The sequence below is a fragment of the Colius striatus genome, chromosome W (assembly GCF_028858725.1).
Source record: "Colius striatus isolate bColStr4 chromosome W, bColStr4.1.hap1, whole genome shotgun sequence".
NCBI lineage: Eukaryota > Metazoa > Chordata > Aves > Coliiformes > Coliidae > Colius > Colius striatus.
Window position 1 is genome coordinate 35671632 of NC_084789.1, and position 72089 is coordinate 35743720.

The window sequence follows — 72089 nt, forward strand, 5'->3', positions numbered from 1 at the left end:
GTAGTAAGTAGGTCCCCATGCAGTCTATCAGTAAGCACGGTGTCACATTTGCAGCTGCTTTCCTGTGGAGCTATCTTCAATACCACACTTTTTCTGTTCAGCTCCCATTGAAAAAATACATGTGTCTGTTAAGTTATAACACTGAGTATGGGAGCTACAAGAAAGCAGGAAGGCAGACCCCAGCTACAGTAGTAAGTAGGTCCCCATGCAGTCTATCAGCCAGCACGGTGTCACATTTGCAGCTTCTTTCCTGTGGGAGCTATCTTCAATACCACACTTTTTCTCCTCAGCTCCCATTGAAAAAATACATGTGTCCGTTAACGTATACCACTGAGTATGGGAGCTACAAGGAAGCCTGAAGGTAGACCCCAGCTACAGTAGTAAGTAGGTCCCCATGCAGTCTATCAGCCAACACGGTGTCACATTTGCAGCTGCTTTCCTGTGGGAGCTATCTTCAATACCACACTTTTTCTCCTCATCTCCCATTGAAAAAATACATGTGTCTATTAGGTTATGCCAATGAGTATGGGAGCTACAAGAAAGCAGGAAGGCAGACCCCAGCTACAGTAGTAAGTAGGTCCCCATGCAGTCTATCAGCCAGCACGGTGTCACATTTGCAGCTGCTTTCCTGTCGGAGCTATCTTCAATACCACACTTTTTCTCCTCAGCTCCATCTGAAAAAAATACATTTTGTCTATTAAGTTATACCGCTGAGTATGGGAGCTACAGGAAAGGAGGAAGGCAGACCCCTTCTACAGTAGTAAGGAGGTCCCCATGCAGTCTATCAGCCAGAACGGTGTCACATTTGCAGCTGCTTTCCTGTGGGAGCTATCTTCAATACCACAGTTTTTTTGTTCAGCTCCAATAGAAAAAATACATTGTGTCTGTTAACGTATACCACTGAGTATGGGAGCTACAAGAAAGCAGGAAGGCAGACCCCAGCTACAATAGTAAGTAGGTCCCCATGCAGTCTATCAGCCAGCACGGTGTCACATTTGCAGCTGCTTTCCTGTGGGAGCTATCTTCAATACCACACTTTTTCTGTTCAGCTCCCATTGAAAAAATACATCTGTCTGTTAAGTTATACCACTGAATATGGGAGCTACAAGAAAGCAGGAAGGCAGACCCCAGCTACAGTAGTAAGTAGGTCCCCATGCAGTCTATCAGCCAGCACGGTGTCACATTTGCAGCTGCTTTCCTGTGGGAGCTGTCTTCAATACCACACTTTTTCTCCTCAGCTCCCTTTGAAATAAATACATTTTGTCGGTTAGGTTATACCACTGCATATAGGAGCTACAAGAAAGCAGGAAGGCAGACCCCAGCTACAGTAGTAAGTAGGTCCCCATGCAGTCTATCAGCCAGCACAGTGTCACATTTGCAGCTGCTTTCCTGTGGGAGCTATCTTCAATACCACACTTTTTCTGTTCTGCTCCCATAGAAAAAATGCATTTTCTCTGTTAATGTATACCACTGAATATGGGAGCTACAAGAAAGCAGGAAGGCAGACCCCAGCTACAGTAGTAAGTAGGTCCCCATGCAGTCTATCAGCCAGCACGGTGTCACATTTGCAGCTGCTTTCTTGTCGGAGTTATCTTCAATACCACACTTTTTCTCCTCAGCTCCATCTTAAAAAAATACATTTTGTCTATTAAGTTATACCGCTGAGTATGGGAGCTACAAGAAAGCAGGAAGGCAGACCCCAGCTACAGTAGTAAGTAGGTCCCCATGCAGTCTATCAGTAAGCACGGTGTCACATTTGCAGCTGCTTTCCTGTGGGAGCTATCTTCAATACCACACTTTTTCTCCTCAGCTCCCATTGAAAAAATACATGTGTCTGTTAAGTTATACCACTGAGTATGGGAGCTACAAGAAAGCAGGAAGGCAGACCCCAGCTACAGTAGTAAGTAGGTCCCCATGCAGTCTATCAGCCAGCACGGTGTCACATTTGCAGCTTCTTTCCTGTGGGAGCTATCTTCAATACCACACTTTTTCTCCTCAGCTCCCATTGAAAAAATACATGTGTCTGTTAAGGTATACCACTCAGTATGGGAGCTACAAGGAAGCCTGAAGGTAGATCCCAGCTACAGTAGTAAGTAGGTCCCCATGCAGTCTATCAACCAACACGGTGTCACATTTGCAACTGCTTTCCTGTGGGAGCTATCTTCAATACCACACTTTTTCTCCTCATCTCCCATTGAAAAAATACATGTGTCTCTTAGGTTATGCCAATGAGTATGGGAGCTACAAGAAAGCAGGAAGGCAGACCCCAGCTACAGTAGTAAGTAGGTCCCCATGCAGTCTATCAGCCAGCACGGTGTCACATTTGCAGCTGCTTTCCTGTTGGAGCTACCTTCAATACCACACTTTTTCTCCTCAGCTCCATCTGAAAAAAATACATTTTGTCTATTAAGTTATACCGCAGAGTATGGGAGCTACAGGAAAGCAGGAAGGCAGACCCCTGCTACAGTAGTAAGGAGGTCCCCATGCAGTCTATCAGTCAGCACGGTGTCACATTTGCAGCTGCTTTCCTGTGGGAGCTATCTTCAATACCACACTTTTTCTCCTCAGCTCCCTTTGAAATAAATACATTTTGTCGGTTAGGTTATACCACTGCATATAGGAGCTACAAGAAAGCAGGAAGGCAGACCCCAGCTACAGTAGTAAGTAGGTCCCCATGCAGTCTATCAGCCAGCACAGTGTCACATTTGCAACTGCTTTCCTGTGGGAGCTATCTTCAATACCACACTTTTTCTGTTCCGCTCCCATAGAAAAAATACATTTTGTCTGTTAATGTATACCACTGAATATGGGAGCTACAAGAAAGCAGGAAGGCAGACCCCAACTACAGTAGTAAGTAGGTCCCCATGCAGTCTATCAGCCAGCACGGTGTCACATTTGCAGTTGCTTTCTTGTCGGAGTTATCTTCAATACCACACTTTTTCTCCTCAGTTCCCATTGAAAAAATACATGTGTCTGTTAAGTTATAACACTGAGTATGGGAGCTACAAGAAAGCAGGAAGGCAGACCCCAGCTACAGTAGTAAGTAGGTCCCCATGCAGTCTATCAGTAAGCACGGTGTCACATTTGCAGCTGCTTTCCTGTGGAGCTATCTTCAATACCACACTTTTTCTGTTCAGCTCCCATTGAAAAAATACATGTGTCTGTTAAGTTATAACACTGAGTATGGGAGCTACAAGAAAGCAGGAAGGCAGACCCCAGCTACAGTAGTAAGTAGGTCCCCATGCAGTCTATCAGCCAGCACGGTGTCACATTTGCAGCTTCTTTCCTGTGGGAGCTATCTTCAATACCACACTTTTTCTCCTCAGCTCCCATTGAAAAAATACATGTGTCCGTTAACGTATACCACTGAGTATGGGAGCTACAAGGAAGCCTGAAGGTAGACCCCAGCTACAGTAGTAAGTAGGTCCCCATGCAGTCTATCAGCCAACACGGTGTCACATTTGCAGCTGCTTTCCTGTGGGAGCTATCTTCAATACCACACTTTTTCTCCTCATCTCCCATTGAAAAAATACATGTGTCTGTTAGGTTATGCCAATGAGTATGGGAGCTACAAGAAAGCAGGAAGGCAGACCCCAGCTACAGTAGTAAGGAGGTCCCCATGCAGTCTATCAGCCAGCACGGTGTCACATTTGCAGCTGCTTTCCTGTGGGAGCTATCTTCAATACCACACTTTTTCTCCTCAGCTCCCTTTGAAATAAATACATTTTGTCGGTTAGGTTATACCACTGCATATAGGAGCTACAAGAAAGCAGGAAGGCAGACCCCAGCTACAGTAGTAAGTAGGTCCCCATGCAGTCTATCAGCCAGCACAGTGTCACATTTGCAACTGCTTTCCTGTGGGAGCTATCTTCAATACCACACTTTTTCTGTTCCGCTCCCATAGAAAAAATACATTTTGTCTGTTAATGTATATCACTGAATATGGGAGCTACAAGAAAGCAGGAAGGCAGACCCCAGCTACAGTAGTAAGTAGGTCCCCATGCAGTCTATCAGCCAGCACGGTGTCACATTTGCAGTTGCTTTCTTGTCGGAGTTATCTTCAATACCACACTTTTTCTCCTCAGCTCCCATTGAAAAAATACATTTTGTCTATTAAGTTATACCGCTCAGTATGGGAGCTACAAGAAAGCAGGAAGGCAGACCCCAGCTACAGTAGTAAGTAGGTCCCCATGCAGTCTATCAGTAAGCACGGTGTCACATTTGCAGCTGCTTTCCTGTGGAGCTATCTTCAATACCACACTTTTTCTGTTCAGCTCCCATTGAAAAAATACATGTGTCTGTTAAGTTATAACACTGAGTATGGGAGCTACAAGAAAGCAGGAAGGCAGACCCCAGCTACAGTAGTAAGTAGGTCCCCATGCAGTCTATCAGCCAGCACGGTGTCACATTTGCAGCTTCTTTCCTGTGGGAGCTATCTTCAATACCACACTTTTTCTCCTCAGCTCCCATTGAAAAAATACATGTGTCCGTTAACGTATACCACTGAGTATGGGAGCTACAAGGAAGCCTGAAGGTAGACCCCAGCTACAGTAGTAAGTAGGTCCCCATGCAGTCTATCAGCCAACACGGTGTCACATTTGCAGCTGCTTTCCTGTGGGAGCTATCTTCAATACCACACTTTTTCTCCTCATCTCCCATTGAAAAAATACATGTGTCTATTAGGTTATGCCAATGAGTATGGGAGCTACAAGAAAGCAGGAAGGCAGACCCCAGCTACAGTAGTAAGTAGGTCCCCATGCAGTCTATCAGCCAGCACGGTGTCACATTTGCAGCTGCTTTCCTGTCGGAGCTATCTTCAATACCACACTTTTTCTCCTCAGCTCCATCTGAAAAAAATACATTTTGTCTATTAAGTTATACCGCTGAGTATGGGAGCTACAGGAAAGGAGGAAGGCAGACCCCTTCTACAGTAGTAAGGAGGTCCCCATGCAGTCTATCAGCCAGAACGGTGTCACATTTGCAGCTGCTTTCCTGTGGGAGCTATCTTCAATACCACAGTTTTTTTGTTCAGCTCCAATAGAAAAAATACATTGTGTCTGTTAACGTATACCACTGAGTATGGGAGCTACAAGAAAGCAGGAAGGCAGACCCCAGCTACAATAGTAAGTAGGTCCCCATGCAGTCTATCAGCCAGCACGGTGTCACATTTGCAGCTGCTTTCCTGTGGGAGCTATCTTCAATACCACACTTTTTCTGTTCAGCTCCCATTGAAAAAATACATCTGTCTGTTAAGTTATACCACTGAATATGGGAGCTACAAGAAAGCAGGAAGGCAGACCCCAGCTACAGTAGTAAGTAGGTCCCCATGCAGTCTATCAGCCAGCACGGTGTCACATTTGCAGCTGCTTTCCTGTGGGAGCTGTCTTCAATACCACACTTTTTCTCCTCAGCTCCCTTTGAAATAAATACATTTTGTCGGTTAGGTTATACCACTGCATATAGGAGCTACAAGAAAGCAGGAAGGCAGACCCCAGCTACAGTAGTAAGTAGGTCCCCATGCAGTCTATCAGCCAGCACAGTGTCACATTTGCAGCTGCTTTCCTGTGGGAGCTATCTTCAATACCACACTTTTTCTGTTCTGCTCCCATAGAAAAAATGCATTTTCTCTGTTAATGTATACCACTGAATATGGGAGCTACAAGAAAGCAGGAAGGCAGACCCCAGCTACAGTAGTAAGTAGGTCCCCATGCAGTCTATCAGCCAGCACGGTGTCACATTTGCAGCTGCTTTCTTGTCGGAGTTATCTTCAATACCACACTTTTTCTCCTCAGCTCCATCTTAAAAAAATACATTTTGTCTATTAAGTTATACCGCTGAGTATGGGAGCTACAAGAAAGCAGGAAGGCAGACCCCAGCTACAGTAGTAAGTAGGTCCCCATGCAGTCTATCAGTAAGCACGGTGTCACATTTGCAGCTGCTTTCCTGTGGGAGCTATCTTCAATACCACACTTTTTCTCCTCAGCTCCCATTGAAAAAATACATGTGTCTGTTAAGTTATACCACTGAGTATGGGAGCTACAAGAAAGCAGGAAGGCAGACCCCAGCTACAGTAGTAAGTAGGTCCCCATGCAGTCTATCAGCCAGCACGGTGTCACATTTGCAGCTTCTTTCCTGTGGGAGCTATCTTCAATACCACACTTTTTCTCCTCAGCTCCCATTGAAAAAATACATGTGTCTGTTAAGGTATACCACTCAGTATGGGAGCTACAAGGAAGCCTGAAGGTAGATCCCAGCTACAGTAGTAAGTAGGTCCCCATGCAGTCTATCAACCAACACGGTGTCACATTTGCAACTGCTTTCCTGTGGGAGGTATCTTCAATACCACACTTTTTCTCCTCATCTCCCATTGAAAAAATACATGTGTCTGTTAAGGTATACCACTGAATATGGGACCTACAAGAAAGCAGGAAGGCAAACCCCAGCTACAGTAGTAAGTAGGTCCCCATGCAGTCTATCAGCCAGCACGGTGTCACATTTGCAGCTGCTTTCCTGTGGGAGCTATCTTCAATACCACACTTTTTCTCCTCATCTCCCATTGAAAAAATACATGTGTCTGTTAGGTTATGCCAATGAGTATGGGAGCTACAAGAAAGCAGGAAGGCAGACCCCAGCTACAGTAGTAAGTAGGTCCCCATGCAGTCTATCAGCCAGCACGGTGTCACATTTGCAGCTGCTTTCCTGTCGGAGCTATCTTCAATACCACACTTTTTCTCCTCAGCTCCATCTGAAAAAAATACATTTTGTCTATTAAGTTATACCGCTGAGTATGGGAGCTACAGGAAAGCAGGAAGGCAGACCCCTTCTACAGTAGTAAGGAGGTCCCCATGAAGTCTATCAGCCAGAACGGTGTCACATTTGCAGCTGCTTTCCTGTGGGAGCTATCTTCAATACCTCAGTTTTTCTGTTCAGCTCCATCTGAAAAAATACATTGTGTCTGTTAACGTATACCACTGAGTATGGGAGCTACAAGAAAGCAGGAAGGCAGACCCCAGCTACAGTAGTAAGTAGGTCCCCATGCAGTCTATCAGCCAGCACGGTGTCACATTTGCAGCTGCTTTTCTGTGGGAGCTATCTTCAATACCACACTTTTTCTGTTCAGCTCCCATTGAAAAAATACATCTGTCTGTTAAGTTATACCACTGAATATGGGAGCTACAAGAAAGCAGGAAGGTAGACCCCAGCTACAGTAGTAAGTAGGTCCCCATGCAGTCTATCAGCCAGCACGGTGTCACATTTGCAGCTGCTTTCTTGTCGGAGTTATCTTCAATACCACACTTTCTCTCCTCAGCTCCATCTTAAAAAAATACATTTTGTCTATTAAGTTATACCGCTGAGTATGGGAGCTACAAGAAAGCAGGAAGGCAGACCCCAGCTACAGTAGTAAGTAGGTCCCCATGCAGTCTATCAGTAAGCACGGTGTCACATTTGCAGCTGCTTTCCTGTGGGAGCTATCTTCAATACCACACTTTTAATGTTCAGCTCCCATTGAAAAAATACATGTGTCTGTTAAGGTATACCACTGAATATGGGACCTACAAGAAAGCAGGAAGGCAAACCCCAGCTACAGTAGTAAGTAGGTCCCCATGCAGTCTATCAACCAGCACGGTGTCACATTTGCAGCTGCTTTCCTGTGGGAGCTATCTTCAATACCACACTTTTTCTCCTCAGCTCCCATTGAAAAAATACATCTGTCTGTTAAGTTATACCACTGAATATGGGAGCTACAAGAAAGCAGGAAGGCAGACCCCAGCTACAGTAGTAAGTAGGTCCCCATGCAGTCTATCAACCAGCACGGTGTCACATTTGCAGCTGCTTTCCTGTGGGAGCTATCTTCAATACCACACTTTTTCTCCTCAGCTCCCTTTGAAATAAATACATTTTGTCGGTTATGTTATACCACTGCATATAGGAGCTACAAGAAAGCAGGAAGGCAGACCCCAGCTACAGTAGTAAGTAGGTCCCCATGCAGTCTATCAGCCAGCACAGTGTCACATTTGCAGCTGCTTTCCTGTGGGAGCTATCTTCAATACCACACTTTTTCTCCTCAGCTCCATCTTAAAAAAATACATTTTGTCTGTTAATGTATACCACTGAATATGGGAGCTACAAGAAAGCAGGAAGGCAGACCCCAGCTACAGTAGTAAGTAGGTCCCCATGCAGTCTATCAGCCAGCACGGTGTCACATTTGCAGCTGCTTTCTTGTCGGAGTTATCTTCAATACCACACTTTTTCTCCTCAGCTCCATCTTAAAAAAATACATTTTGTCTATTAAGTTATACCGCTGAGTATGGGAGCTACAAGAAAGCAGGAAGGCAGACCCCAGCTACAGTAGTAAGTAGGTCCCCATGCAGTCTATCAGTAAGCACGGTGTCACATTTCCAGCTGCTTTCCTGTGGGAGCTATCTTCAATACCACACTTTTTCTCCTCATCTCCCATTGAAAAAATACATGTGTCTGTTAAGTTATACCACTGAGTATGGGAGCTACAAGAAAGCAGGAAGGCAGACCCCAGCTACAGTAGTAAATAGGTCCCCATGCAGTCTATCAGCCAGCACGGTGTCACATTTGCAGCTGCTTTCCTGTGGGAGCTATCTTCAATACCACACTTTTTCTCCTCAGCTCCCATTGAAAAAATACATGTGTCTGTTAACGTATACCACTGAGTATGGGAGCTACAAGGAAGCCTGAAGGTAGACCCCAGCTACAGTAGTAAGTAGGTCCCCATGCAGTCTATCAGCCAACACGGTGTCACATTTGCAGCAGCTTTCCTGTGGGAGCTATCTTCAATACCACACTTTTTCTCCTCATCTCCCATTGAAAAAATACATGTGTCTGTTAAGGTATACCACTGAATATGGGACCTACAAGAAAGCAGGAAGGCAAACCCCAGCTACAGTAGTAAGTAGGTCCCAATGCAGTCTATCAGCCAGCACGGTGTCACATTTGCAGCTGCTTTCCTGTGGGAGCTATCTTCAATACCACACTTTTTCTCCTCATCTCCCATTGAAAAATTACAGGTGTCTGTTAAGGTATACCACTGAATATGGGACCTACAAGAAAGCAGGAAGGCAAACCCCAGCTACAGTAGTAAGTAGGTCCCCATGCAGTCTATCAGCCAGCACGGTGTCACATTTGCAGCTGCTTTCCTGTGGGAGCTATCTTCAATACCACACTTTTTCTCCTCATCTCCCTTTGAAATAAATACATTTTGTCGGTTAGGTTATACCACTGCATATAGGAGCTACAAGAAAGCAGGAAGGCAGACCCCAGCTACAGTAGTAAGTAGGTCCCCATGCAGTCTATCAGCCAGCACGGTGTCACATTTGCAGCTGCTTTCCTGTGGGAGCTATCTTCAATACCACACTTTTTCTGTTCAGCTCCCATAGAAAAAATACATTTTGTCTGTTAATGTATACCACTGAATATGGGAGCTACAAGAAAGCAGGAAGGCAGACCCCAGCTACAGTAGTAAGTAGGTCCCCATGCAGTCTATCAGCCAGCACGGTGTCACATTTGCAGCTGCTTTCTTGTCGGAGTTATCTTCAATACCACACTTTTTCTCCTCAGCTCCATCTTAAAAAAATACATTTTGTCTATTAAGTTATACCGCTGAGTATGGGAGCTACAAGAAAGCAGGAAGGCAGACCCCAGCTACAGTAGTAAGTAGGTCCCCATGCAGTCTATCAGTAAGCACGGTGTCACATTTGCAGCTGCTTTCCTGTGGGAGCTATCTTCAATACCACACTTTTTCTCCTCATCTCCCATTGAAAAAATACATGTGTCTGTTAAGTTATACCACTGAGTATGGGAGCTACAAGAAAGCAGGAAGGCAGACCCCAGCTACAGTAGTAAGTAGGTCCCCATGCAGTCTATCAGCCAGCACGGTGTCACATTTGCAGCTTCTTTCCTGTGGGAGCTATCTTCAATACCACACTTTTTCTCCTCAGCTCCCATTGAAAAAATACATGTGTCTGTTAACGTATACCACTGAGTATGGGAGCTACAAGGAAGCCTGAAGGTAGACGCCAGCTACAGTAGTAAGTAGGTCCCCATGCAGTCTATCAGCCAACACGGTGTCACATTTGCAGCTGCTTACCTGTGGGAGCTATCTTCAATACCACACTTTTTCTCCTCATCTCCCATTGAAAAAATACATGTGTCTGTTAGGTTATGCCAATGAGTATGGGAGCTACAAGAAAGCAGGAAGGCAGACCCCAGCTACAGTAGTAAGTAGGTCCCCATGCAGTCTATCAGCCAGCACGGTGTCACATTTGCAGCTTCTTTCCTGTGGGAGCTATCTTCAATACCACACTTTTTCTCCTCAGCTCCCATTGAAAAAATACATGTGTCCGTTAACGTATACCACTGAGTATGGGAGCTACAAGGAAGCCTGAAGGTAGACCCCAGCTACAGTAGTAAGTAGGTCCCCATGCAGTCTATCAGCCAACACGGTGTCACATTTGCAGCTGCTTTCCTGTGGGAGCTATCTTCAATACCACACTTTTTCTCCTCATCTCCCATTGAAAAAATACATGTGTCTGTTAGGTTATGCCAATGAGTATGGGAGCTACAAGAAAGCAGGAAGGCAGACCCCAGCTACAGTAGTAAGTAGGTCCCCATGCAGTCTATCAGCCAGCACGGTGTCACATTTGCAGCTGCTTTCCTGTCGGAGCTATCTTCAATACCACACTTTTTCTCCTCAGCTCCATCTGAAAAAAATACATTTTGTCTATTAAGTTATACCGCTGAGTATGGGAGCTACAGGAAAGGAGGAAGGCAGACCCCTTCTACAGTAGTAAGGAGGTCCCCATGCAGTCTATCAGCCAGAACGGTGTCACATTTGCAGCTGCTTTCCTGTGGGAGCTATCTTCAATACCACAGTTTTTTTGTTCAGCTCCAATAGAAAAAATACATTGTGTCTGTTAAGTTATACCACTGAATATGGGAGCTACAAGAAAGCAGGAAGGCAGACCCCAGCTACAGTAGTAAGTAGGTCCCCATGCAGTCTATCAGCCAGCACGGTGTCACATTTGCAGCTGCTTTCCTGTGGGAGCTGTCTTCAATACCACACTTTTTCTCCTCAGCTCCCTTTGAAATAAATACATTTTGTCGGTTAGGTTATACCACTGAGTATGGGAGCTACAAGAAAGCAGGAAGGCAGACCCCAGCTACAGTAGTAAGTAGGTCCCCATGCAGTCTATCAGCCAGCACAGTGTCACATTTGCAGCTGCTTTCCTGTGGGAGCTATCTTCAATACCACACTTTTTCTGTTCTGCTCCCATAGAAAAAATGCATTTTCTCTGTTAATGTATACCACTGAATATGGGAGCTACAAGAAAGCAGGAAGGCAGACCCCAGCTACAGTAGTAAGTAGGTCCCCATGCAGTCTATCAGCCAGCACGGTGTCACATTTGCAGCTGCTTTCTTGTCGGAGTTATCTTCAATACCACACTTTTTCTCCTCAGCTCCATCTTAAAAAAATACATTTTGTCTATTAAGTTATACCGCTGAGTATGGGAGCTACAAGAAAGCAGGAAGGCAGACCCCAGCTACAGTAGTAAGTAGGTCCCCATGCAGTCTATCAGTAAGCACGGTGTCACATTTGCAGCTGCTTTCCTGTGGGAGCTATCTTCAATACCACACTTTTTCTCCTCAGCTCCCATTGAAAAAATACATGTGTCTGTTAAGTTATACCACTGAGTATGGGAGCTACAAGAAAGCAGGAAGGCAGACCCCAGCTACAGTAGTAAGTAGGTCCCCATGCAGTCTATCAGCCAGCACGGTGTCACATTTGCAGCTTCTTTCCTGTGGGAGCTATCTTCAATACCACACTTTTTCTCCTCAGCTCCCATTGAAAAAATACATGTGTCTGTTAAGGTATACCACTCAGTATGGGAGCTACAAGGAAGCCTGAAGGTAGATCCCAGCTACAGTAGTAAGTAGGTCCCCATGCAGTCTATCAACCAACACGGTGTCACATTTGCAGCTGCTTTCCTGTGGGAGCTATCTTCAATACCACACTTTTTCTCCTCATCTCCCATTGAAAAAATACATGTGTCTGTTAAGGTATACCACTGAATATGGGACCTACAAGAAAGCAGGAAGGCAAACCCCAGCTACAGTAGTAAGTAGGTCCCCATGCAGTCTATCAGCCAGCACGGTGTCACATTTGCAGCTGCTTTCCTGTCGGAGCTATCTTCAATACCACACTTTTTCTCCTCAGCTCCATCTGAAAAAAATACATTTTGTCTATTAAGTTATACCGCTGAGTATGGGAGCTACAGGAAAGTAGGAAGGCAGACCCCAGCTACAGTAGTAAGTAGGTCCCCATGCAGTCTATCAGTAAGCACGGTGTCACATTTGCAGCTGCTTTCCTGTGGGAGCTATCTTCAATACCTCAGTTTTTCTGTTCAGCTCCATCTGAAAAAATACATGTGTCTGTTAACGTATACCACTGAGTATGGGAGCTACAAGAAAGCAGGAAGGCAGACCCCAGCTACAGTAGTAAGTAGGTCCCCATGCAGTCTATCAGCCAGCACGGTGTCACATTTGCAGCTGCTTTTCTGTGGGAGCTATCTTCAATACCACACTTTTTCTGTTCAGCTCCCATTGAAAAAATACATCTGTCTGTTAAGTTATACCACTGAATATGGGAGCTACAAGAAAGCAGGAAGGCAGACCCCAGCTACAGTAGTAAGTAGGTCCCCATGCAGTCTATCAGCCAGCACGGTGTCACATTTGCAGCTGCTTTCTTGTCGGAGTTATCTTCAATACCACACTTTCTCTCCTCAGCTCCATCTTAAAAAAATACATTTTGTCTATTAAGTTATACCGCTGAGTATGGGAGCTACAAGAAAGCAGGAAGGCAGACCCCAGCTACAGTAGTAAGTAGGTCCCCATGCAGTCTATCAGTAAGCACGGTGTCACATTTGCAGCTGCTTTCCTGTGGGAGCTATCTTCAATACCACACTTTTTCTGTTCAGCTCCCATTGAAAAAATACATGTGTCTGTTAAGTTATACCACTGAGTATGGGAGCTACAAGAAAGCAGGAAGGCAGACCCCAGCTACAGTAGTAAGTAGGTCCCCATGCAGTCTATCAGCCAGCACGGTGTCACATTTGCAGCTTCTTTCCTGTGGGAGCTATCTTCAATACCACACTTTTTCTCCTCAGCTCCCATTGAAAAAATACATGTGTCTGTTAAGGTATACCACTGAATATGGGACCTACAAGAAAGCAGGAAGGCAAACCCCAGCTACAGTAGTAAGTAGGTCCCCATGCAGTCTATCAACCAGCACGGTGTCACATTTGCAGCTGCTTTCCTGTGGGAGCTATCTTCAATACCACACTTTTTCTCCTCAGCTCCCATTGAAAAAATACATCTGTCTGTTAAGGTATACCACTGAATATGGGACCTACAAGAAAGCAGGAAGGCAAACCCCAGCTACAGTAGTAAGTAGGTCCCCATGCAGTCTATCAGCCAGCACGGTGTAACATTTGCAGCTGCTTTCCTGTGGGAGCTATCTTCAATACCACACTTTTTCTCCTCATCTCCCATTGAAAAATTACAGGTGTCTGTTAAGGTATACCACTGAATATGGGACCTACAAGAAAGCAGGAAGGCAAACCCCAGCTACAGTAGTAAGTAGGTCCCCATGCAGTCTATCAGCCAGCACGGTGTCACATTTGCAGCTGCTTTCCTGTGGGAGCTATCTTCAATACCACACTTTTTCTGTTCAGCTCCCATAGAAAAAATACATTTTGTCTGTTAATGTATACCACTGAATATGGGAGCTACAAGAAAGCAGGAAGGCAGACCCCAGCTACAGTAGTAAGTAGGTCCCCATGCAGTCTATCAGCCAGCACGGTGTCACATTTGCAGCTGCTTTCTTGTCGGAGTTATCTTCAATACCACAATTTTTCTCCTCAGCTCCATCTTAAAAAAATACATTTTGTCTATTAAGTTATACCGCTGAGTATGGGAGCTACAAGAAAGCAGGAAGGCAGACCCCAGCTACAGTAGTAAGTAGGTCCCCATGCAGTCTATCAGTAAGCACGGTGTCACATTTGCAGCTGCTTTCCTGTGGGAGCTATCTTCAATACCACAGTTTTTCTGTTCAGCTCCCATTGAAAAAATACATGTGTCTGTTAAGTTATACCACTGAGTATGGGAGCTACAAGAAAGCAGGAAGGCAGACCCCAGCTACAGTAGTAAGTAGGTCCCCATGCAGTCTATCAGCCAGCACGGTGTCACATTTGCAGCTTCTTTCCTGTGGGAGCTATCTTCAATACCACACTTTTTCTCCTCAGCTCCCATTGAAAAAATACATGTGTCTGTTAACGTATACCACTGAGTATGGGAGCTACAAGGAAGCCTGAAGGTAGACGCCAGCTACAGTAGTAAGTAGGTCCCCATGCAGTCTATCAGCCAACACGGTGTCACATTTGCAGCTGCTTACCTGTGGGAGCTATCTTCAATACCACACTTTTTCTCCTCATCTCCCATTGAAAAAATACATGTGTCTGTTAGGTTATGCCAATGAGTATGGGAGCTACAAGAAAGCAGGAAGGCAGACCCCAGCTACAGTAGTAAGTAGGTCCCCATGCAGTCTATCAGCCAGCACGGTGTCACATTTGCAGCTTCTTTCCTGTGGGAGCTATCTTCAATACCACACTTTTTCTCCTCAGCTCCCATTGAAAAAATACATGTGTCCGTTAACGTATACCACTGAGTATGGGAGCTACAAGGAAGCCTGAAGGTAGACCCCAGCTACAGTAGTAAGTAGGTCCCCATGCAGTCTATCAGCCAACACGGTGTCACATTTGCAGCTGCTTTCCTGTGGGAGCTATCTTCAATACCACACTTTTTCTCCTCATCTCCCATTGAAAAAATACATGTGTCTGTTAGGTTATGCCAATGAGTATGGGAGCTACAAGAAAGCAGGAAGGCAAACCCCAGCTACAGTAGTAAGTAGGTCCCCATGCAGTCTATCAGCCAGCACGGTGTCACATTTGCAGCTGCTTTCCTGTCGGAGCTATCTTCAATACCACACTTTTTCTCCTCAGCTCCATCTGAAAAAAATACATTTTGTCTATTAAGTTATACCGCTGAGTATGGGAGCTACAGGAAAGGAGGAAGGCAGACCCCTTCTACAGTAGTAAGGAGGTCCCCATGCAGTCTATCAGCCAGAACGGTGTCACATTTACAGCTGCTTTCCTGTGGGAGCTATCTTCAATACCACAGTTTTTTTGTTCAGCTCCAATAGAAAAAATACATTGTGTCTGTTAACGTATACCACTGAGTATGGGAGCTACAAGAAAGCAGGAAGGCAGACCCCAGCTACAGTAGTAAGTAGGTCCCCATGCAGTCTATCAGCCAGCACAGTGTCACATTTGCAGCTGCTTTCCTGTGGGAGCTATCTTCAATACCACACTTTTTCTGTTCTGCTCCCATAGAAAAAATGCATTTTCTCTGTTAATGTATACCACTGAATATGGGAGCTACAAGAAAGCAGGAAGGCAGACCCCAGCTACAGTAGTAAGTAGGTCCCCATGCAGTCTATCAGCCAGCACGGTGTCACATTTGCAGCTGCTTTCTTGTCGGAGTTATCTTCAATACCACACTTTTTCTCCTCAGCTCCATCTTAAAAAAATACATTTTGTCTATTAAGTTATACCGCTGAGTATGGGAGCTACAAGAAAGCAGGAAGGCAGACCCCAGCTACAGTAGTAAGTAGGTCCCCATGCAGTCTATCAGTAAGCACGGTGTCACATTTGCAGCTGCTTTCCTGTGGGAGCTATCTTCAATACCACACTTTTTCTCCTCAGCTCCCATTGAAAAAATACATGTGTCTGTTAAGTTATACCACTGAGTATGGGAGCTACAAGAAAGCAGGAAGGCAGACCCCAGCTACAGTAGTAAGTAGGTCCCCATGCAGTCTATCAGCCAGCACGGTGTCACATTTGCAGCTTCTTTCCTGTGGGAGCTATCTTCAATACCACACTTTTTCTCCTCAGCTCCCATTGAAAAAATACATGTGTCTGTTAAGGTATACCACTCAGTATGGGAGCTACAAGGAAGCCTGAAGGTAGATCCCAGCTACAGTAGTAAGTAGGTCCCCATGCAGTCTATCAACCAACACGGTGTCACATTTGCAGCTGCTTTCCTGTGGGAGCTATCTTCAATACCACACTTTTTCTCCTCATCTCCCATTGAAAAAATACATGTGTCTGTTAAGGTATACCACTGAATATGGGACCTACAAGAAAGCAGGAAGGCAAACCCCAGCTACAGTAGTAAGTAGGTCCCCATGCAGTCTATCAGCCAGCACGGTGTCACATTTGCAGCTGCTTTCCTGTCGGAGCTATCTTCAATACCACACTTTTTCTCCTCAGCTCCATCTGAAAAAAATACATTTTGTCTATTAAGTTATACCGCTGAGTATGGGAGCTACAGGAAAGTAGGAAGGCAGACCCCAGCTACAGTAGTAAGTAGGTCCCCATGCAGTCTATCAGTAAGCACGGTGTCACATTTGCAGCTGCTTTCCTGTGGGAGCTATCTTCAATACCTCAGTTTTTCTGTTCAGCTCCATCTGAAAAAATACATGTGTCTGTTAACGTATACCACTGAGTATGGGAGCTACAAGAAAGCAGGAAGGCAGACCCCAGCTACAGTAGTAAGTAGGTCCCCATGCAGTCTATCAGCCAGCACGGTGTCACATTTGCAGCTGCTTTTCTGTGGGAGCTATCTTCAATACCACACTTTTTCTGTTCAGCTCCCATTGAAAAAATACATCTGTCTGTTAAGTTATACCACTGAATATGGGAGCTACAAGAAAGCAGGAAGGCAGACCCCAGCTACAGTAGTAAGTAGGTCCCCATGCAGTCTATCAGCCAGCACGGTGTCACATTTGCAGCTGCTTTCTTGTCGGAGTTATCTTCAATACCACACTTTCTCTCCTCAGCTCCATCTTAAAAAAATACATTTTGTCTATTAAGTTATACCGCTGAGTATGGGAGCTACAAGAAAGCAGGAAGGCAGACCCCAGCTACAGTAGTAAGTAGGTCCCCATGCAGTCTATCAGTAAGCACGGTGTCACATTTGCAGCTGCTTTCCTGTGGGAGCTATCTTCAATACCACACTTTTTCTGTTCAGCTCCCATTGAAAAAATACATGTGTCTGTTAAGTTATACCACTGAGTATGGGAGCTACAAGAAAGCAGGAAGGCAGACCCCAGCTACAGTAGTAAGTAGGTCCCCATGCAGTCTATCAGCCAGCACGGTGTCACATTTGCAGCTTCTTTCCTGTGGGAGCTATCTTCAATACCACACTTTTTCTCCTCAGCTCCCATTGAAAAAATACATGTGTCTGTTAAGGTATACCACTGAATATGGGACCTACAAGAAAGCAGGAAGGCAAACCCCAGCTACAGTAGTAAGTAGGTCCCCATGCAGTCTATCAACCAGCACGGTGTCACATTTGCAGCTGCTTTCCTGTGGGAGCTATCTTCAATACCACACTTTTTCTCCTCAGCTCCCATTGAAAAAATACATCTGTCTGTTAAGGTATACCACTGAATATGGGACCTACAAGAAAGCAGGAAGGCAAACCCCAGCTACAGTAGTAAGTAGGTCCCCATGCAGTCTATCAGCCAGCACGGTGTCACATTTGCAGCTGCTTTCCTGTGGGAGCTATCTTCAATACCACACTTTTTCTCCTCATCTCCCATTGAAAAATTACAGGTGTCTGTTAAGGTATACCACTGAATATGGGACCTACAAGAAAGCAGGAAGGCAAACCCCAGCTACAGTAGTAAGTAGGTCCCCATGCAGTCTATCAGCCAGCACGGTGTCACATTTGCAGCTGCTTTCCTGTGGGAGCTATCTTCAATACCACACTTTTTCTGTTCAGCTCCCATAGAAAAAATACATTTTGTCTGTTAATGTATACCACTGAATATGGGAGCTACAAGAAAGCAGGAAGGCAGACCCCAGCTACAGTAGTAAGTAGGTCCCCATGCAGTCTATCAGCCAGCACGGTGTCACATTTGCAGCTGCTTTCTTGTCGGAGTTATCTTCAATACCACAATTTTTCTCCTCAGCTCCATCTTAAAAAAATACATTTTGTCTATTAAGTTATACCGCTGAGTATGGGAGCTACAAGAAAGCAGGAAGGCAGACCCCAGCTACAGTAGTAAGTAGGTCCCCATGCAGTCTATCAGTAAGCACGGTGTCACATTTGCAGCTGCTTTCCTGTGGGAGCTATCTTCAATACCACACTCTTTCTCCTCAGCCCCATTGAAAAATACATGTGTCTGTTAAGTTATACCACTGAGTATGGGAGCTACAAGAAAGCAGGAAGGCAGACCCCAGCTACAGTAGTAAGTAGGTCCCCATGCAGTCTATCAGCCAGCACGGTGTCACATTTGCAGCTTCTTTCCTGTGGGAGCTATCTTCAATACCACACTTTTTCTCCTCAGCTCCCATTGAAAAAATACATGTGTCTGTTAACGTATACCACTGAGTATGGGAGCTACAAGGAAGCCTGAAGGTAGAAGCCAGCTACAGTAGTAAGTAGGTCCCCATGCAGTCTATCAGCCAACACGGTGTCACATTTGCAGCTGCTTACCTGTGGGAGCTATCTTCAATACCACACTTTTTCTCCTCATCTCCCATTGAAAAAATACATGTGTCTGTTAGGTTATGCCAATGAGTATGGGAGCTACAAGAAAGCAGGAAGGCAGACCCCAGCTACAGTAGTAAGTAGGTCCCCATGCAGTCTATCAGCCAGCACGGTGTCACATTTGCAGCTTCTTTCCTGTGGGAGCTATCTTCAATACCACACTTTTTCTCCTCAGCTCCCATTGAAAAAATACATGTGTCCGTTAACGTATACCACTGAGTATGGGAGCTACAAGGAAGCCTGAAGGTAGACCCCAGCTACAGTAGTAAGTAGGTCCCCATGCAGTCTATCAGCCAACACGGTGTCACATTTGCAGCTGCTTTCCTGTGGGAGCTATCTTCAATACCACACTTTTTCTCCTCATCTCCCATTGAAAAAATACATGTGTCTGTTAGGTTATGCCAATGAGTATGGGAGCTACAAGAAAGCAGGAAGGCAGACCCCAGCTACAGTAGTAAGTAGGTCCCCATGCAGTCTATCAGCCAGCACGGTGTCACATTTGCAGCTGCTTTCCTGTCGGAGCTATCTTCAATACCACACTTTTTCTCCTCAGCTCCATCTGAAAAAAATACATTTTGTCTATTAAGTTATACCGCTGAGTATGGGAGCTACAGGAAAGGAGGAAGGCAGACCCCTTCTACAGTAGTAAGGAGGTCCCCATGCAGTCTATCAGCCAGAACGGTGTCACATTTGCAGCTGCTTTCCTGTGGGAGCTATCTTCAATACCACAGTTTTTTTGTTCAGCTCCAATAGAAAAAATACATTGTGTCTGTTAACGTATACCACTGAGTATGGGAGCTACAAGAAAGCAGGAAGGCAGACCCCAGCTACAATAGTAAGTAGGTCCCCATGCAGTCTATCAGCCAGCACGGTGTCACATTTGCAGCTGCTTTCCTGTGGGAGCTATCTTCAATACCACACTTTTTCTGTTCAGCTCCCATTGAAAAAATACATCTGTCTGTTAAGTTATACCACTGAATATGGGAGCTACAAGAAAGCAGGAAGGCAGACCCCAGCTACAGTAGTAAGTAGGTCCCCATGCAGTCTATCAGCCAGCACGGTGTCACATTTGCAGCTGCTTTCCTGTGGGAGCTGTCTTCAATACCACACTTTTTCTCCTCAGCTCCCTTTGAAATAAATACATTTTGTCGGTTAGGTTATACCACTGAGTATGGGAGCTACAAGAAAGCAGGAAGGCAGACCCCAGCTACAGTAGTAAGTAGGTCCCCATGCAGTCTATCAGCCAGCACAGTGTCACATTTGCAGCTGCTTTCCTGTGGGAGCTATCTTCAATACCACACTTTTTCTGTTCTGCTCCCATAGAAAAAATGCATTTTCTCTGTTAATGTATACCACTGAATATGGGAGCTACAAGAAAGCAGGAAGGCAGACCCCAGCTACAGTAGTAAGTAGGTCCCCATGCAGTCTATCAGCCAGCACGGTGTCACATTTGCAGCTGCTTTCTTGTCGGAGTTATCTTCAATACCACACTTTTTCTCCTCAGCTCCATCTTAAAAAAATACATTTTGTCTATTAAGTTATACCGCTGAGTATGGGAGCTACAAGAAAGCAGGAAGGCAGACCCCAGCTACAGTAGTAAGTAGGTCCCCATGCAGTCTATCAGTAAGCACGGTGTCACATTTGCAGCTGCTTTCCTGTGGGAGCTATCTTCAATACCACACTTTTTCTCCTCAGCTCCCATTGAAAAAATACATGTGTCTGTTAAGTTATACCACTGAGCATGGGAGCTACAAGAAAGCAGGAAGGCAGACCCCAGCTACAGTAGTAAGTAGGTCCCCATGCAGTCTATCAGCCAGCACGGTGTCACATTTGCAGCTTCTTTCCTGTGGGAGCTATCTTCAATACCACACTTTTTCTCCTCAGCTCCCATTGAAAAAATACATGTGTCTGTTAAGGTATACCACTCAGTATGGGAGCTACAAGGAAGCCTGAAGGTAGATCCCAGCTACAGTAGTAAGTAGGTCCCCATGCAGTCTATCAACCAACACGGTGTCACATTTGCAGCTGCTTTCCTGTGGGAGCTATCTTCAATACCACACTTTTTCTCCTCATCTCCCATTGAAAAAATACATGTGTCTGTTAAGGTATACCACTGAATATGGGACCTACAAGAAAGCAGGAAGGCAAACCCCAGCTACAGTAGTAAGTAGGTCCCCATGCAGTCTATCAGCCAGCACGGTGTCACATTTGCAGCTGCTTTCCTGTCGGAGCTATCTTCAATACCACACTTTTTCTCCTCAGCTCCATCTGAAAAAAATACATTTTGTCTATTAAGTTATACCGCTGAGTATGGGAGCTACAGGAAAGTAGGAAGGCAGACCCCAGCTACAGTAGTAAGTAGGTCCCCATGCAGTCTATCAGTAAGCACGGTGTCACATTTGCAGCTGCTTTCCTGTGGGAGCTATCTTCAATACCTCAGTTTTTCTGTTCAGCTCCATCTGAAAAAATACATGTGTCTGTTAACGTATACCACTGAGTATGGGAGCTACAAGAAAGCAGGAAGGCAGACCCCAGCTACAGTAGTAAGTAGGTCCCCATGCAGTCTATCAGCCAGCACGGTGTCACATTTGCAGCTGCTTTCCTGTGGGAGCTATCTTCAATACCACACTTTTTCTGTTCAGCTCCCATTGAAAAAATACATCTGTCTGTTAAGTTATACCACTGAATATGGGAGCTACAAGAAAGCAGGAAGGCAGACCCCAGCTACAGTAGTAAGTAGGTCCCCATGCAGTCTATCAGCCAGCACGGTGTCACATTTGCAGCTGCTTTCTTGTCGGAGTTATCTTCAATACCACACTTTCTCTCCTCAGCTCCATCTTAAAAAAATACATTTTGTCTATTAAGTTATACCGCTGAGTATGGGAGCTACAAGAAAGCAGGAAGGCAGACCCCAGCTACAGTAGTAAGTAGGTCCCCATGCAGTCTATCAGCCAGCACGGTGTCACATTTGCAGCTGCTTTCCTGTGGGAGCTATCTTCAATACCACACTTTTTCTGTTCAGCTCCCATTGAAAAAATACATGTGTCTGTTAAGTTATACCACTGAGTATGGGAGCTACAAGAAAGCAGGAAGGCAGACCCCAGCTACAGTAGTAAGTAGGTCCCCATGCAGTCTATCAGCCAGCACGGTGTCACATTTGCAGCTTCTTTCCTGTGGGAGCTATCTTCAATACCACACTTTTTCTCCTCAGCTCCCATTGAAAAAATACATGTGTCTGTTAAGGTATACCACTGAATATGGGACCTACAAGAAAGCAGGAAGGCAAACCCCAGCTACAGTAGTAAGTAGGTCCCCATGCAGTCTATCAACCAGCACGGTGTCACATTTGCAGCTGCTTTCCTGTGGGAGCTATCTTCAATACCACACTTTTTCTCCTCAGCTCCCATTGAAAAAATACATCTGTCTGTTAAGTTATACCACTGAATATGGGAGCTACAAGAAAGCAGGAAGGCAGACCCCAGCTACAGTAGTAAGTAGGTCCCCATGCAGTCTATCAACCAGCACGGTGTCACATTTGCAGCTGCTTTCCTGTGGGAGCTATCTTCAATACCACACTTTTTCTCCTCAGCTCCCTTTGAAATAAATACATTTTGTCGGTTAGGTTATACCACTGCATATAGGAGCTACAAGAAAGCAGGAAGGCAGACCCCAGCTACAGTAGTAAGTAGGTCCCCATGCAGTCTATCAGCCAGCACAGTGTCACATTTGCAGCTGCTTTCCTGTGGGAGCTATCTTCAATACCACACTTTTTCTCCTCAGCTCCATCTTAAAAAAATACATTTTGTCTATTAAGTTATACCGCTGAGTATGGGAGCTACAAGAAAGCAGGAAGGCAGACCCCAGCTACAGTAGTAAATAGGTCCCCATGCAGTCTATGAGCCAGCACGGTGTCACATTTGCAGCTTCTTTCCTGTGGGAGCTATCTTCAATACCACACTTTTTCTCCTCAGCTCCCATTGAAAAAATACATGTGTCTGTTAACGTATACCACTGAGTATGGGAGCTACAAGGAAGCCTGAAGGTAGACCCCAGCTACAGTAGTAAGTAGGTCCCCATGCAGTCTATCAGCCAACACGGTGTCACATTTGCAGCTGCTTTCCTGTGGGAGCTATCTTCAATACCACACTTTTTCTCCTCATCTCCCATTGAAAAAATACATGTGTCTGTTAGGTTATGCCAATGAGTATGGGAGCTACAAGAAAGCAGGAAGGCAAACCCCAGCTACAGTAGTAAGTAGGTCCCCATGCAGTCTATCAGCCAGCACGGTGTCACATTTGCAGCTGCTTTCCTGTGGGAGCTATCTTCAATACCACACTTTTTCTCCTCATCTCCCATTGAAAAATTACAGGTGTCTGTTAAGGTATACCACTGAATATGGGACCTACAAGAAAGCAGGAAGGCAAACCCCAGGTACAGTAGTAAGTAGGTCCCCATGCAGTCTATCAGCCAGCACGGTGTCACATTTGCAGCTGCTTTCCTGTGGGAGCTATCTTCAATACCACACTTTTTCTCCTCATCTCCCTTTGAAATAAATACATTTTGTCGGTTAGGTTATACCACTGCATATAGGAGCTACAAGAAAGCAGGAAGGCAGACCCCAGCTACAGTAGTAAGTAGGTCCCCATGCAGTCTATCAGCCAGCACGGTGTCACATTTGCAGCTGCTTTCCTGTGGGAGCTATCTTCAATACCACACTTTTTCTATTCAGCTCCCATAGAAAAAATACATTTTGTCTGTTAATGTATACCACTGAATATGGGAGCTACAAGAAAGCAGGAAGGCAGACCCCAGCTACAGTAGTAAGTAGGTCCCCATGCAGTCTATCAGCCAGCACGGTGTCACATTTGCAGCTGCTTTCTTGTCGGAGTTATCTTCAATACCACACTTTTTCTCCTCAGCTCCATCTTAAAAAAATACATTTTGTCTATTAAGTTATACCGCTGAGTATGGGAGCTACAAGAAAGCAGGAAGGCAGACCCCAGCTACAGTAGTAAGTAGGTCCCCATGCAGTCTATCAGTAAGCACGGTGTCACATTTGCAGCTGCTTTCCTGTGGGAGCTATCTTCAATACCACACTTTTTCTCCTCATCTCCCATTGAAAAAATACATGTGTCTGTTAAGTTATACCACTGAGTATGGGAGCTACAAGAAAGCAGGAAGGCAGACCCCAGCTACAGTAGTAAGTAGGTCCCCATGCAGTCTATCAGCCAGCACGGTGTCACATTTGCAGCTTCTTTCCTGTGGGAGCTATCTTCAATACCACACTTTTTCTCCTCAGCTCCCATTGAAAAAATACATGTGTCTGTTAACGTATACCACTGAGTATGGGAGCTACAAGGAAGCCTGAAGGTAGACGCCAGCTACAGTAGTAAGTAGGTCCCCATGCAGTCTATCAGCCAACACGGTGTCACATTTGTAGCTGCTTACCTGTGGGAGCTATCTTCAATACCACACTTTTTCTCCTCATCTCCCATTGAAAAAATACATGTGTCTGTTAGGTTATGCCAATGAGTATGGGAGCTACAAGAAAGCAGGAAGGCAGACCCCAGCTACAGTAGTAAGTAGGTCCCCATGCAGTCTATCAGCCAGCACGGTGTCACATTTGCAGCTGCTTTCCTGTCGGAGCTATCTTCAATACCACACTTTTTCTCCTCAGCTCCATCTGAAAAAAATACATTTTGTCTATTAAGTTATACCGCTGAGTATGGGAGCTACAGGAAAGCAGGAAGGCAGACCCCTGCTACAGTAGTAAGGAGGTCCCCATGCAGTCTATCAGCCAGAACGGTGTCACATTTGCAGCTGCTTTCCTGTGGGAGCTATCTTCAATACCACAGTTTTTCTGTTCAGCTCCAATAGAAAAAATACATTGTGTCTGTTAACGTATACCACTGAGTATGGGAGCTACAAGAAAGCAGGAAGGCAGACCCCAGCTACAGTAGTAAGTAGGTCCCCATGCAGTCTATCAGACAGCACGGTGTCACATTTGCAGCTGCTTTCCTGTGGGAGCTATCTTCAATACCACACTTTTTCTCCTCAGCTCCCTTTGAAATAAATACATTTTGTCGGTTAGGTTATACCACTGCATATAGGAGCTACAAGAAAGCAGGAAGGCAGACCCCAGCTACAGTAGTAAGTAGGTCCCCATGCAGTCTATCAGCCAGCACAGTGTCACATTTGCAACTGCTTTCCTGTGGGAGCTATCTTCAATACCACACTTTTTCTGTTCCGCTCCCATAGAAAAAATACATTTTGTCTGTTAATGTATACCACTGAATATGGGAGCTACAAGAAAGCAGGAAGGCAGACCCCAGCTACAGTAGTAAGTAGGTCCCCATGCAGTCTATCAGCCAGCACGGTGTCACAGTTGCAGCTGCTTTCTTGTCGGAGTTATCTTCAATACCACACTTTTTCTCCTCAGCTTCATCTGAAAAAAATACATTTTGTCTATTAAGCTATACCGCTGAGTATGGGAGCTACAAGAAAGCAGGAAGGCAGACCCCAGCTACAGTAGTAAGTAGGTCCCCATGCAGTCTATCAGCCAGAACGGTGTCACATTTGCAGCTGCTTTCCTGTGGGAGCTATCTTCAATACCACACTTTTTCTCCTCATCTCCCATTGAAAAAATACATGTGTCTGTTAAGTTATACCACTGAGTATGGGAGCTACAAGAAAGCAGGAAGGCAGACCCCAGCTACAGTAGTAAGTAGATCCCCATGCAGTCTATCAGCCAGCACAGTGTCACATTTGCAGCTTCTTTCCTGTGGGAGCTATCTTCAATACCACACTTTTTCTCCTCAGCTCCCATTGAAAAAATACATGTGTCTGTTAACGTATACCACTGAGTATGGGAGCTACAAGGAAGCCTGAAGGTAGACCCCAGCTACAGTAGTAAGTAGGTCCCCATGCAGTCTATCAGCCAACACGGTGTCACATTTGCAGCTGCCTTCCTGTGGGAGCTATCTTCAATACCACACTTTTTCTCCTCATCTCCCATTGAAAAAATACATGTGTCTGTTAGGTTATGCCAATGAGTATGGGAGCTACAAGAAAGCAGGAAGGCAGACCCCAGCTACAGTAGTAAGTAGATCCCCATGCAGTCTATCAGCCAGCACGGTGTCACATTTGCAGCTGCTTTCCTGTCGGAGCTATCTTCAATACCACACTTTTTCTCCTCAGCTCCATCTGAAAAAAATACATTTTGTCTATTAAGTTATACCGCTGAGTATGGGAGCTACAGGAAAGCAGGAAGGCAGACCCCTGCTACAGTAGTAAGGAGGTCCCCATGCAGTCTATCAGCCAGAACGGTGTCACATTTGCAGCTGCTTTCCTGTGGGAGCAATCTTCAATACCACAGTTTTTCTGTTCAGCTCCAATAGAAAAAATACATTGTGTCTGTTAACGTATACCACTGAGTATGGGAGCTACAAGAAAGCAGGAAGGCAGACCCCAGCTACAGTAGTAAGTAGGTCCCCATGCAGTTTATCAGACAGCACGGTGTCACATTTGCAGCTGCTTTCCTGTGGGAGCTATCTTCAATACCACACTTTTTCTGTTCAGCTCCCATTGAAAAAATACATCTGTCTGTTAAGTTATACCACTGAATATGGGAGCTACAAGAAAGCAGGAAGGCAGACCCCAGCTACAGTAGTAAGTAGGTCCCCATGCAGTCTATCAACCAGCACGGTGTCACATTTGCAGCTGCTTTCCTGTGGGAGCTATCTTCAATACCACACTTTTTCTCCTCAGCTCCCTTTGAAATAAATACATTTTGTCGGTTAGGTTATACCACTGCATATAGGAGCTACAAGAAAGCAGGAAGGCAGACCCCAGCTACAGTAGTAAGTAGGTCCCCATGCAGTTTATCAGTAAGCACGGTGTCACATTTGCAGCTGCTTTCCTGTGGAGCTATCTTCAATACCACACTTTTTCTGTTCAGCTCCCATTGAAAAAATACATGTGTCTGTTAAGTTATACCACTGAGTATGGGAGCTACAAGAAAGCAGGAAGGCAGACCCCAGCTACAGTAGTAAGTAGGTCCCCATGCAGTCTATCAGCCAGCACGGTGTCACATTTGCAGCTTCTTTCCTGTGGGAGCTATCTTCAATACCACACTTTTTCTCCTCAGCTCCCATTGAAAAAATACATGTGTCTGTTAACGTATACCACTGAGTATGGGAGCTACAAGGAAGCCTGAAGGTAGACCCCAGCTACAGTAGTAAGTAGGTCCCCATGCAGTCTATCAGCCAACACGGTGTCACATTTGCAGCTGCTTTCCTGTGGGAGCTATCTTCAATACCACACTTTTTCTCCTCATCTCCCATTGAAAAAATACATGTGTCTGTTAGGTTATGCCAATGAGTATGGGAGCTACAAGAAAGCAGGAAGGCAGACCCCAGCTACAGTAGTAAGTAGGTCCCCATGCAGTCTATCAGCCAGCACGGTGTCACATTTGCAGCTGCTTTCCTGTCGGAGCTATCTTCAATACCACACTTTTTCTCCTCAGCTCCATCTGAAAAAAATACATTTTGTCTATTAAGTTATACCGCTGAGTATGGGAGGTACAGGAAAGGAGGAAGGCAGACCCCTTCTACAGTAGTAAGGAGGTCCCCATGCAGTCTATCAGCCAGAACGGTGTCACATTTGCAGCTGCTTTCCTGTGGGAGCTATCTTCAATACCACAGTTTTTTTGTTCAGCTCCAATAGAAAAAATACATTGTGTCTGTTAACGTATACCACTGAGTATGGGAGCTACAAGAAAGCAGGAAGGGAGACCCCAGCTACAATAGTAAGTAGGTCCCCATGCAGTCTATCAGCCAGCACGGTGTCACATTTGCAGCTGCTTTCCTGTGGGAGCTATCTTCAATACCACACTTTTTCTCCTCAGCTCCCATTGAAAAAATACATCTGTCTGTTAAGTTATACCACTGAATATGGGAGCTACAAGAAAGCAGGAAGGCAGACCCCAGCTACAGTAGTAAGTAGGTCCCCATGCAGTCTATCAACCAGCACGGTGTCACATTTGCAGCTGCTTTCCTGTGGGAGCTATCTTCAATACCACACTTTTTCTCCTCAGCTCCCTTTGAAATAAATACATTTTGTCGGTTAGGTTATACCACTGCATATAGGAGCTACAAGAAAGCAGGAAGGCAGACCCCAGCTACAGTAGTAAGTAGGTCCCCATGCAGTCTATCAGCCAGCACAGTGTCACATTTGCAGCTGCTTTCCTGTGGGAGCTATCTTCAATACCACACTTTTTCTCCTCAGCTCCATCTTAAAAAAATACATTTTGTCTATTAAGTTATACCGCTGAGTATGGGAGCTACAAGAAAGCAGGAAGGCAGACCACAGCTACAGTAGTAAGTAGGTCCCCATGCAGTCTATCAGTAAGCACGGTGTCACATTTGCAGCTGCTTTCCTGTGGGAGCTATCTTCAATACCACACTTTTTCTCCTCAGCTCCCATTGAAAAAATACATGTGTCTGTTAAGTTATACCACTGAGTATGGGAGCTACAAGAAAGCAGGAAGGCAGACCCCAGCTACAGTAGTAAATAGGTCCCCATGCAGTCTATGAGCCAGCACGGTGTCACATTTGCAGCTTCTTTCCTGTGGGAGCTATCTTCAATACCACACTTTTTCTCCTCAGCTCCCATTGAAAAAATACATGTGTCTGTTAACGTATACCACTGAGTATGGGAGCTACAAGGAAGCCTGAAGGTAGACCCCAGCTACAGTAGTAAGTAGGTCCCCATGCAGTCTATCAGCCAACACGGTGTCACATTTGCAGCTGCTTTCCTGTGGGAGCTATCTTCAATACCACACTTTTTCTCCTCATCTCCCATTGAAAAAATACATGTGTCTGTTAGGTTATGCCAATGAGTATGGGAGCTACAAGAAAGCAGGAAGGCAAACCCCAGCTACAGTAGTAAGTAGGTCCCCATGCAGTCTATCAGCCAGCACGGTGTCACATTTGCAGCTGCTTTCCTGTGGGAGCTATCTTCAATACCACACTTTTTCTCCTCATCTCCCATTGAAAAATTACAGGTGTCTGTTAAGGTATACCACTGAATATGGGACCTACAAGAAAGCAGGAAGGCAAACCCCAGCTACAGTAGTAAGTAGGTCCCCATGCAGTCTATCAGCCAGCACGGTGTCACATTTGCAGCTGCTTTCCTGTGGGAGCTATCTTCAATACCACACTTTTTCTCCTCATCTCCCTTTGAAATAAATACATTTTGTCGGTTAGGTTATACCACTGCATATAGGAGCTACAAGAAAGCAGGAAGGCAGACCCCAGCTACAGTAGTAAGTAGGTCCCCATGCAGTCTATCAGCCAGCACGGTGTCACATTTGCAGCTGCTTTCCTGTGGGAGCTATCTTCAATACCACACTTTTTCTATTCAGCTCCCATAGAAAAAATACATTTTGTCTGTTAATGTATACCACTGAATATGGGAGCTACAAGAAAGCAGGAAGGCAGACCCCAGCTACAGTAGTAAGTAGGTCCCCATGCAGTCTATCAGCCAGCACGGTGTCACATTTGCAGCTGCTTTCTTGTCGGAGTTATCTTCAATACCACACTTTTTCTCCTCAGCTCCATCTTAAAAAAATACATTTTGTCTATTAAGTTATACCGCTGAGTATGGGAGCTACAAGAAAGCAGGAAGGCAGACCCCAGCTACAGTAGTAAGTAGGTCCCCATGCAGTCTATCAGTAAGCACGGTGTCACATTTGCAGCTGCTTTCCTGTGGGAGCTATCTTCAATACCACACTTTTTCTCCTCATCTCCCATTGAAAAAATACATGTGTCTGTTAAGTTATACCACTGAGTATGGGAGCTACAAGAAAGCAGGAAGGCAGACCCCAGCTACAGTAGTAAGTAGGTCCCCATGCAGTCTATCAGCCAGCACGGTGTCACATTTGCAGCTTCTTTCCTGTGGGAGCTATCTTCAATACCACACTTTTTCTCCTCAGCTCCCATTGAAAAAATACATGTGTCTGTTAACGTATACCACTGAGTATGGGAGCTACAAGGAAGCCTGAAGGTAGACGCCAGCTACAGTAGTAAGTAGGTCCCCATGCAGTCTATCAGCCAACACGGTGTCACATTTGTAGCTGCTTACCTGTGGGAGCTATCTTCAATACCACACTTTTTCTCCTCATCTCCCATTGAAAAAATACATGTGTCTGTTAGGTTATGCCAATGAGTATGGGAGCTACAAGAAAGCAGGAAGGCAGACCCCAGCTACAGTAGTAAGTAGGTCCCCATGCAGTCTATCAGCCAGCACGGTGTCACATTTGCAGCTGCTTTCCTGTCGGAGCTATCTTCAATACCACACTTTTTCTCCTCAGCTCCATCTGAAAAAAATACATTTTGTCTATTAAGTTATACCGCTGAGTATGGGAGCTACAGGAAAGCAGGAAGGCAGACCCCTGCTACAGTAGTAAGGAGGTCCCCATGCAGTCTATCAGCCAGAACGGTGTCACATTTGCAGCTGCTTTCCTGTGGGAGCTATCTTCAATACCACAGTTTTTCTGTTCAGCTCCAATAGAAAAAATACATTGTGTCTGTTAACGTATACCACTGAGTATGGGAGCTACAAGAAAGCAGGAAGGCAGACCCCAGCTACAGTAGTAAGTAGGTCCCCATGCAGTCTATCAGACAGCACGGTGTCACATTTGCAGCTGCTTTCCTGTGGGAGCTATCTTCAATACCACACTTTTTCTCCTCAGCTCCCTTTGAAATAAATACATTTTGTCGGTTAGGTTATACCACTGCATATAGGAGCTACAAGAAAGCAGGAAGGCAGACCCCAGCTACAGTAGTAAGTAGGTCCCCATGCAGTCTATCAGCCAGCACAGTGTCACATTTACAACTGCTTTCCTGTGGGAGCTATCTTCAATACCACACTTTTTCTGTTCCGCTCCCATAGAAAAAATACATTTTGTCTGTTAATGTATACCACTGAATATGGGAGCTACAAGAAAGCAGGAAGGCAGACCCCAGCTACAGTAGTAAGTAGGTCCCCATGCAGTCTATCAGCCAGCACGGTGTCACAGTTGCAGCTGCTTTCTTGTCGGAGTTATCTTCAATACCACACTTTTTCTCCTCAGCTTCATCTGAAAAAAATACATTTTGTCTATTAAGTTATACCGCTGAGTATGGGAGCTACAAGAAAGCAGGAAGGCAGACCCCAGCTACAGTAGTAAGTAGGTCCCCATGCAGTCTATCAGCCAGAACGGTGTCACATTTGCAGCTGCTTTCCTGTGGGAGCTATCTTCAATACCACACTTTTTCTCCTCATCTCCCATTGAAAAAATACATGTGTCTGTTAAGTTATACCACTGAGTATGGGAGCTACAAGAAAGCAGGAAGGCAGACCCCAGCTACAGTAGTAAGTAGATCCCCATGCAGTCTATCAGCCAGCACAGTGTCACATTTGCAGCTTCTTTCCTGTGGGAGCTATCTTCAATACCACACTTTTTCTCCTCAGCTCCCATTGAAAAAATACATGTGTCTGTTAACGTATACCACTGAGTATGGGAGCTACAAGGAAGCCTGAAGGTAGACCCCAGCTACAGTAGTAAGTAGGTCCCCATGCAGTCTATCAGCCAACACGGTGTCACATTTGCAGCTGCCTTCCTGTGGGAGCTATCTTCAATACCACACTTTTTCTCCTCATCTCCCATTGAAAAAATACATGTGTCTGTTAGGTTATGCCAATGAGTATGGGAGCTACAAGAAAGCAGGAAGGCAGACCCCAGCTACAGTAGTAAGTAGATCCCCATGCAGTCTATCAGCCAGCACGGTGTCACATTTGCAGCTGCTTTCCTGTCGGAGCTATCTTCAATACCACACTTTTTCTCCTCAGCTCCATCTGAAAAAAATACATTTTGTCTATTAAGTTATACCGCTGAGTATGGGAGCTACAGGAAAGCAGGAAGGCAGACCCCTGCTACAGTAGTAAGGAGGTCCCCATGCAGTCTATCAGCCAGAACGGTGTCACATTTGCAGCTGCTTTCCTGTGGGAGCAATCTTCAATACCACAGTTTTTCTGTTCAGCTCCAATAGAAAAAATACATTGTGTCTGTTAACGTATACCACTGAGTATGGGAGCTACAAGAAAGCAGGAAGGCAGACCCCAGCTACAGTAGTAAGTAGGTCCCCATGCAGTTTATCAGACAGCACGGTGTCACATTTGCAGCTGCTTTCCTGTGGGAGCTATCTTCAATACCACACTTTTTCTGTTCAGCTCCCATTGAAAAAATACATCTGTCTGTTAAGTTATACCACTGAATATGGGAGCTACAAGAAAGCAGGAAGGCAGACCCCAGCTACAGTAGTAAGTAGGTCCCCATGCAGTCTATCAACCAGCACGGTGTCACATTTGCAGCTGCTTTCCTGTGGGAGCTATCTTCAATACCACACTTTTTCTCCTCAGCTCCCTTTGAAATAAATACATTTTGTCGGTTAGGTTATACCACTGCATATAGGAGCTACAAGAAAGCAGGAAGGCAGACCCCAGCTACAGTAGTAAGTAGGTCCCCATGCAGTCTATCAGCCAGCACAGTGTCACATTTGCAGCTGCTTTCCTGTGGGAGCTATCTTCAATAACACACTTTTTCTCGTCAGCTCCATCTTAAAAAAATACATTTTGTCTGTTAATGTATACCACTGAATATGGGAGCTACAAGAAAGCAGGAAGGCAGACCCCAGCTACAGTAGTAAGTAGGTCCCCATGCAGTCTGTCAGCCAGCACGGTGTCACATTTGCAGCTGCTTTCTTGTCGGAGTTATCTTCAATACCACACTTATCTCCTCAGCTCCATCTTAAAAAAATACATTTTGTCTATTAAGTTATACCGCTGAGTATGGGAGCTACAAGAAAGCAGGAAGGCAGACCCCAGCTACAGTAGTAAGTAGGTCCCCATGCAGTCTATCAGCCAGCACGGTGTCACATTTGCAGCTTCTTTCCTGTGGGAGCTATCTTCAATACCACACTTTTTCTCCTCAGCTCCCATTGAAAAAATACATGTGTCTGTTAACGTATACCACTGAGTATGGGAGCTACAAGGAAGCCTGAAGGCAGACCCCAGCTACAGTAGTAAGTAGGTCCCCATGCAGTCTATCAGCCAGCACGGTGTCACATTTGCAGCTGCTTACCTGTGGGAGCTATCTTCAATACCACACTTTTTCTCCTCATCTCCCATTGAAAAAATACATGTGTCTCTTAGGTTATGCCAATGAGTATGGGAGCTACAAGAAAGCAGGAAGGCAGACCCCAGCTACAGTAGTAAGTAGGTCCCCATGCAGTCTATCAGCCAGCACGGTGTCACATTTGCAGCTTCTTTCCTGTTGGAGCTACCTTCAATACCACACTTTTTCTCCTCAGCTCCATCTGAAAAAAATACATTTTGTCTATTAAGTTATCCGCTGAGTATGGGAGCTACAGGAAAGCAGGAAGGCAGACCCCTGCTACAGTAGTAAGGAGGTCCCCATGCAGTCTATCAGCAAGAACGGTGTCACATTTGCAGCTGCTTTCTTGTGGGAGCTATCTTCAATACCACAGTTTTTCTGTTCAGCTCCAATAGAAAAAATACATTGTGTCTGTTAACGTATACCACTGAGTATGGGAGCTACAAGAAAGCAGGAAGGCAGACCCCAGCTACAGTAGTAAGTAGGTCCCCATGCAGTCTATCAGCCAGCACGGTGTCACATTTGCAGCTGCTTTCCTGTGGGAGCTATCTTCAATACCACACTTTTTCTGTTCAGCTCCCATTGAAAAAATACATGTGTCTGTTAACGTATACCACTGAATATGGGAGCTACAAGAAAGCAGGAAGGCAGACCCCAGCTACAGTAGTAAGCAGGTCCCCATGCAGTCTATCAGCCAGCATGGTGCTAGATTTGCAGCTGCTTTCCTGTGGGAGCTATCTTCAATACCACACTTTTTCTGTTCAGCTCCATCTGAAAAAATACATTTTGTCTATTAAGTTATACCGCTGAGTATGGGAGCTACAAGAAAGCAGGAAGGCAGACCCCAGATACAGTAGTAAGTAGGTCCACATGCAGTCTATCAGCCAGCACGGTGTCACATTTGCAGCTACTTTCCTGTGGGAGCTATCTTCAATACGAGAATTTTCTCCTCAGCTCCCATTGAAAAAATACATGTGTCTGTTAGGTTATGCCAATGAGTATGGGAGCTACAAGAAAGCAGGAAGGCAGACCCCAGCTACAGTAGTAAGTAGGTCCCCATGCAGTCTATCAGCCAGCACGGTGTCACATTTGCAGCTGCTTTCCTGTTCGAGCTATCTTCAATACCACACTTTTTCTCCTCAGCTCCCTTTGAAATAAATACATTTTGTCGGTTAGGTTATACCACTGAGTATGGGAGCTACAAGAAAGCAGGAAGGCAGACCCCAGCTACAGTAGTAAGTAGGTCCCCATGCAGTCTATCAGCCAGCACGGTGTCACATTTGCAGCTACTTTCCTGTGGGAGCTATCTTCAATACGACAGTTTTCTCCTCAGCTCCCATTGAAAAAATACATGTGTCTGTTAGGTTATGCCAATGAGTATGGGAGCTACAAGAAAGCAGGAAGGCAGACCCCAGCTACAGTAGTAAGTAGGTCCCCATGCAGTCTATCAGCCAGCACGGTGTCACATTTGCAGCTGCTTTCCTGTGGGAGCTATCTTCAATACCACACTTTTTCTGTTCAGCTCCATCTGAAAAAATACATTGTGTCTATTAAGTTATACCGCTGAGTATGGGAGCTACAAGAAAGCAGGAAGGCAGACCCCAGATACAGTAGTAAGTAGGTCCACATGCAGTCTATCAGCCAGCACGGTGTCACATTTGCAGCTACTTTCCTGTGGGAGCTATCTTCAATACGAGAATTTTCTCCTCAGCTCCCATTGAAAAAATACATGTGTCTGTTAGGTTATGCCAATGAGTATGGGAGCTACAAGAAAGCAGGAAGGCAGACCCCAGCTACAGTAGTGAGTAGGTCCCCATGCAGTCTATCAGCCAGCACGGTGTCACATTTGCAGCTGCTTTCCTGTTCGAGCTATCTTCAATACCACACTTTTTCTCCTCAGCTCCCTTTGAAATAAATACATTTTGTCGGTTAGGTTATACCACTGAGTATGGGAGCTACAAGAAAGCAGGAAGGCAGACCCCAGCTACAGTAGTAAGTAGGTCCCCATGCAGTCTATCAGCCAGCACGGTGTCACATTTGCAGCTGCTTTCCTGTCGGAGCTATCTTCAATACCACACTTTTTCTCCTCAGCTCCATCTGAAAAAAATACATTTTGTCTGTTAAGTTATACCGCTGAGTATGGGAGCTACAAGAAAGCAGGAAGGCAGACCCCAGCTACAGTAGTAAGTAGGTCCCCATGCAGTCTATCAGCCAGCACGGTGCCAGATTTGCAGCTGCTTTCCTGTGGGAGCTATCTTCAATACCACACTCTTTCTCCTCAGCCCCATTGAAAAATACATGTGTCTGTTAAGGTATACCACTGAGTATGGGAGCTACAAGAAAGCAGGAAGGTAGACCCCAGCTACAGTAGTAAGTAGGTCCCCATGCAGTCTACCAGTAAGCACGGTGTCAACATTTGGAGCTGCTTTCCTGTGGGAACTATATTCAATACGACACTTTTTCTCCTCAGCTCCCATTGAAAAAATACATGTGTCTGTTAAGTTATACCACTGAGTATGGGAGCTACAAGAAAGCAGGAAGGCAGACCCCAGCTACAGTAGTAAGTAGGTCCCCATGCAGTCTATCAGCCAGCACGGTGTCACATTTGCAGCTGCTTTCCTGTGGGAGCTATCTTCAATACCACACTTTTTCTGTTAAGCTCCCATTGAAAAAATACATGTGTCTGTTAACGTATACCACTGAATATGGGAGCTACAAGAAAGCAGGAAGGCAGACCCCAGCTACAGTAGTAAGTAGGTCCCCATGCAGTCTATCAGTAAGCACGGTGTCACATTTGCAGCTGCTTTCCTGTGGGAGCTATCTTCAATACCACACTTTTTCTGTTCAGCTCCCATTGAAAAAATACATGTGTCTGTTAAGTTATACCACTGAGTATGGGAGCTACAAGAAAGCAGGAAGGCAGACCCCAGCTACAGTAGTAAGTAGGTCCCCATGCAGTCTATCAGCCAGCACGGTGTCACATTTGCAGCTTCTTTCCTGTGGGAGCTATCTTCAATACCACACTTTTTCTCCTCAGCTCCCATTGAAAAAATACATGTGTCTGTTAAGGTATACCACTGAATATGGGACCTACAAGAAAGCAGGAAGGCAAACCCCAGCTACAGTAGTAAGTAGGTCCCCATGCAGTCTATCAACCAGCACGGTGTCACATTTGCAGCTGCTTTCCTGTGGGAGCTATCTTCAATACCACACTTTTTCTCCTCAGCTCCCATTGAAAAAATACATGTGTCTGTTAAGGTATACCACTGAATATGGGACCTACAAGAAAGCAGGAAGGCAAACCCCAGCTACAGTAGTAAGTAGGTCCCCATGCAGTCTATCAACCAGCACGGTGTCACATTTGCAGCTGCTTTCCTGTGGGAGCTATCTTCAATACCACACTTTTTCTCCTCAGCTCCCTTTGAAATAAATACATTTTGTCGGTTAGGTTATACCACTGCATATAGGAGCTACAAGAAAGCAGGAAGGCAGACCCCAGCTACAGTAGTAAGTAGGTCCCCATGCAGTCTATCAGCCAGCACAGTGTCACATTTGCAGCTGCTTTCCTGTGGGAGCTATCTTCAATACCACACTTTTTCTCCTCAGCTCCATCTTAAAAAAATACATTTTGTCTGTTAATGTATACCACTGAATATGGGAGCTACAAGAAAGCAGGAAGGCAGACCCCAGCTACAGTAGTAAGTAGGTCCCCATGCAGTCTATCAGCCAGCACGGTGTCACATTTGCAGCTGCTTTCCTGTGGGAGCTATCTTCAATACCACACTTTTTCTGTTAAGCTCCCATTGAAAAAATACATGTGTCTGTTAACGTATACCACTGAATATGGGAGCCACAAGAAAGCAGGAAGGCAGACCCCAGCTACAGTAGTAAGTAGGTCCCCATGCAGTCTATCAGCCAGCACGGTGTCACAGTTGCAGCTGCTTTCCTGTGGGAGCTATCTTCAATACCACACTTTTTCTCCTCATCTCCCATTGAAAAAATACATGTGTCTGTTAGGTTATGCCAATGAGTATGGGAGCTACAAGAAAGCAGGAAGGCAGACCCCAGCTACGGTAGTAAGTAGGTCCCCATGCAGTCTATCAGCCAGCACGGTGTCACATTTGCAGCTGCTTTCCTGTGGGAGCTATCTTCAATACCACACTTTTTCTCCTCAGCTCCCATTGAAAAAATACATGTGTCTGTTAAGGTATACCACTGAATATGGGAGCTACAAGAAAGCAGGAAGGCAGACCCCAGCTACAGTAGTAAGTAGGTCCCCATGCAGTCTATCAGCCAGCACGGTGCCAGATTTGCAGCTGCTTTCCTGTGGGAGCTATCTTCAATACCACACTCTTTCTCCTCAGCCCCATTGAAAAATACATGTGTCTGTTAAGGTATACCACTGAGTATGGGAGCTACAAGAAAGCAGGAAGGTAGACCCCAGCTACAGTAGTAAGTAGGTCCCCATGCAGTCTACCAGTAAGCACGGTGTCAACATTTGGAGCTGCTTTCCTGTGGGAACTATATTCAATACGACACTTTTTCTCCTCAGCTCCCATTGAAAAAATACATGCGTCTGTTAAGTTATACCACTGAGTATGGGAGCTACAAGAAAGCAGGAAGGCAGACCCCAGCTACAGTAGTAAGTAGGTCCCCATGCAGTCTATCAGCCAGCACGGTGTCACATTTGCAGCTGCTTTCCTGTGGGAGCTATCTTCAATACCACACTTTTTCTGTTAAGCTCCCATTGAAAAAATACATGTGTCTGTTAACGTATACCACTGAATATGGGAGCTACAAGAAAGCAGGAAGGCAGACCCCAGCTACAGTAGTAAGTAGGTCCCCATGCAGTCTATCAGCCAGCATGGTGCCAGATTTGCAGCTGCTTTCCTGTGGGAGCTATCTTCAATACCACACTTTTTCTGTTCAGCTCCATCTGAAAAAATACATTTTGTCTATTAAGTTATACCGCTGAGTATGGGAGCTACAAGAAAGCAGGAAGGCAGACCCCAGATACAGTAGTAAGTAGGTCCACATGCAGTCTATCAGCCAGCACGGTGTCACATTTGCAGCTACTTTCCTGTGGGAGCTATCTTCAATACGACAATTTTCTCCTCAGCTCCCATTGAAAAAATACATGTGTCTGTTAGGTTATGCCAATGAGTATGGGAGCTACAAGAAAGCAGGAAGGCAGACCCCAGCTACAGTAGTAAGTAGGTCCCCATGCAGTCTATCAGCCAGCACGGTGTCACATTTGCAGCTGCTTTCCTGTTCGAGCTATCTTCAATACCACACTTTTTCTCCTCAGCTCCCTTTGAAATAAATACATTTTGTCGCTTAGGTTATACCACTGAGTATGGGAGCTACAAGAAAGTAGGAAGGCAGACCCCAGCTACAGTAGTAAGTAGGTCCCCATGCAGTCTATCAGCCAGCACGGTGTCACATTTGCAGCTACTTTCCTGTGGGAGCTATCTTCAATACGACAGTTTTCTCCTCAGCTCCCATTGAAAAAATACATGTGTCTGTTAGGTTATGCCAATGAGTATGGGAGCTACAAGAAAGCAGGAAGGCAGACCCCAGCTACAGTAGTAAGTAGGTCCCCATGCAGTCTATCAGCCAGCACGGTGTCACATTTGCAGCTGCTTTCCTGTGGGAGCTATCTTCAATACCACACTTTTTCTCCTCAGCTCCCATTGAAAAAATACATTGTGTCTATTAAGTTATACCGCTGAGTATGGGAGCTACAAGAAAGCAGGAAGGCAGACCCCAGATACAGTAGTAAGTAGGTCCACATGCAGTCTATCAGCCAGCACGGTGTCACATTTGCAGCTACTTTCCTGTGGGAGCTATCTTCAATACGACAATTTTCTCCTCAGCTCCCATTGAAAAAATACATGTGTCTGTTAGGTTATGCCAATGAGTATGGGAGCTACAAGAAAGCAGGAAGGCAGACCCCAGCTACAGTAGTGAGTAGGTCCCCATGCAGTCTATCAGCCAGCACGGTGTCACATTTGCAGCTGCTTTCCTGTTCGAGCTATCTTCAATACCACACTTTTTCTCCTCAGCTCCCTTTGAAATAAATACATTTTGTCGGTTAGGTTATACCACTGAGTATGGGAGCTACAAGAAAGCAGGAAGGCAGACCCCAGCTACAGTAGTAAGTAGGTCCCCATGCAGTCTATCAGCCAGCACGGTGTCACATTTGCAGCTGCTTTCCTGTCGGAGCTATCTTCAATACCACACTTTTTCTCCTCAGCTCGATCTGAAAAAAATACATTTTGTCTGTTAAGTTATACCGCTGAGTATGGGAGCTACAAGAAAGCAGGAAGGCAGACCCCAGCTACAGTAGTAAGTAGGTCCCCATGCAGTCTATCAGCCAGCACGGTGCCAGATTTGCAGCTGCTTTCCTGTGGGAGCTATCTTCAATACCACACTCTTTCTCCTCAGTCCCATTGAAAAATACATGTGTCTGTTAAGGTATACCACTGAGTATGGGAGCTACAAGAAAGCAGGAAGGTAGACCCCAGCTACAGTAGTAAGTAGGTCCCCATGCAGTCTACCAGTAAGCACGGTGTCAACATTTGGAGCTGCTTTCCTGTGGGAACTATATTCAATACGACACTTTTTCTCCTCAGCTCCCATTGAAAAAATACATGCGTCTGTTAAGTTATACCACTGAGTATGGGAGCTACAAGAAAGCAGGAAGGCAGACCCCAGCTACAGTAGTAAGTAGGTCCCCATGCAGTCTATCAACCAGCACGGTGTCACATTTGCAGCTGCTTTCCTGTGGGAGCTATCTTCAATACCACACTTTTTCTCCTCAGCTCCCATTGAAAAAATACATGTGTCTGTTAAGGTATACCACTGAATATGGGACCTACAAGAAAGCAGGAAGGCAAACCCCAGCTACAGTAGTAAGTAGGTCCCCATGCAGTCTATCAACCAGCACGGTGTCACATTTGCAGCTGCTTTCCTGTGGGAGCTATCTTCAATACCACACTTTTTCTCCTCAGCTCCCTTTGAAATAAATACATTTTGTCGGTTAGGTTATACCACTGCATATAGGAGCTACAAGAAAGCAGGAAGGCAGACCCCAGCTACAGTAGTAAGTAGGTCCCCATGCAGTCTATCAGCCAGCACAGTGTCACATTTGCAGCTGCTTTCCTGTGGGAGCTATCTTCAATACCACACTTTTTCTCCTCAGCTCCGTCTGAAAAAAATACATTTTGTCTGTTAATGTATACCACTGAATATGGGAGCTACAAGAAAGCAGGAAGGCAGACCCCAGCTACAGTAGTAAGTAGGTCCCCATGCAGTCTATCAGCCAGCACGGTGTCACATTTGCAGCTGCTTTCTTGTCGGAGTTATCTTCAATACCACACTTTTTCTCCTCAGCTCCATCTTAAAAAAATACATTTTGTCTATTAAGTTATACCGCTGAGTATGGGAGCTACAAGAAAGCAGGAAGACAGACCCCAGCTACAGTAGTAAGTAGGTCCCCATGCAGTCTATCAGTAAGCACGGTGTCACATTTGCAGCTGCTTTCCTGTGGGAGCTATCTTCAATACCACACATTTTCTCCTCATCTCCCATTGAAAAAATACATGTGTCTGTTAAGTTATACCACTGAGTATGGGAGCTACAAGAAAGCAGGAAGGCAGACCCCAGCTACAGTAGTAAATAGGTCCCCATGCAGTCTATGAGCCAGCACGGTGTCACATTTGCAGCTTCTTTCCTGTGGGAGCTATCTTCAATACCACACTTTTTCTCCTCAGCTCCCATTGAAAAAATACATGTGTCTGTTAACGTATACCACTGAGTATGGGAGCTACAAGGAAGCCTGAAGGTAGACCCCAGCTACAGTAGTAAGTAGGTCCCCATGCAGTCTATCAGCCAACACGGTGTCACATTTGCAGCAGCTTTCCTGTGGGAGCTATCTTCAATACCACACTTTTTCTCCTCATCTCCCTTTGAAAAATTACAGGTGTCTGTTAAGGTATACCACTGAATATGGGACCTACAAGAAAGCAGGAAGGCAAACCCCAGCTACAGTAGTAAGTAGATCCCCATGCAGTCTATCAGCCAGCACGGTGTCACATTTGCAGCTGCTTTCCTGTGGGAGCTATCTTCAATACCACACTTTTTCTCCTCATCTCCCATTGAAAAAATACATGTGTCTCTTAGGTTATGCCAATGAGTATGGGAGCTACAAGAAAGCAGGAAGGCAGACTCCAGCTACAGTAGTAAGTAGGTCCCCATGCAGTCTATCAGCCAGCACGGTGTCACATTTGCAGCTGCTTTCCTGTCGGAGCTATCTTCAATACCACACTTTTTCTCCTCAGCTCCATCTGAAAAAAATACATTCTGTCTATTAAGTTATACCGCTGAGTATGGGAGCTACAGGAAAGCAGGAAGGCAGACCCCAGCTACAGTAGTAAGGAGGTCCCCATGCAGTCTATCAGCCAGCACGGTGTCACATTTGCAGCTGCTTTCCTGTGGGAGCTATCTTCAATACCACAGTTTTTCTGTTCAGCTCCAATAGAAAAAATACATTGTGTCTGTTAACGTATACCACTGAGTATGGGAGCTACAAGAAAGCAGGAAGGCAGACCCCAGCTACAGTAGTAAGTAGGTCCCCATGCAGTCTGTCAGCCAGCACGGTGTCACATTTGCAGCTGCTTTCCTGTGGGAGCTATCTTCAATACCACACTTTTTCTGTTCAGCTCCCATTGAAAAAATACATCTGTCTGTTAAGTTATACCACTGAATATGGGAGCAACACGAAAGCAGGAAGGCAGACCCCAGCTACAGTAGTAAGTAGGTCCCCATGCAGTCTATCAGCCAGCACGGTGTCACATTTGCAGCTGCTTTCCTGTGGGAGCTATCTTCAATACCACACTTTTTCTCCTCAGCTCCCTTTGAAATAAATACATTTTGTCGGTTAGGTTATACCACTGCATATAGGAGCTACAAGAAAGCAGGAAGGCAGACCCCAGCTACAGTAGTAAGTAGGTCCCCATGCAGTCTATCAGCCAGCACGGTGTCACATTTGCAGCTGCTTTCCTGTGGGAGCTATCTTCAATACCACACTTTTTCTGTTCAGCTCCCATAGAAAAAATACATTTTGTCTGTTAATGTATACCACTGAATATGGGAGCTACAAGAAAGCAGGAAGGCAGACCCCAGCTACAGTAGTAAGTAGGTCCCCATGCAGTCTATCAGCCAGCACGGTGTCACATTTGCAGCTGCTTTCTTGTCGGAGTTATCTTCAATACCACACTTTTTCTCCTCAGCTCCATCTTAAAAAAATACATTTTGTCTATTAAGTTATACCGCTGAGTATGGGAGCTACAAGAAAGCAGGAAGGCAGACCCCAGCTACAGTAGTAAGTAGGTCCCCATGCAGTCTATCAGTAAGCACGGTGTCACATTTGCAGCTGCTTTCCTGTGGGAGCTATCTTCAATACCACACTTTTTCTCCTCATCTCCCATTGAAAAAATACATGTGTCTGTTAAGTTATACCACTGAGTATGGGAGCTACAAGAAAGCAGGAAGATAGATCCCAGCTACAGTAGTAAGTAGGTCCCCATGCAGTCTATCAGCCAGCACGGTGTCACATTTGCAGCTTCTTTCCTGTGGGAGCTATCTTCAATACCACACTTTTTCTCCTCAGCTCCCATTGAAAAAATACATGTGTCTGTTAACGTATACCACTGAGTATGGGAGCTACAAGGAAGCCTGAAGGTAGACCCCAGCTACAGTAGTAAGTAGGTCCCCATGCAGTCTATCAGCCAACACGGTGTCACATTTGCAGCTGCTTTCCTGTGGGAGCTATCTTCAATACCACACTTTTTCTCCTCATCTCCCATTGAAAAAATACATGTGTCTGTTAGGTTATGCCAATGAGTATGGGAGCTACAAGAAAGCAGGAAGGCAGACCCCAGCTACAGTAGTAAGTAGGTCCCCATGCAGTCTATCAGCCAGCACGGTGTCACATTTGCAGCTGCTTTCCTGTCGGAGCTATCTTCAATACCACACTTTTTCTCCTCAGCTCCATCTGAAAAAAATACATTTTGTCTATTAAGTTATACCGCTGAGTATGGGAGCTACAGGAAAGCAGGAAGGCAGACCCCTGCTACAGTAGTAAGGAGGTCCCCATGCAGTCTATCAGCCAGAACGGTGTCACATTTGCAGCTGCTTTCCTGTGGGAGCTATCTTCAATACCACAGTTTTTCTGTTCAGCTCCAATAGAAAAAATACATTGTGTCTGTTAACGTATACCACTGAGTATGGGAGCTACAAGAAAGCAGGAAGGCAGACCCCAGCTACAGTAGTAAGTAGGTCCCCATGCAGTCTATCAGCCAGCACGGTGTCACATTTGCAGCTGCTTTCCTGTGGGAGCTATCTTCAATACCACACTTTTTCTCCTCATCTCCCATTGAAAAAATACATGTGTCTGTTAAGGTATACCACTGAATATGGGAGCTAAAAGAAAGCAGGAAGGCAGACCCCAGCTACAGTAGTAAGTAGGTCCCCATGCAGTCTATCAGCCAGCACGGTGTCACATTTGCAGCTACTTTCCTGTGGGAGCTATCTTCAATACCACACTTTTTCTCCTCATCTCCCATGGAAAAAATACATGTGTCTATTAAGGTATACCACTGAATATGGGAGCTACAAGAAAGCAGGAAGGCAGACCCCAGCTATAGTAGTAAGTAGGTCCCCATGCAGTCTATCAGCCATCACGGTGTCACATTTGCAGCTGCTTTCCTGTGGAGCTATCTTCAATACCACACTTTTTCTCCTCAGCTCCATCTGAAAAAAATACATTTTGTCTATTAAGTTATACCGCTGAGTATGGGAGCTACAAGAAAGCAGGAAGGCAGACCCCAGCTACAGTAGTAAGTAGGTCCCCATGCAGTCTATCAGCCAGCACGGTGTCACAGTTGCAGCTGCTTTCCTGTGGGAGCTATCTTCAATACCACACTTTTTCTCCTCATCTCCCATTGAAAAAATACATGTGTCTGTTAGGTTATGCCAATGAGTATGGGAGCTACAAGAAAGCAGGAAGGCAGACCCCAGCTACGGTAGTAAGTAGGTCCCCATGCAGTCTATAAGCCAGCACGGTGTCACATTTGCAGCTGCTTTCCTGTGGGAGCTATCTTCAATACCACACTTTTTCTCCTCAGCTCCCATTGAAAAAATACATGTGTCTGTTAAGGTATACCACTGAATATGGGAGCTACAAGAAAGCAGGAAGGCAGACCCCAGCTACAGTAGTAAGTAGGTCCCCATGCAGTCTATCAGCCAGCACGGTGCCAGATTTGCAGCTGCTTTCCTGTGGGAGCTATCTTCAATACCACACTCTTTCTCCTCAGCCCCATTGAAAAATACATGTGTCTGTTAAGGTATACCACTGAGTATGGGAGCTACAAGAAAGCAGGAAGGTAGACCCCAGCTACAGTAGTAAGTAGGTCCCCATGCAGTCTACCAGTAAGCACGGTGTCAACATTTGGAGCTGCTTTCCTGTGGGAACTATATTCAATACGACACTTTTTCTCCTCAGCTCCCATTGAAAAAATACATGCGTCTGTTAAGTTATACCACTGAGTATGGGAGCTACAAGAAAGCAGGAAGGCAGACCCCAGCTACAGTAGTAAGTAGGTCCCCATGCAGTCTATCAGCCAGCACGGTGTCACATTTGCAGCTGCTTTCCTGTGGGAGCTATCTTCAATACCACACTTTTTCTGTTAAGCTCCCATTGAAAAAATACATGTGTCTGTTAACGTATACCACTGAATATGGGAGCTACAAGAAAGCAGGAAGGCAGACCCCAGCTACAGTAGTAAGTAGGTCCCCATGCAGTCTATCAGCCAGCACGGTGTCACATTTGCAGCTGCTTTCCTGTGGGAGCTCTCTTCAATACCACACTTTTTCTCCTCAGCTCCATCTGAAAAAAATACATTGTGTCTATTACGTTATACCGCTGAGTATGGGAGCTACAAGAAAGCAGGAAGGCAGACCCCAGCTACAGTAGTAAGTAGGTCCCCATGCAGTCTATCAGTAAGCACGGTATCACATTTGCAGCTGCTTTCCTGTGGGAGCTATCTTCAATACCACACTTTTTCTGTTCAGCTCCCATTGAAAAAATACATCTGTCTGTTAAGTTATACCACTGAATATGGGAGCTACAAGAAAGCAGGAAGGCAGACCCCAGCTACAGTAGTAAGTAGGTCCCCATGCAGTCTATCAGCCAGCACGGTGTCACATTTGCAGCTGCTTTCCTGTGGGAGCTATCTTCAATACCACACTTTTTCTGTTCAGCTCCATCTGAAAAAATACATTTTGTCTATTAAGTTATACCGCTGAGTATGGGAGCTACAAGAAAGCAGGAAGGCAGACCCCAGATACAGTAGTAAGTAGGTCCACATGCAGTCTATCAGCCAGCACGGTTTCACATTTGCAGCTACTTTCCTGTGGGAGCTATCTTCAATACGAGAATTTTCTCCTCAGCTCCCATTGAAAAAATACATGTGTCTGTTAGGTTATGCCAATGAGTATGGGAGCTACAAGAAAGCAGGAAGGCAGACCCCAGCTACAGTAGTAAGTAGGTCCCCATGCAGTCTATCAGCCAGCACGGTGTCACATTTGCAGCTGCTTTCCTGTTCGAGCTATCTTCAATACCACACTTTTTCTCCTCAGCTCCCTTTGAAATAAATACATTTTGTCGGTTAGGTTATACCACTGAGTATGGGAGCTACAAGAAAGCAGGAAGGCAGACCCCAGCTACAGTAGTAAGTAGGTCCCCATGCAGTCTATCAGCCAGCACGGTGTCACATTTGCAGCTACTTTCCTGTGGGAGCTATCTTCAATACGACAGTTTTCTCCTCAGCTCCCATTGAAAAAATACATGTGTCTGTTAGGTTATGCCAATGAGTATGGGAGCTACAAGAAAGCAGGAAGGCAGACCCCAGCTACAGTAGTAAGTAGGTCCCCATGCAGTCTATCAGCCAGCACGGTGTCACATTTGCAGCTGCTTTCCTGTGGGAGCTATCTTCAATACCACACTTTTTCTGTTCAGCTCCATCTGAAAAAATACATTGTGTCTATTAAGTTATACCGCTGAGTATGGGAGCTACAAGAAAGCAGGAAGGCAGACCCCAGATACAGTAGTAAGTAGGTCCACATGCAGTCTATCAGCCAGCACGGTGTCACATTTGCAGCTACTTTCCTGTGGGAGCTATCTTCAATACGACAATTTTCTCCTCAGCTCCCATTGAAAAAATACATGTGTCTGTTAGGTTATGCCAATGAGTATGGGAGCTACAAGAAAGCAGGAAGGCAGACCCCAGCTACAGTAGTGAGTAGGTCCCCATGCAGTCTATCAGCCAGCACGGTGTCACATTTGCAGCTGCTTTCCTGTTCGAGCTATCTTCAATACCACACTTTTTCTCCTCAGCTCCCTTTGAAATAAATACATTTTGTCGGTTAGGTTATACCACTGAGTATGGGAGCTACAAGAAAGCAGGAAGGCAGACCCCAGCTACAGTAGTAAGTAGGTCCCCATGCAGTCTATCAGCCAGCACGGTGTCACATTTGCAGCTGCTTTCCTGTCGGAGCTATCTTCAATACCACACTTTTTCTCCTCAGCTCCATCTGAAAAAAATACATTTTGTCTGTTAAGTTATACCGCTGAGTATGGGAGCTACAAGAAAGCAGGAAGGCAGACCCCAGCTACAGTAGTAAGTAGGTCCCCATGCAGTCTATCAGCCAGCACGGTGCCAGATTTGCAGCTGCTTTCCTGTGGGAGCTATCTTCAATACCACACTCTTTCTCCTCAGTCCCATTGAAAAATACATGTGTCTGTTAAGGTATACCACTGAGTATGGGAGCTACAAGAAAGCAGGAAGGTAGACCCCAGCTACAGTAGTAAGTAGGTCCCCATGCAGTCTACCAGTAAGCACGGTGTCAACATTTGGAGCTGCTTTCCTGTGGGAACTATATTCAATACGACACTTTTTCTCCTCAGCTCCCATTGAAAAAATACATGCGTCTGTTAAGTTATACCACTGAGTATGGGAGCTACAAGAAAGCAGGAAGGCAGACCCCAGCTACAGTAGTAAGTAGGTCCCCATGCAGTCTATCAGCCAGCACGGTGTCACATTTGCAGCTACTTTCCTGTGGGAGCTATCTTCAATACCACACTTTTTCTGTTAAGCTCCCATTGAAAAAATACATGTGTCTGTTAACGTATACCACTGAATATGGGAGCTACAAGAAAGCAGGAAGGCAGACCCCAGCTACAGTAGTAAGTAGGTCCCCATGCAGTCTATCAGCCAGCACGGTGTCACATTTGCAGCTGCTTTCCTGTGGGAGCTCTCTTCAATACCACACTTTTTCTCCTCAGCTCCATCTGAAAAAAATACATTTTGTCTATTACGTTATACCGCTGAGTATGGGAGCTACAAGAAAACAGGAAGGCAGACCCCAGCTACAGTAGTAAGTAGGTCCCCATGCAGTCTATCAGTAAGCACGGTATCACATTTGCAGCTGCTTTCCTGTGGGAGCTATCTTCAATACCACACTTTTTCTGTTCAGCTCCCATTGAAAAAATACATCTGTCTGTTAAGTTATACCACTGAATATGGGAGCTACAAGAAAGCAGGAAGGCAGACCCCAGCTACAGTAGTAAGTAGGTCCCCATGCAGTCTATCAGCCAGCATGGTGCCAGATTTGCAGCTGCTTTCCTGTGGGAGCTATCTTCAATACCACACTTTTTCTTTTCAGCTCCATCTGAAAAAATACATTTTGTCTATTAAGTTATACCGCTGAGTATGGGAGCTACAAGAAAGCAAGAAAGGCAGACCCCAGATACAGTAGTAAGTAGGTCCACATGCAGTCTATCAGCCAGCACGGTGTCACATTTGCAGCTACTTTCCTGTGGGAGCTATCTTCAATACGAGAATTTTCTCCTCAGCTCCCATTGAAAAAATACATGTGTCTGTTAGGTTATGCCAATGAGTATGGGAGCTACAAGAAAGCAGGAAGGCAGACCCCAGCTACAGTAGTAAGTAGGTCCCCATGCAGTCTATCAGCCAGCACGGTGTCACATTTGCAGCTGCTTTCCTGTTCGAGCTATCTTCAATACCACACTTTTTCTCCTCAGCTCCCTTTGAAATAAATACATTTTGTCGGTTAGGTTATACCACTGAGTATGGGAGCTACAAGAAAGCAGGAAGGCAGACCCCAGCTACAGTAGTAAGTAGGTCCCCATGCAGTCTATCAGCCAGCACGGTGTCACATTTGCAGCTACTTTCCTGTGGGAGCTATCTTCAATACGACAGTTTTCTCCTCAGCTCCCATTGAAAAAATACATGTGTCTGTTAGGTTATGCCAATGAGTATGGGAGCTACAAGAAAGCAGGAAGGCAGACCCCAGCTACAGTAGTAAGTAGATCCCCATGCAGTCTATCAGCCAGAACGGTGTCACATTTGCAGCTGCTTTCCTGTGGGAGCTATCTTCAATACCACACTTTTTCTGTTCAGCTCCATCTGAAAAAATACATTGTGTCTATTAAGTTATACCGCTGAGTATGGGAGCTACAAGAAAGCAGGAAGGCAGACCCCAGATACAGTAGTAAGTAGGTCCACATGCAGTCTATCAGCCAGCACGGTGTCACATTTGCAGCTACTTTCCTGTGGGAGCTATCTTCAATATGACAATTTTCTCCTCAGCTCCCATTGAAAAAATACATGTGTCTGTTAGGTTATGCCAATGAGTATGGGAGCTACAAGAAAGCCTTAAGGTAGACCCCAGCTACAGTAGTGAGTAGGTCCCCATGCAGTCTATCAGCCAGCACGGTGTCACATTTGCAGCTGCTTTCCTGTTCGAGCTATCTTCAATACCACACTTTTTCTCCTCAGCTCCCTTTGAAATAAATTCCTTTTTTTCGGTTAGGTTATACCACTGAGTATGGGAGCTACAAGAAAGCAGGAAGGCAGACCCCAGCTACAGTAGTAAGTAGGTCCCCATGCAGTCTATCAGCCAGCACGGTGTCACATTTGCAGCTGCTTTCCTGTGGGAGCTATCTTCAATACCACACATTTTCTCCTCATCTCCCATTGAAAAAATACATGTGTCTGTTAAGTTATACCACTGAGTATGGGAGCTACAAGAAAGCAGGAAGGCAGACCCCAGCTACAGTAGTAAATAGGTCCCCATGCAGTCTATGAGCCAGCACGGTGTCACATTTGCAGCTTCTTTCCTGTGGGAGCTATCTTCAATACCACACTTTTTCTCCTCAGCTCCCATTGAAAAAATACATGTGTCTGTTAACGTATACCACTGAGTATGGGAGCTACAAGGAAGCCTGAAGGTAGACCCCAGCTACAGTAGTAAGTAGGTCCCCATGCAGTCTATCAGCCAACACGGTGTCACATTTGCAGCAGCTTTCCTGTGGGAGCTATCTTCAATACCACACTTTTTCTCCTCATCTCCCTTTGAAAAATTACAGGTGTCTGTTAAGGTATACCACTGAATATGGGACCTACAAGAAAGCAGGAAGGCAAACCCCAGCTACAGTAGTAAGTAGATCCCCATGCAGTCTATCAGCCAGCACGGTGTCACATTTGCAGCTGCTTTCCTGTGGGAGCTATCTTCAATACCACACTTTTTCTCCTCATCTCCCATTGAAAAAATACATGTGTCTCTTAGGTTATGCCAATGAGTATGGGAGCTACAAGAAAGCAGGAAGGCAGACTCCAGCTACAGTAGTAAGTAGGTCCCCATGCAGTCTATCAGCCAGCACGGTGTCACATTTGCAGCTGCTTTCCTGTCGGAGCTATCTTCAATACCACACTTTTTCTCCTCAGCTCCATCTGAAAAAAATACATTCTGTCTATTAAGTTATACCGCTGAGTATGGGAGCTACAGGAAAGCAGGAAGGCAGACCCCAGCTACAGTAGTAAGGAGGTCCCCATGCAGTCTATCAGCCAGCACGGTGTCACATTTGCAGCTGCTTTCCTGTGGGAGCTATCTTCAATACCACAGTTTTTCTGTTCAGCTCCAATAGAAAAAATACATTGTGTCTGTTAACGTATACCACTGAGTATGGGAGCTACAAGAAAGCAGGAAGGCAGACCCCAGCTACAGTAGTAAGTAGGTCCCCATGCAGTCTGTCAGCCAGCACGGTGTCACATTTGCAGCTGCTTTCCTGTGGGAGCTATCTTCAATACCACACTTTTTCTGTTCAGCTCCCATTGAAAAAATACATCTGTCTGTTAAGTTATACCACTGAATATGGGAGCAACACGAAAGCAGGAAGGCAGACCCCAGCTACAGTAGTAAGTAGGTCCCCATGCAGTCTATCAGCCAGCACGGTGTCACATTTGCAGCTGCTTTCCTGTGGGAGCTATCTTCAATACCACACTTTTTCTCCTCAGCTCCCTTTGAAATAAATACATTTTGTCGGTTAGGTTATACCACTGCATATAGGAGCTACAAGAAAGCAGGAAGGCAGACCCCAGCTACAGTAGTAAGTAGGTCCCCATGCAGTCTATCAGCCAGCACGGTGTCACATTTGCAGCTGCTTTCCTGTGGGAGCTATCTTCAATACCACACTTTTTCTGTTCAGCTCCCATAGAAAAAATACATTTTGTCTGTTAATGTATACCACTGAATATGGGAGCTACAAGAAAGCAGGAAGGCAGACCCCAGCTACAGTAGTAAGTAGGTCCCCATGCAGTCTATCAGCCAGCACGGTGTCACATTTGCAGCTGCTTTCTTGTCGGAGTTATCTTCAATACCACACTTTTTCTCCTCAGCTCCATCTTAAAAAAATACATTTTGTCTATTAAGTTATACCGCTGAGTATGGGAGCTACAAGAAAGCAGGAAGGCAGACCCCAGCTACAGTAGTAAGTAGGTCCCCATGCAGTCTATCAGTAAGCACGGTGTCACATTTGCAGCTGCTTTCCTGTGGGAGCTATCTTCAATACCACACTTTTTCTCCTCATCTCCCATTGAAAAAATACATGTGTCTGTTAAGTTATACCACTGAGTATGGGAGCTACAAGAAAGCAGGAAGATAGATCCCAGCTACAGTAGTAAGTAGGTCCCCATGCAGTCTATCAGCCAGCACGGTGTCACATTTGCAGCTTCTTTCCTGTGGGAGCTATCTTCAATACCACACTTTTTCTCCTCAGCTCCCATTGAAAAAATACATGTGTCTGTTAACGTATACCACTGAGTATGGGAGCTACAAGGAAGCCTGAAGGTAGACCCCAGCTACAGTAGTAAGTAGGTCCCCATGCAGTCTATCAGCCAACACGGTGTCACATTTGCAGCTGCTTTCCTGTGGGAGCTATCTTCAATACCACACTTTTTCTCCTCATCTCCCATTGAAAAAATACATGTGTCTGTTAGGTTATGCCAATGAGTATGGGAGCTACAAGAAAGCAGGAAGGCAGACCCCAGCTACAGTAGTAAGTAGGTCCCCATGCAGTCTATCAGCCAGCACGGTGTCACATTTGCAGCTGCTTTCCTGTCGGAGCTATCTTCAATACCACACTTTTTCTCCTCAGCTCCATCTGAAAAAAATACATTTTGTCTATTAAGTTATACCGCTGAGTATGGGAGCTACAGGAAAGCAGGAAGGCAGACCCCTGCTACAGTAGTAAGGAGGTCCCCATGCAGTCTATCAGCCAGAACGGTGTCACATTTGCAGCTGCTTTCCTGTGGGAGCTATCTTCAATACCACAGTTTTTCTGTTCAGCTCCAATAGAAAAAATACATTGTGTCTGTTAACGTATACCACTGAGTATGGGAGCTACAAGAAAGCAGGAAGGCAGACCCCAGCTACAGTAGTAAGTAGGTCCCCATGCAGTCTATCAGCCAGCACGGTGTCACATTTGCAGCTGCTTTCCTGTGGGAGCTATCTTCAATACCACACTTTTTCTCCTCATCTCCCATTGAAAAAATACATGTGTCTGTTAAGGTATACCACTGAATATGGGAGCTAAAAGAAAGCAGGAAGGCAGACCCCAGCTACAGTAGTAAGTAGGTCCCCATGCAGTCTATCAGCCAGCACGGTGTCACATTTGCAGCTACTTTCCTGTGGGAGCTATCTTCAATACCACACTTTTTCTCCTCATCTCCCATGGAAAAAATACATGTGTCTATTAAGGTATACCACTGAATATGGGAGCTACAAGAAAGCAGGAAGGCAGACCCCAGCTATAGTAGTAAGTAGGTCCCCATGCAGTCTATCAGCCATCACGGTGTCACATTTGCAGCTGCTTTCCTGTGGAGCTATCTTCAATACCACACTTTTTCTCCTCAGCTCCATCTGAAAAAAATACATTTTGTCTATTAAGTTATACCGCTGAGTATGGGAGCTACAAGAAAGCAGGAAGGCAGACCCCAGCTACAGTAGTAAGTAGGTCCCCATGCAGTCTATCAGCCAGCACGGTGTCACAGTTGCAGCTGCTTTCCTGTGGGAGCTATCTTCAATACCACACTTTTTCTCCTCATCTCCCATTGAAAAAATACATGTGTCTGTTAGGTTATGCCAATGAGTATGGGAGCTACAAGAAAGCAGGAAGGCAGACCCCAGCTACGGTAGTAAGTAGGTCCCCATGCAGTCTATAAGCCAGCACGGTGTCACATTTGCAGCTGCTTTCCTGTGGGAGCTATCTTCAATACCACACTTTTTCTCCTCAGCTCCCATTGAAAAAATACATGTGTCTGTTAAGGTATACCACTGAATATGGGAGCTACAAGAAAGCAGGAAGGCAGACCCCAGCTACAGTAGTAAGTAGGTCCCCATGCAGTCTATCAGCCAGCACGGTGCCAGATTTGCAGCTGCTTTCCTGTGGGAGCTATCTTCAATACCACACTCTTTCTCCTCAGCCCCATTGAAAAATACATGTGTCTGTTAAGGTATACCACTGAGTATGGGAGCTACAAGAAAGCAGGAAGGTAGACCCCAGCTACAGTAGTAAGTAGGTCCCCATGCAGTCTACCAGTAAGCACGGTGTCAACATTTGGAGCTGCTTTCCTGTGGGAACTATATTCAATACGACACTTTTTCTCCTCAGCTCCCATTGAAAAAATACATGCGTCTGTTAAGTTATACCACTGAGTATGGGAGCTACAAGAAAGCAGGAAGGCAGACCCCAGCTACAGTAGTAAGTAGGTCCCCATGCAGTCTATCAGCCAGCACGGTGTCACATTTGCAGCTGCTTTCCTGTGGGAGCTATCTTCAATACCACACTTTTTCTGTTAAGCTCCCATTGAAAAAATACATGTGTCTGTTAACGTATACCACTGAATATGGGAGCTACAAGAAAGCAGGAAGGCAGACCCCAGCTACAGTAGTAAGTAGGTCCCCATGCAGTCTATCAGCCAGCACGGTGTCACATTTGCAGCTGCTTTCCTGTGGGAGCTCTCTTCAATACCACACTTTTTCTCCTCAGCTCCATCTGAAAAAAATACATTGTGTCTATTACGTTATACCGCTGAGTATGGGAGCTACAAGAAAGCAGGAAGGCAGACCCCAGCTACAGTAGTAAGTAGGTCCCCATGCAGTCTATCAGTAAGCACGGTATCACATTTGCAGCTGCTTTCCTGTGGGAGCTATCTTCAATACCACACTTTTTCTGTTCAGCTCCCATTGAAAAAATACATCTGTCTGTTAAGTTATACCACTGAATATGGGAGCTACAAGAAAGCAGGAAGGCAGACCCCAGCTACAGTAGTAAGTAGGTCCCCATGCAGTCTATCAGCCAGCATGGTGCCAGATTTGCAGCTGCTTTCCTGTGGGAGCTATCTTCAATACCACACTTTTTCTGTTCAGCTCCATCTGAAAAAATACATTTTGTCTATTAAGTTATACCGCTGAGTATGGGAGCTACAAGAAAGCAGGAAGGCAGACCCCAGATACAGTAGTAAGTAGGTCCACATGCAGTCTATCAGCCAGCACGGTTTCACATTTGCAGCTACTTTCCTGTGGGAGCTATCTTCAATACGAGAATTTTCTCCTCAGCTCCCATTGAAAAAATACATGTGTCTGTTAGGTTATGCCAATGAGTATGGGAGCTACAAGAAAGCAGGAAGGCAGACCCCAGCTACAGTAGTAAGTAGGTCCCCATGCAGTCTATCAGCCAGCACGGTGTCACATTTGCAGCTGCTTTCCTGTTCGAGCTATCTTCAATACCACACTTTTTCTCCTCAGCTCCCTTTGAAATAAATACATTTTGTCGGTTAGGTTATACCACTGAGTATGGGAGCTACAAGAAAGCAGGAAGGCAGACCCCAGCTACAGTAGTAAGTAGGTCCCCATGCAGTCTATCAGCCAGCACGGTGTCACATTTGCAGCTACTTTCCTGTGGGAGCTATCTTCAATACGACAGTTTTCTCCTCAGCTCCCATTGAAAAAATACATGTGTCTGTTAGGTTATGCCAATGAGTATGGGAGCTACAAGAAAGCAGGAAGGCAGACCCCAGCTACAGTAGTAAGTAGGTCCCCATGCAGTCTATCAGCCAGCACGGTGTCACATTTGCAGCTGCTTTCCTGTGGGAGCTATCTTCAATACCACACTTTTTCTGTTCAGCTCCATCTGAAAAAATACATTGTGTCTATTAAGTTATACCGCTGAGTATGGGAGCTACAAGAAAGCAGGAAGGCAGACCCCAGATACAGTAGTAAGTAGGTCCACATGCAGTCTATCAGCCAGCACGGTGTCACATTTGCAGCTACTTTCCTGTGGGAGCTATCTTCAATACGACAATTTTCTCCTCAGCTCCCATTGAAAAAATACATGTGTCTGTTAGGTTATGCCAATGAGTATGGGAGCTACAAGAAAGCAGGAAGGCAGACCCCAGCTACAGTAGTGAGTAGGTCCCCATGCAGTCTATCAGCCAGCACGGTGTCACATTTGCAGCTGCTTTCCTGTTCGAGCTATCTTCAATACCACACTTTTTCTCCTCAGCTCCCTTTGAAATAAATACATTTTGTCGGTTAGGTTATACCACTGAGTATGGGAGCTACAAGAAAGCAGGAAGGCAGACCCCAGCTACAGTAGTAAGTAGGTCCCCATGCAGTCTATCAGCCAGCACGGTGTCACATTTGCAGCTGCTTTCCTGTCGGAGCTATCTTCAATACCACACTTTTTCTCCTCAGCTCCATCTGAAAAAAATACATTTTGTCTGTTAAGTTATACCGCTGAGTATGGGAGCTACAAGAAAGCAGGAAGGCAGACCCCAGCTACAGTAGTAAGTAGGTCCCCATGCAGTCTATCAGCCAGCACGGTGCCAGATTTGCAGCTGCTTTCCTGTGGGAGCTATCTTCAATACCACACTCTTTCTCCTCAGTCCCATTGAAAAATACATGTGTCTGTTAAGGTATACCACTGAGTATGGGAGCTACAAGAAAGCAGGAAGGTAGACCCCAGCTACAGTAGTAAGTAGGTCCCCATGCAGTCTACCAGTAAGCACGGTGTCAACATTTGGAGCTGCTTTCCTGTGGGAACTATATTCAATACGACACTTTTTCTCCTCAGCTCCCATTGAAAAAATACATGCGTCTGTTAAGTTATACCACTGAGTATGGGAGCTACAAGAAAGCAGGAAGGCAGACCCCAGCTACAGTAGTAAGTAGGTCCCCATGCAGTCTATCAGCCAGCACGGTGTCACATTTGCAGCTACTTTCCTGTGGGAGCTATCTTCAATACCACACTTTTTCTGTTAAGCTCCCATTGAAAAAATACATGTGTCTGTTAACGTATACCACTGAATATGGGAGCTACAAGAAAGCAGGAAGGCAGACCCCAGCTACAGTAGTAAGTAGGTCCCCATGCAGTCTATCAGCCAGCACGGTGTCACATTTGCAGCTGCTTTCCTGTGGGAGCTCTCTTCAATACCACACTTTTTCTCCTCAGCTCCATCTGAAAAAAATACATTTTGTCTATTACGTTATACCGCTGAGTATGGGAGCTACAAGAAAACAGGAAGGCAGACCCCAGCTACAGTAGTAAGTAGGTCCCCATGCAGTCTATCAGTAAGCACGGTATCACATTTGCAGCTGCTTTCCTGTGGGAGCTATCTTCAATACCACACTTTTTCTGTTCAGCTCCCATTGAAAAAATACATCTGTCTGTTAAGTTATACCACTGAATATGGGAGCTACAAGAAAGCAGGAAGGCAGACCCCAGCTACAGTAGTAAGTAGGTCCCCATGCAGTCTATCAGCCAGCATGGTGCCAGATTTGCAGCTGCTTTCCTGTGGGAGCTATCTTCAATACCACACTTTTTCTTTTCAGCTCCATCTGAAAAAATACATTTTGTCTATTAAGTTATACCGCTGAGTATGGGAGCTACAAGAAAGCAAGAAAGGCAGACCCCAGATACAGTAGTAAGTAGGTCCACATGCAGTCTATCAGCCAGCACGGTGTCACATTTGCAGCTACTTTCCTGTGGGAGCTATCTTCAATACGAGAATTTTCTCCTCAGCTCCCATTGAAAAAATACATGTGTCTGTTAGGTTATGCCAATGAGTATGGGAGCTACAAGAAAGCAGGAAGGCAGACCCCAGCTACAGTAGTAAGTAGGTCCCCATGCAGTCTATCAGCCAGCACGGTGTCACATTTGCAGCTGCTTTCCTGTTCGAGCTATCTTCAATACCACACTTTTTCTCCTCAGCTCCCTTTGAAATAAATACATTTTGTCGGTTAGGTTATACCACTGAGTATGGGAGCTACAAGAAAGCAGGAAGGCAGACCCCAGCTACAGTAGTAAGTAGGTCCCCATGCAGTCTATCAGCCAGCACGGTGTCACATTTGCAGCTACTTTCCTGTGGGAGCTATCTTCAATACGACAGTTTTCTCCTCAGCTCCCATTGAAAAAATACATGTGTCTGTTAGGTTATGCCAATGAGTATGGGAGCTACAAGAAAGCAGGAAGGCAGACCCCAGCTACAGTAGTAAGTAGATCCCCATGCAGTCTATCAGCCAGAACGGTGTCACATTTGCAGCTGCTTTCCTGTGGGAGCTATCTTCAATACCACACTTTTTCTGTTCAGCTCCATCTGAAAAAATACATTGTGTCTATTAAGTTATACCGCTGAGTATGGGAGCTACAAGAAAGCAGGAAGGCAGACCCCAGATACAGTAGTAAGTAGGTCCACATGCAGTCTATCAGCCAGCACGGTGTCACATTTGCAGCTACTTTCCTGTGGGAGCTATCTTCAATATGACAATTTTCTCCTCAGCTCCCATTGAAAAAATACATGTGTCTGTTAGGTTATGCCAATGAGTATGGGAGCTACAAGAAAGCCTTAAGGTAGACCCCAGCTACAGTAGTGAGTAGGTCCCCATGCAGTCTATCAGCCAGCACGGTGTCACATTTGCAGCTGCTTTCCTGTTCGAGCTATCTTCAATACCACACTTTTTCTCCTCAGCTCCCTTTGAAATAAATTCCTTTTTTTCGGTTAGGTTATACCACTGAGTATGGGAGCTACAAGAAAGCAGGAAGGCAGACCCCAGCTACAGTAGTAAGTAGGTCCCCATGCAGTCTATCAGCCAGCACGGTGTCACATTTGCAGCTGCTTTCCTGTGGGAGCTATCTTCAATACCACACTTTTTCTCCTCATCTCCCATTGAAAAAATACATGTGTCTGTTAAGGTATACCACTGAATATGGGAGCTAAAAGAAAGCAGGAAGGCAGACCCCAGCTACAGTAGTAAGTAGGTCCCCATGCAGTCTATCAGCCATCACATTTGCAGCTGCTTTCCTGTGGGAGCTATCTTCAATACCACACTTTTTCTCCTCAGCTCCATCTGAAAAAAATACATTTTGTATATTAAGTTATACCGCTGAGTATGGGAGCTACAAGAAAGCAGGAAGGCAGACCCCAGCTACAGTAGTAAGTAGGTCCCCATGCACTCTATCAGCCAGCATGGTGTCACATTTGCAGCTGCTTTCCTGTGGGAGCTATCTTCAATACCACACTTTTTCTGTTAAGCTCCCATTGAAAAAATACATGTGTCTGTTAAGGTATACCACTGAGTATGGGAGCTACAAGGAAGCCTTAAGGTAGACCCCAGCTACAGTAGTAAGTAGGTCCCCATGCAGTCTATCAGCCAGCACGGTGTCACATTTGCAGCTGCTTTCCTGTGGGAGCTATCTTCAAAACCACACTTTTTCTCCTCAGCTCCATCTGAAAAAAATATATTTTGTCTATTAAGTTATACCGCTGATTATGGGAGCTACAAGAAAGCAGGAAGGCAGACCCCAGCTACAGTAGTAAGTAGGTCCCCATGCAGTCTATCAGCCAGCACGGTGTCACATTTGCAGCTGCTTTCCTGTGGGAGCTATCTTCAATACCACACTTTTTCTGTTAAGCTCCCATTGAAAAAATACACGTGTCTGTTAAGGTATACCACTGAGTATGGGAGCTACAAGGAAGCCTTAAGGTAGACCCCAGCTACAGTAGTAAGTAGGTCCCCATGCAGTCTATCAGCCAGCACGGTGTCACATTTGCAGCTGCTTTCCTGTGGGAGCTATCTTTAATACCACACTTTTTCTCCTCATCTCCCATTGAAAAAATACATGTGTCTGTTAGGTTATGCCAATGAGTATGGGAGCTACAAGAAAGCAGGAAGGCAGACCCCAGCTACAGTAGTAAGTAGGTCCCCATGCAGTCTATCAGCCAGCACGGTGTCACATTTGCAGCTGCTTTCCTGTGGGAGCTATCTTCAATACCACACTTTTTCTCCTCATCTCCCATTGAAAAAATACATGTGTCTGTTAAGGTATACCACTGAATGTGGGAGCTAAAAGAAAGCAGGAAGGCAGACCCCAGCTACAGTAGTAAGTAGGTCCCCATGCAGTCTGTCAGCCATCACGGTGTCACATTTGCAGCTGCTTTCCTGTGGGAGCTATCTTCAATACCACACTTTTTCTCCTCAGCTCCCTTTGAAATAAATACATTTTGTCGGTTAGGTTATACCACTGCATATAGGAGGTACAAGAAAGCAGGAAGGCAGACCCCAGCTACAGTAGTAAGTAGGTCCCCATGCAGTCTATCAGCCAGCACGGTGTCACATTTGCAGCTGCTTTCCTGTGGGAGCTATCTTCAATACCACACTTTTTCTCCTCAGCTCCATCTGAAAAAAATACATTTTGTCTGTTAACATATACCACTGAGTATGGGAGCTACAAAGAAGCCTGAAGGTAGACCCCAGCTACAGTAGTAAGTAGGTCCCCATGCAGTCTATCAGCCAGCACGGTGTCACATTTGCAGCTACTTTCCTGTGGGAGCTATCTTAAATACCACACTTTTTCTGTTCAGCTCCAATAGAAAAAATACATTGTGTCTGTTGAAGTACACCACTGAATATGGGAGCTACAAGAAAGCAGGAAGGCAGACCCCAGCTACAGTAGTAAGTAGGTCCCCATGCAGTCTATCAGCCAGCACGGTGCCACATTTGCAGCTGCTTTCCTGTGGGAGCTATCTTCAATACCACACTTTTTCTGTTCAGCTCCAATAGAAAAAATACATTGTGTCTGTTGAAGTACACCACTGAGTATGGGAGCTACAAGAAAGCAGGAAGGCAGACCCCAGCTACAGTAGTAAGTAGGGCCCCATGCAGTCTATCAGTAAGCACGGTATCACATTTGCAGCTGCTTTCCTGTGGGAGCTATCTTCAATACCACACTTTTTCTGTTCAGCTCCCATTGAAAAAATACATCTGTCTGTTAAGTTATACCACTGAATATGGGAGCTACAAGAAAGCAGGAAGGCAGACCCCAGCTACAGTAGTAAGTAGGTCCCCATGCAGTCTATCAGCCAGCACGGTGTCAGATTTGCAGCTGCTTTCCTGTGGGAGCTGTCTTCAATACCACACTTTTTCTCCTCAACTCCCATTGAAAAAATACATTTTGTCTGTTAAGGTATACCACTGAGTATGGGAGCTACAAGGAAGCCTGAAGGTAGAGCCCAGCTACAGTAGTAAGTAGGTCCCCATGCAGTCTATCAGCCAGCACGGTGTCACATTTGCAGCTGCTTTCCTGTGGGAGCTATCTTCAATACCACACTTTTTCTCCTCAGCTCCCATTGAAAAAATACATGTGTCTGTTAAGGTATACCACTGAATACGGGAGCTACAAGAAAGCAGGAAGGCAGACCCCAGCTACAGTATTAAGTAGGTCCCCATGCAGTCTATCAGCCAGCACGGTGTCACATTTGCAGCTGCTTTCCTGTGGGAGCTATCTTCAATACCACACTTTTTCTCCTCAGCTCCATCTGAAAAAAATACATTTTGTCTATTAAGTTATACCGCTGAGTATGGGAGCTACAGGAAAGCCGGAAGGCAGACCCCTGCTACAGTAGTAAGTAGGTCCCCATGCAGTCTATCAGACAGCATGGTGTCACATTTGCAGCTGCTTTCCTGTGGGAGCTATCTTCAATACCACACTTTTTCTGTTCAGCTCCAGTAGAAAAAATACATTGTGTCTGTTAACGTATACCACTGAATAAGGGACCTACAAGAAAGCAGGAAGGTAGACCCCAGCTACAGTAGTAAGTAGGTCCCCATGCAGTCTATCAGCCAGCACGGTGTCACATTTGCAGCTACTTTCCTGTGGGAGCTATCTTCAATACCACACTTTTCTCCTCATCTCCCTTTGAAAAAATACATGTGTTTGTTAACGTATACCACTGAGTATGGGAGCTACAAAGAAGCCTGAAGGTAGACCCCAGCTACAGTAGTAAGTAGGTCCCCATGCAGTCTATCAGCCAGCACGGTGTCACATTTGCAGCTACTTTCCTGTGGGAGCTATCTTCAATACCACACTTTTTCTCCTCAGCTCACATTGAAAAAATACATGTGTCTATTAAGGTATACCACTGAATATGGGACCTACAAGAAAGCAGGAAGGCAGACCCCAGCTACAGTAGTAAGTAGATCCCCATGCAGTCTATCAGCCAGCACGGTGTCACATTTGCAGCTGCTTTCCTGTGGGAGCTATCTTCAAGACCACACTTTTTCTCCTCAGCTCCAATAGATAAAATACATTGTGTCTGTTAACGTATACCACTGAATATGGGAGCTACAAGAAAGCAGGAAGGCAGACCCCAGCTACAGTAGTAAGTAGGTCCCCATGCAGTCTATCAGTCAGCAGGGTGCCACATTTGCAGCTGCTTTCCTGTGGGAGCTATCTTCAATACCACACTTTTTCTCCTCAGCTCCATCTGAAAAAAATACATTTTGTCTATTAAGTTATACCGCTGAGTATGGGAGCTACAAGAAAGCAGGAAGGCAGACCCCAGCTATAGTAGTAAGTTCGTCCCCATGCAGTCTATCAGTAAGCACGGTATCACATTTGCAGCTGCTTTCCTGTGGGAGCTATCTTCAATACCACACTTATTCTGTTCAGCTCCCATTGAAAAAATACATCTGTCTGTTAAGTTATACCACTGAATATGGGAGCTACAAGAAAGCAGGAAGGCAGACCACAGCTACAGTAGTAAGTAGGTCCCCATGCAGTCTATCAGCCAGCACGGTGCCAGATTTGCAGCTGCTTTCCTGTTCGAGCTATCTTCAATACCACACTTTTTCTCCTCAGCTCCATCTGAAAAAAATACATTTTGTCTATTAAGTTATACCGCTGAGTATGGGAGCTACAAGAAAGCAGGAAGGCAGACCCCAGCTACAGTAGTAAGTAGGTCCCCATGCAGTCTATCAGCCAGCACGGTGTCACATTTGCAGCTGCTTTCCTGTGGGAGCTGTCTTCAATACCACACTTTTTCTGTTAAGCTCCCATTGAAAAAATACATGTGTCTGTTAAGGTATACCACTGAGTATGGGAGCTACAAGGAAGCCTTAAGGTAGACCGCAGCTACAGTAGTAAGTAGGTCCCCATGCAGTCTATCAGCCAGCACGGTGTCACATTTGCAGCTGCTTTCCTGTGGGAGCTATCTTCAAAACCACACTTTTTCTCCTCAGCTCCATCTGAAAAAAATACATTTTGTCTATTAAGTTATACCGCTGAGTATGGGAGCTACAAGAAAGCAGGAAGGCAGACCCCAGCTACAGTAGTAAGTAGGTCCCCATGCAGTCTATCAGCCAGCACGGTGTCACATTTGCAGCTGCTTTCCTGTGGGAGCTATCTTCAATACCACACTTTTTCTCCTCAGCTCCATCTGAAAAAAATACATTTTGTCTATTAAGTTATACCGCTGAGTATGGGAGCTACAAGAAAGCAGGAAGGCAGACCCCAGCTACAGTAGTAAGTAGGTCCCCATGCAGTCTATCAGCCAGCACGGTGTCACATTTGCAGCTGCTTTCCTGTGGGAGCTATCTTCAATACCACACTTTTTCTCCTCAGCTCCATCTGAAAAAAATACATTTTGTCTATTAAGTTATACCGCTGAGTATGGGAGCTACAAGAAAGCAGGAAGGCAGACCCCAGCTACAGTAGTAAGTAGGTCCCCATGCAGTCTATCAGCCAGCACGGTGTCACATTTGCAGCTGCTTTCCTGTGGGAGCTATCTTCAAAACCACACTTTTACTCCTCAGCTCCATCTGAAAAAAATACATTTTGTCTATTAAGTTATACCGCTGAGTATGGGAGCTACAAGAAAGCAGGAAGGCAGACCCCAGCTACAGTAGTAAGTAGGTCCCCATGCAGTCTATCAGCCAGCACGGTGCCAGATTTGCAGCTGCTTTCCTGTGGGAGCTATCTTCAATACCACACTTTTTCTCCTCAGCCCCATTGAAAAATACATGTGTCTGTTAAGGTATACCACTGAGTATGGGAGCTACAAGAAAGCAGGAAGGTAGACCCCAGCTACAGTAGTAAGTACGTCCCCATGCAGTCTATCAGTCAGCACGGTGTCACATTTGCAGCTGCTTTCCTGTGGGAGCTATCTTCAATACCACACTTTTTCTGTTCAGCTCCCATTGAAAAAATACATCTGTCTGTTAAGTTATACCACTGAATATGGGAGCTACAAGAAAGCAGGAAGGCAGACCCCAGCTACAGTAGTAAGTAGGTCCCCATGCAGTCTATCAGCCAGCACGGTGCCAGATTTGCAGCTGCTTTCCTGTGGGAGCTATCTTCAATACCACACTTTTTCTGTTCAGCTCCATTTGAAAAAATACATTGTGTCTATTAAGTTATACCGCTGAGTATGGGAGCTACAAGAAAGCAGGAAGGCAGACCCCAGCTACAGTAGTAAGTAGGTCCACATGCAGTCTATCAGCCAGAACGGTGTCACATTTGCAGCTACTTTCCTGTGGGAGCTATCTTCAATACGACAATTTTCTCCTCAGCTCCCATTGAAAAAATACATGTGTCTGTTAGGTTATGCCAATGAGTATGGGAGCTACAAGAAAGCAGGAAGGCAGACCCCAGCTACAGTAGTAAGTAGGTCCCCATGCAGTCTATCAGCCAGCACGGTGTCACATTTGCAGCTGCTTTCCTGTTCGAGCTATCTTCAATACCACACTTTTTCTCCTCAGCTCCCTTTGAAATAAATACATTTTGTCGGTTAGGTTATACCACTGAGTATGGGAGCTACAAGAAAGCAGGAAGGCAGACCCCAGCTACAGTAGTAAATAGGTCCCCATGCAGTCTATCAGCCAGCACGGTGTCACATTTGCAGCTACTTTCCTGTCGGAGCTATCTTCAATACGACAGTTTTCTCCTCAGCTCCCATTGAAAAAATACATGTGTCTGTTAGGTTATGCCAATGAGTATGGGAGCTACAAGAAAGCAGGAAGGCAGACCCCAGCTACAGTAGTAAGTAGGTGCCCATGCAGTCTATCAGTCAGCATGGTGTCACATTTGCAGCTACTTTCCTGTGGGAGCTATCTTCAATACCACACTTTTTCTCCTCATCTCCCATTGAAAAAATACATGTGTCTATTAAGGTATACCACTGAATATGGGAGCTACAAGAAAGCAGGAATGCAGACCCCAGCTATAGTAGTAAGTAGATCCCCATGCAGTCTATCAGCCAGCACGGTGCCAGATTTGCAGCTGCTTTCCTGTGGGAGCTATCTTCAATACCACACTTTTTCTCCTCAGCTCCATCTGAAAAAAATACATTTTGTCTATTAAGTTATACCGCTGAGTATGGGAGCTACAAGAAAGCAGGAAGGCAGACCCCAGCTACAGTAGTAAGTAGGTCCCCATGCAGTCTATCAGCCAGCACGGTGTCACATTTGCAGCTGCTTTCCTGTGGGAGCTGTCTTCAATACCACACTTTTTCTGTTAAGCTCCCATTGAAAAAATACATGTGTCTGTTAAGGTATACCACTGAGTATGGGAGCTACAAGGAAGCCTTAAGGTAGACCCCAGCTACAGTAGTAAGTAGGTCCCCATGCAGTCTATCAGCCAGCACGGTGTCACATTTGCAGCTGCTTTCCTGTGGGAGCTATCTTCAAAACCACACTTTTTCTCCTCAGCTCCATCTGAAAAAAATACATTTTGTCTATTAAGTTATACCGCTGAGTATGGGAGCTACAAGAAAGCAGGAAGGCAGACCCCAGCTACAGTAGTAAGTAGGTCCCCATGCAGTCTATCAGCCAGCACGGTGTCACATTTGCAGCTGCTTTCCTGTGGGAGCTATCTTCAATACCACACTTTTTCTCCTCAGCTCCATCTGAAAAAAATACATTTTGTCTATTAAGTTATACCGCTGAGTATGGGAGCTACAAGAAAGCAGGAAGGCAGACCCCAGCTACAGTAGTAAGTAGGTCCCCATGCAGTCTATCAGCCAGTACGGTGCCAGATTTGCAGCTGCTTTCCTGTGGGAGCTATCTTCAATACCACACTTTTTCTCCTCAGCCCCATTGAAAAATACATGTGTCTGTTAAGGTATACCACTGAGTATGGGAGCTACAATAAAGCAGGAAGGTAGACCCCAGCTACAGTAGTAAGTACGTCCCCATGCAGTCTATCAGTCAGCACGGTGTCACATTTGCAGCTGCTTTCCTGTGGGAGCTATCTTCAATACCACACTTTTTCTGTTCAGCTCCCATTGAAAAAATACATCTGTCTGTTAAGTTATACCACTGAATATGGGAGCTACAAGAAAGCAGGAAGGCAGACCCCAGCTACAGTAGTAAGTAGGTCCCCATGCAGTCTATCAGCCAGCAGGGTGCCAGATTTGCAGCTGCTTTCCTGTGGGAGCTATCTTCAATACCACACTTTTTCTGTTCAGCTCCATCTGAAAAAATACATGTGTCTGTTAGGTTATGCCAATGAGTATGGGAGCTACAAGAAAGCAGGAAGGCAGACCCCAGCTACAGTAGTAAGTAGGTCCCCATGCAGTCTATCAGCCAGCACGGTGTCACATTTGCAGCTGCTTTCCTGTTCGAGCTATCTTCAATACCACACTTTTTCTCCTCAGCTCCCTTTGAAATAAATACATTTTGTCGGTTAGGTTATACCACTGAGTATGGGAGCTACAAGAAAGCAGGAAGGCAGACCCCAGCTACAGTAGTAAATAGGTCCCCATGCAGTCTATCAGCCAGCACGGTGTCACATTTGCAGCTACTTTCCTGTGGGAGCTATCTTCAATACGACAGTTTTCTCCTCAGCTCCCATTGAAAAAATACATGTGTCTGTTAGGTTATGCCAATGAGTATGGGAGCTACAAGAAAGCAGGAAGGCAGACCCCAGCTACAGTAGTAAGTAGGTCCCCATGCAGTCTATCAGCCAGCATGGTGTCACATTTGCAGCTACTTTCCTGTGGGAGCTATCTTCAATACCACACTTTTTCTCCTCATCTCCCATTGAAAAAATACATGTGTCTATTAAGGTATACCACTGAATATGGGAGCTACAAGAAAGCAGGAAGGCAGACCCCAGCTATAGTAGTAAGTAGATCCCCATGCAGTCTATCAGCCAGCACGGTGCCAGATTTGCAGCTGCTTTCCTGTGGGAGCTATCTTCAATACCACACTTTTTCTCCTCAGCTCCATCTGAAAAAAATACATTTTGTCTATTAAGTTATACCGCTGAGTATGGGAGCTACAAGAAAGCAGGAAGGCAGACCCCAGCTACAGTAGTAAGTAGGTCCCCATGCAGTCTATCAGCCAGCATGGTGTCACATTTGCAGCTGCTTTCCTGTGGGAGCTGTCTTCAATACCACACTTTTTCTGTTAAGCTCCCATTGAAAAAATACATGTGTCTGTTAAGTTATACCACTGAGTATGGGAGCTACAAGGAAGCCTTAAGGTAGACCCCAGCTACAGTAGTAAGTAGGTCCCCATGCAGTCTATCAGCCAGCACGGTTTCACATTTGCAGCTGCTTTCCTGTGGGAGCTATCTTCAAAACCACACTTTTTCTCCTCAGCTCCATCTGAAAAAAATACATTTTGTCTATTAAGTTATACCGCTGAGTATGGGAGCTACAAGAAAGCAGGAAGGCAGACCCCAGCTACAGTAGTAAGTAGGTCCCCATGCAGTCTATCAGCCAGCACGGTGTCACATTTGCAGCTGCTTTCCTGTGGGAGCTATCTTCAATACCACACTTTTTCTCCTCAGCTCCATCTGAAAAAAATACATTTTGTCTATTAAGTTATACCGCTGAGTATGGGAGCTACAAGAAAGCAGGAAGGCAGACCCCAGCTACAGTAGTAAGTAGGTCCCCATGCAGTCTATCAGCCAGCACGGTGTCACATTTGCAACTGCTTTCCTGTGGGAGCTATCTTCAATACCACACTTTTTCTGTTCAGCTCCCATTGAAAAAATACATGTGTCTGTTAAGGTATACCACTGAATATGGGAGCTACAAGAAAGCAGGAAGGCAGACCCCAGCTACAGTAGTAAGTAGGTCCCCATGCAGTCTATCAGCCAGCACGGTGTCACATTTGCAGCTGCTTTCCTGTGGGAGCTATCTTCAATACCACACTTTTTCTGTTCAGCTCCCATTGAAAAAATACATCTGTCTGTTAAGTTATACCACTGAATATGGGAGCTACAAGAAAGCAGGAAGGCAGACCCCAGCTACAGTAGTAAGTAGGTCCCCATGCAGTCTATCAGCCAGCACGGTGCCAGATTTGCAGCTGCTTTCCTGTGGGAGCTATCTTCAATACCACACTTTTTCTGTTCAGCTCCATCTGAAAAAATACATGTGTCTGTTAAGGTATACCACTGAATATGGGAGCTAAAAGAAAGCAGGAAGGCAGACCCCAGCTACAGTAGTAAGTAGGTCCCCATGCAGTCTGTCAGCCATCACGGTGTCACATTTGCAGCTGCTTTCCTGTGGGAGCTATCTTCAATACCACACTTTTTCTCCTCAGCTCCCTTTGAAATAAATACATTTTGTCGGTTAGGTTATACCACTGCATATAGGAGGTACAAGAAAGCAGGAAGGCAGACCCCAGCTACAGTAGTAAGTAGGTCCCCATGCAGTCTGTCAGCCAGCACGGTGTCACATTTGCAGCTGCTTTCCTGTGGGAGCTATCTTCAATACCACACTTTTTCTCCTCAGCTCCATCTGAAAAAAATACATTTTGTCTATTAAGTTATACCGCTGAGTATGGGAGCTACAAGAAAGCAGGAAGGCAGACCCCAGCTACAGTAGTAAGTAGGTCCCCATGCAGCCTATCAGCCAGCAGGGTGTCACATTTGCAGCTGCTTTCCTGTGGGAGCTGTCTTCAATACCACACTTTTGCTGTTAAGCTCCCATTGAAAAAATACATGTGTCTGTTAAGGTATACCACTGAGTATGGGAGCTACAAGGAAGCCTTAAGGTAGACCCCAACTAAAGTAGTAAGTAGGTCCCCATGCAGTCTATCAGCCAGCACGGTGTCACATTTGCAGCTGCTTTCCTGTGGGAGCTATCTTTAATACCACACTTTTTCTCATCTCCCATTGAAAAAATACATGTGTCTGTTAGGTTATGCCAATGAGTATGGGAGCTACAAGAAAGCAGGAAGGCAGACCCCAGCTACAGTAGTAAGTAGGTCCCCATGCAGTCTATCAGCCAGCACGGTGTCACATTTGCAACTGCTTTCCTGTGGGAGCTATCTTCAATACCACACTTTTTCTGTTCAGCTCCCATTGAAAAAATACATGTGTCTGTTAAGGTATACCACTGAATATGGGAGCTACAAGAAAGCAGGAAGGCAGACCCCAGCTACAGTAGTAAGTAGGTCCCCATGCAGTCTATCAGTCAGCACGGTGTCACATTTGCAGCTGCTTTTTTGTGGGAGCTATCTTCAATACCACACTTTTTCTGTTCAGCTCCCATTGAAAAAATACATCTGTCTGTTAAGTTATACCACTGAATATGGGAGCTACAAGAAAGCAGGAAGGCAGACCCCAGCTACAGTAGTAAGTAGGTCCCCATGCAGTCTATCAGCCAGCACGGTGCCAGATTTGCAGCTGCTTTCCTGTGGGAGCTATCTTCAATACCACACTTTTTCTGTTCAGCTCCATCTGAAAAAATACATGTGTCTGTTAAGGTATACCACTGAATATGGGAGCTAAAAGAAAGCAGGAAGGCAGACCCCAGCTACAGTAGTAAGTAGGTCCCCATGCAGTCTGTCAGCCATCACGGTGTCACATTTGCAGCTGCTTTCCTGTGGGAGCTATCTTCAATACCACACTTTTTCTCCTCAGCTCCCTTTGAAATAAATACATTTTGTCGGTTAGGTTATACCACTGCATATAGGAGGTACAAGAAAGCAGGAAGGCAGACCCCAGCTACAGTAGTAAGTAGGTCCCCATGCAGTCTATCAGCCAGCACGGTGTCACATTTGCAGCTGCTTTCCTGTGGGAGCTATCTTCAATACCACACTTTTTCTCCTCAGCTCCCTTTGAAATAAATACATTTTGTCGGTTAGGTTATACCACTGCATATAGGAGGTACAAGAAAGCAGGAAGGCAGACCCCAGCTACAGTAGTAAGTAGGTCCCCATGCAGTCTATCAGCCAGCACGGTGTCACATTTGCAGCTGCTTTCCTGTGGGAGCTATCTTCAATACCACACTTTTTCTCCTCAGCTCCATCTGAAAACAATACATTTTGTCTGTTAACGTATACCACTGAGTATGGGAGCTACAAAGAAGCCTGAAGGTAGACCCCAGCTACAGTAGTAAGTAGGTCCCCATGCAGTCTATCAGCCAGCACGGTGTCACATTTGCAGCTGCTTTCCTGTGGGAGCTATCTTCAATACCACACTTTTTCTCCTCAGCTCCATCTGAAAAAAATACATTTTGTCTATTAAGTTATACCGCTGAGTATGGGAGCTACAGGAAAGCAGGAAGGCAGACCCCTGCTACAGTAGTAAGTAGGTCCCCATGCAGTCTATCAGACAGCACGGTGTCACATTTGAAGCTGCTTTCCTGTGGGAGCTATCTTCAATACCACACTTTTTCTGTTCAGCTCCAATAGAAAAAATACATTGTGTCTGTTAAAGTACACCACTGAATATGGGAGCTACAAGAAAGCAGGAAGGCAGACCTCAGCTACAGTAGTAAGTAGGTCCCCATGCAGTCTATCAGCCAGCACGGTGCCACATTTGCAGCTGCTTTCCTGTGGGAGCTATCTTCAATACCACACTTTTTCTCCTCAGCTCCCATTGAAAAAATACATTTTGTCTATTAAGTTATACCGCTGAGTATGGGAGCTACAAGAAAGCAGGAAGGCAGACCCCAGCTACAGTAGTAAGTAGGTCCCCATGCAGTCTATCAGTAAGCACGGTATCACATTTGCAGCTGCTTTCCTGTGGGAGCTATCTTCAATACCACACTTTTTCTGTTCAGCTCCCATTGAAAAAATACATCTGTCTGTTAAGTTATACCACTGAATATGGGAGCTACAAGAAAGCAGGAAGGCAGACCCCAGCTACAGTAGTAAGTAGGTCCCCATGCAGTCTATCAGCCAGCACGGTGTAACATTTGCAGCTGCTTTCCTGTGGGAGCTATCTTCAATACCACACTTTTTCTCCTCATCTCCCATTGAAAAAATACATGTATCTGTTAAGGTATACCACTGAATACGGGAGCTACAAGAAAGCAGGAAGGCAGACCCCAGCTACAGTAGTAAGTAGGTCCCCATGCAGTCTATCAGCCAGCACGGTGTAACATTTGCAGCTGCTTTCCTGTGGGAGCTATCTTCAATACCACACTTTTTCTCCTCATCTCCCATTGAAAAAATACATGTGTCTATTAAGGTATACCACTGAATATGGGAGCTACAAGAAAGCAGGAAGGCAGACCCCAGCTACAGTATTAAGTAGGTCCCCATGCAGTCTATCAGCCAGCACGGTGTCACATTTGCAGCTGCTTTCCTGTTGGAGCTACCTTCAATACCACACTTTTTCTCCTCATCTCCATCTGAAAAAAATACATTTTGTCTATTAAGTTATACCGCTGAGTATGGGAGCTACAGGAAAGCCGGAAGGCAGACCCCTGCTACAGTAGTAAGTAGGTCCCCATGCAGTCTATCAGACAGCATGGTGTCACATTTGCAGCTGCTTTCCTGTGGGAGCTATCTTCAATACCACACTTTTTCTGTTCAGCTCCCATAGAAAAAATACATTTTGTCTGTTAAGTTATACCACTGAGTATGGGAGCTACAAGAAAGCAGGAAGGCAGACCCCAGCTACAGTAGTAAGTAGGTCCCCATGCAGTCTATCAGCCAGCACGGTGTCACATTTGCAGCTGCTTTCCTGTGGGAGCTACCTTCAATACCACACTTTTTCTCCTCAGCTCCATCTGAAAAAAATACATTTTGTCTATTAAGTTATACCACTGAATATGGGAGCTACAAGAAAGCAGGAAGGCAGACCCCAGCTACAGTAGTAAGTAGGTCCCCATGTAGTCTATCAGCCAGCACGGTGTCACATTTGCAGCTGCTTTCCTGTGGGAGCTATCTTCAATACCACACTTTTTCTATTCAGCTCCCATAGAAAAAATACATTTTGTCTGTTAAGTTATACCACTGAGTATGGGAGCTACAAGAAAGCAGGAAGGCAGACCCCAGCTACAGTAGTAAGTAGGTCCCCATGCAGTCTATCAGCCAGCACGGTGTCACATTTGCAGCTGCTTTCCTGTGGGAGCTGTCTTCAATACCACAATTTTTCTCCTCAGCTCCCATTGAGAAAAATACATTTTGTCTGTTAAGTTATACCACTGAGTATGGGAGCTACAAAAAAGCAGGAAGATAGATCCCAGCTACAGTAGTAAGTAGGTCCCCATGCAGTCTATCAGCCACCGCGGTGTCACATTTGCAGCTGCTTTCCTGTGGGAGCTATCTTCAATACCACACTTTTTATCCTCAGCTCCCTTTGAAAAAATATATTTTGGCTGTTAAGTTATACCACTGAGTATGGGAGCTACAAGAAAGCATGAAGGTAGGTACCAGCTATAGTAGTATGTAGATCCCCATGCAGTCTATCAGTCAGCACGGTGTCACATTTGCAGCTGCTTTCCTGTGGGAGCTATCTTCAATACCACACTTTTTTTTTGCAGTTCCCATTGAAAAAATACATTTGTCTCTTAAGGTATACAACTGAGTATGGGAGCTACAAGAAAGCAGGAAGGCAGACCCCAGCTACAGTAGTACGTAGGTCCCCATGCAGTCTATCAGCTAGCACAGTGTCACATTTGCAGCTGCTTTCATGTGGTACCTATCTTCAATACCACACTTTTTTCCTCAGCTCCCCTTGAAAGAATACATTTGTAAGCTAAGATATACCATTGAGTATGGGAGCTACAAGAAAGCAGGAAGGCAGACCCCAGCTACAGTAGTAAGTAGGTCCCCATGCAGTCTATCAGGCAGCACGGTGTCACATTTGCAGCTGCTTTCCTGTGGGAGCTATCTTCAATACCACACTTTTTCTCCTCATCTCCCATTGAAAAAATACATGTGTCTGTTAAGGTATACCACTGAATATGGGAGCTAAAAGAAAGCAGGAAGGCAGACCCCAGCTACAGTAGTAAGTAGGTCCCCATGCAGTCTATCTGCCAACACGGTGTCACATTTGCAGCTGCTTTCCTGTGGGAGCTATCTTCAATACCACACTTTTTCTCCTCAGCTCCCTTTGAAATAAATACATTTTGTCGGTTAGGTTATACCACTGCATATAGGAGGTACAAGAAAGCAGGAAGGCAGACCCCAGCTACAGTAGTAAGTAGGTCCCCATGCAGTCTAT